Consider the following 72089-nt stretch of genomic DNA (forward strand, 5'->3'; position numbering starts at 1 on the left):
GTAAGCTCTTTTTATCTCACAAGATGTTCCTTTCCCGAGTATAATCATGTGAGGGATCTGAGCCTCCACGCCATTTTAACAGGACTGGGTAGCGACAGCAGAGCGGATCGATTGTCCGGCCCCACTGCCCGAAGATCCAGCAAAGGCTCTCTTAACGGAGATGCTGGTCCCGGCGCCCTATGAGGCGCCGGAGAATAAGGCCAAGAAGAAGGCCGCGGGGACCAGGAAAGGTCTCCTGCGCAAGGTTGCATCGGACTCATCGTCCGAAAACACCGAGGCGCAATCCTCCCACGAAAACGAGGAGGAGGAAGAGGAAAGTTCTCCCCCCCCCCAACTGGGGGGGGGACAAGAAAAGGAAGGCCACCTCATCTTGGGAGGCCGAAGGGTCCAAGAAGGGAAGGACCCTCCTTCCGGACCACTCCACAACAGCCGCTTACAGCGACGAGGAGTTGTTTCCCAGGGACAAACCCCTGGCGAAATCGTAAGTATCCGGATACTATAATAGTTCTGGTATGTTTTGTTTTATTGCTTCTTATCATGTCAAACATGATCGTGTAGTCCATCCAAAGCCCACATCGACATATCCTCTTCAGATGGGTCTTTGGGCTAGTCGGCGATGAACAAGGATTCACTCCCGACAACCACCTCCCCCCGGCCCACGGACGACATCGAGGTTTTGTCTCAGAGGGCACCGGACCAAGGGGAGATAATTCTGGAGGCTCCCCAAGGTGACATCCCAGATGCCGGGCGCATGGGGGGTAAGACTCCCATGGGTTCTGATGACGGGGGCCGCAGCAAGTTTAGCCCCTAGCCGGATACTGCGTCGGAACCTCCAGTGGTTCCGGATTCTGTCGGGCGACCCCTCGCTAAGGGGGGCGAGCCGTCTATGCCGATGGCCTTTGTCCATCCAGAGGCATCGGACAACTTGCTGGAAGCGCTTCGCGGCGCTTCCATTGACGAATAGCACCGCACCATCATGAGTGCGTTGGTCGAGAAGGTTCGGTCCGCCAAAAGCGGATTGACCGAAGCCTGTGCCAACCTCCTAACAGGCTTTGAGGTAAGTAATCAAATTATGAGAAAATATCACAGCATAGACAGTAGCCCCTGATGCTCTGTTTGGTGTTCGCAAAGAAAGACCGTACAGAGGATCCAATAACAATCACAGGAGTCTAATCAAAATATGTCTATGTGAATAAGCAGGCTTCGCTGCTGGCCACTGCCGCTCGTACTGCGGAGGTCTCCGGACTGAAGCGGGACCTTGAGCGGTCCGAGGAAGAGCTCGGCCTTACCAAGAGGCAGCTCGAAGAGAACAAAGGTAAGTGATACCCCGTCTGTATATTGATAAAGAAAAAAGTGGTTATTAGATCATAGGATCATCAGAATTTTGCTAGGGGCCACGACCGAAGTGGCGGCCCTGAAGAAGGCGCTGTCCGAGGCCGAAGATAGAGCAGCGCATCGAGCGCGGGAAGCAAGAGGCCCGAGTCGGCGAGGTTCAGCAAGAGCTCCAGGATTTCGTCAAGAAATACGAGTCCTTGGAGCGTGACTCTAAGACGCAGGGGTCTGAGCTTGCGAAGGCCCTCGAGAACGCACAAAATGCCAAGGCTGAAGCCCAAAAGGCCCTTCAGGAGATTCAGACGATCAAGAAGGTAGCAGCGGGTAAGGCATTCATTATGCAAAGCAAGCATGTGAAGGAGACTTTCCTTTTACTTACCCGAATTCGGAGCTCTCCAGGAGCATTCGCAGATCTACCACGCAGCGTATCGGATGCCGCGGAGTTCTACCGGGCCGAGGAAGGGAGCTCGACGGAAAAGTTGTTCTGGTCTCAATATGCTGGGACCAAACATCCGATGCCCTTGAGCGACCAGCTGAAGCAACTAGTCGAGCTTCACAAGACGGCTGAACTGGCCATGAAGGGTCTCATAGTCCGGATGTGGCCTGGCGAGCCCCTGCCTGGCAGCTACTTCGGCCTGGTAAAGTGGCTTGTGAATGCCTGCCCACGGTTTGAAGTCATAAAGCGGTCCATCTGCATTGAAGGTGCGCACAGGGCATTTGCCCGTGCGAAAGTGCACTGGGCGAAGATGGATGCCGAAAAGCTAGTGAAGGAGGGGCCACCGGAGGGCAAGGAGCATCACCACCCCGAAAAGTATTATGACAGTGTCCTGAAGGGTGCCCGCCTTGTGGCAGAGGAATGTGCTAAGGATGTAATATTTGAATGAAATGTACTCATGTGATCCTATAATATGAAAACGAGTTCATGTGCGCTATATAACGCTTGTCGATTTAAAATATTACCTTCTGCGTGGCCGTTTATAAAATCTGAGAGTTGGCCAGTCGTCGGCTTCTGCCCCCATGTAACTAGTACTAGGTGTTCGGGATAAATCTTAAACACTCTTTATCCAAAAAAATTGGTCCTTTAAGGAGGTGTTTAGCGCAGCGAACAAGGCAATCGCACTATACAGCTTTATCACTCTCACTTAGCCATAGAAGTCTACAATTTTAAATTTTAGCGAAGCCCCTAGTATTCGGAAGGCCGAACTTGGGGTGCTATATACGCGTAAATCGGACAAGGTCGATTCCTCGCCGGAAGCGGAAAAAATCTTTAAGGATTTGAGACCTCTCAAGCAGCGACCAGCTCTCGCCGCATCATGACAGTCAGTTTTCGGCTTTCTCTACTGAGGTGCTCCTCCGGAAGAACCAGGACACAATTGCAGTAGTTCTCCGAGTGCTACCTTAGCCTATATAGTGGAACGTAAGGTACCAAAACATGGGAGCCGGGCAAACCCAACCATTGACCCAAGACATGATTCGGAGCTGATGCATATAATGCTATAAGTTCGGGATGCTGCACTGTCGAAAGTGTTCGGACTTTTCTTGCCGTGTTATGGGGTACACTGAAGCCCCTGGCGCACTGGACGTACCAGAATGTACGGGTGCAATTTGTCGTAAATGACCAGACAGGGAAAAAGATGAAGAAATGCAATAATAAGCTAACGATGTACATTGTTATTTAAATGATACGTCAAAGCGTATGTATACAAATAGTGTAATAAGCAAAAATAGGACTATTTGACATGTCCTATCAAGGGCAAGCTGCGTGTGGGTATGTAAAACAGGTATAGCGATCGTTATCAGAGACCACCGATTCCCTTGTGCGTCAAAGCTTCTTGCTTCCTTGGTGTTTCCTTCCCGTGATAGGTCCGATAATCAGGATATCGGAGAGGGCCTTCAGAGAATAGGGTCCTGAAAGGAAGAAAATGGTAAAGATATACGGGTCCTAAGGCGGTTGAGGCGCATTGTGGGCCATGCCATAGCCGTGCCTCTGCCTATGCCCATGGTATCTTGAGTGCGTAATTATGTACGCACGGCACCAATTTTGCCATTTGACTGGGACTAGGACGGATGCCGAATTGCTAGGCGAGCTCTGAACGTGCCGGGCGATCCTGTTGCAGGGTACTCCGGACTCGCTTGAAGGTGTTTGTGGGCTTTATCGCTGAATTGGCGGTTTGCCTCAGAAGGCTGCTTTGTACTTCTGCTGCGAGTGCCGCAGTGTGCTCCTCCGTACGGAGCGAGCGTTCTGTGTTTCCATTAACTGTTATAACCCCGTGAGGTCCTGGCATTTTGAGCTTGAGGTATGCATAATGCGGTACCGCATTGAATCTCGTGAATGCGGTTCGTCCGAGCAGTGCGTGATAGCCAATGCGGAAGGGGACGATATCGAAGATCAACTCCTCGCTTCGGAAGTTGTCCGGAGATCCGAAGACCACTTCCAGTGTGATTGAGCCCGTGCAACAGGCCTCTACACCTGGTATGACACCTTTAAAAGTGGTTTTTGTGGGTTTGATCCTCGAGGGGTCGATACCCATTTTGCGCAATGTATCCTGATAGAGCAGGTTCAGGCTGCTGCCACCGTCCATAAGGACTCGAGTGAGGTGAAATTCGTCAATGATCGGGTCAAGGACCAATGCGGCAGAACCGCCATGACGGATACTGGTAGGGTGGTCCCTGCAATCGAAAGTGATCAGACAAGAAGACCATGGGTTGAACTTTGGGGCGACTGGCTCCATCGCATAGACGTCCCTTAGTGCACGCTTCCGTTCCCGCTTGGGAATATGGATTGCATATATCATGTTCACCGTTTTCACTTGGGGAGGAAATTTCTTCTGTCCTCCTGTGTTCGGTGGCCGGGGCTCCTCCTCGTCGTTGCTATGCAGCCCCTTTTCCTTGTTTTCGGCATTCAACTTGCCGGCCTATTCCAGCATTCTCTGTTGGTATGGTTGGCTGGTTTATCGGGGGTGCCGTGAATTTGACACGAGCGATCGAGTATGCGGTCCAAACTAGATGGGCCCGGATTGCTTCTTTTGAACGCCTTTTTCCGCTGACCGGACTTAGAGCCACTGAATCCGGCATTGATTGTCGTGTCTTCAGCGTTGTCGCCGTTGTTGCGGCGCTTGTGTCTGTTGCGACGTGGCTTGCCGTTGCTATCTCTGGCATCTGAATTGCCAGGATTTCTTGATGTGTTGTTGCTACGAGCTAGCCAGCTGTCCTCGCCCGCACAAAAGTGGGTCATGAGTGTCGTGAGGGCTGCCATGGACTTCGGCTTCTCTTGGCCGAGGTGTCGGGCGAGCCTCTTGTCGTGGATGTTATGCTTAAATGCCTCTAAGGCCTCGGCATCCGAACAGTCGACAATTTGATTCTTTTTAGTTAGGAACCGAGTCCAGAATTTCCTGGCTGACTCCTCGGGCTATTGGGTTATGTGACTCAAGTCATCAGCATCCGGTGGTCGCACATCAGTGCCCTGGAAGTTGTCAAGGAATGCGTCTTCCAAGTTCTCCCAACTGCCAATGGAGTTTGCTGGCAGGCTATTCAGCCAATGCCGAGCCGGCCCTTTGAGTTTTAGTGGGAGGTACTTGATGGCATGTAGATCGTCACCGCGGGCCATGTGGATGTGGAGGAGGAAATCTTCAATCCATACCACGGTGTCTGTTGTACCATCATATGATTCAATGTTCACGGGTTTAAACCCTTCTGGGAATTCGTGATCCATTACTTCGTCGGTGAAGCATAGGGGGTGTGTGGTGCCTCTGTGTCAGGCTATATCACGACGCAGTTCATACGAGTCTTGTCTGCTATATTCGGCCCGGCCGGATTTGCTTTTAGTATATCCGGCGTGACGGTCGTCGTCACGCGTTAGGGCACGCCCCCGTGATCCGTAGATCGATCTTGTATGTCCTGCTTTGTTTTCCAATACGTCTCGCAGGTCCTGCGTGTAGCCCCGGGCCTTGGTGTTTTTGTTTGACTGGCGAAGGGGTGCGGGCTGTACTTCGGGCTGATACGCCGCTTTGTCTCGGCCATGAGGTGGTCGGTCAGCCGCATCATACGCTGGTAGTGTAGGCTTTAATGCTTCCTCCTCGAGTTCAGGTAGCAACCTGCGCTTTGGGTAACTTTTGGTTGGGCGCTCGAGTTCGTATTCCTCGGCTGCCAGGACCTCGGTCCATATATCCGCTAGCAGATCTTGATCAGCTTGAAGCTGCTGCTGCTTTTTCTTCAGGCTTTTTGCTGTGGCTATAAGCCGGCGCTTGAAGCGCTCCTGCTCGACGGGATCCTCAGGCACGATGAATTCTTCGTCGCCGAGGCTCACCTTGTCTTTGGAGAGGGGCATGTAATTGTCATCCTCTGATTCTCCGTCTGTCGCCTGTTCCTTAGGGCTGGCTTACCCATCCTCCCGCTCGAAGCCTGGCTGGAGGGGATTGTATTCGTCTTCGTCACTATCCACAGTGTTATTGTCTCTTGTGCCGGTATCGCTGCTTTTGCTATGGCGGGGCTTAGAGCGGCGTCGATGACACCGGTTCTTAGATTGCTTCTCAAGGGGATTATCCTCTATTGCCTTTATTGCCATAGCTTTCTTTGGGGGTGTCCACCATATATATATATATATATATATATCATATGATGAGGTGGCTGTCCAGCGCCCTATGGGCGGTGGTTCCTGTTCTTCTCCTGCATCATCGTCCATACCGCGATGTCTTCGGAGCCGAAATCAAGCATGTCGGTTAAGTCGTCGACAGTGGCTATTAAGTGGGTGGTGGGTGGGGGATGAATTTCTTCGTCGTCCGCTTCCCACTCAAGCCGGACATAGTTCGGCCAAGGGTCTCCTGACAAGGAGAGAGACCTCAATGAATTTAGCATGTCGCCCAAGGGCGAGTGCTGAAAGATATCCGCGGAGGTAAAATCCATGATCGGTGCCCAATCAGTTTCGATAGGCACGGACGCAAGAGGTTTGGAGCCTGTGGTCGGGGACGAATCCAAGGGTCCGATGACATAGGTCTCATAGGAGGTGAACTCAGTATTCGGCTCTATCGCCGCTGAGTGTGCGGCCTCCATGGCAGGGTCCATCCACCCGTCCTCGGATGGCATGATCTGCTCCGGATTGAGGGCCAGAGTAGCCGCATGTGTGATCTCCCGAACACCATCCGACGGCAAAGATAAGTCATGCTCGTCGTGACTGTGCGGCGCACCTGACATGGGCTCGAATCAGTCGAAGATCAAGTCTCCGCGGATGTCGGCAGTATAGTTCAAGCTTCCAAACCTGACCTGATGGCCAGGGGCATAGCTATCGATCTGCTCTAGATGGCCAAGCGAGTTGGCCCACAATATGAAGCCGTCGAATACGAAGATCTGTCCGGGGAGAAAAACCTCACCCTGGATCGCGTCGTTGCCGATGATCGAAGGAGCCATCAAGCCTTTATCGTGATGGCACAATGGAACTCTCAATGAAAGCACCAATGTCGGTGTCAAAACCAGCGGATCTCGGGTAGGGGTCCCGAATTGTGCGTCTAAGGTTGATGGTAACAGGAGGTGGGGGACACAATGTTTACCCAGGTTCGGGCCCTCTCGATGGAGGTAATACCCTACTTCCTGCTTGATTGATCTTGATGATATGAGTATTACAAGAGTTGATCTACCACGAGATCGTAGAGGCTAAACCCTAGAAGCTAGCCTATGATTATGATTGTTGTCTTTTGTCCTACAGACTAAACCCTCCGGTTTATATAGACACGGAGGGGGCTAGGGTTACACATAGTCGGTTACAGAGAAGAAGATCTACATATCCGAATTGCCAAGCTTGCCTTCCACGCAAAGGAGAGTCTCACCCGGACACGGGACGAAGCCTTCAATCTTGTACCTTCATAGTCCAACAGCCCGGCCAAAGTATATAGTCCGGCTGTCCGAGGACCCCCTAATCTAGGACTCCCTCACTAGTCAACAAGGTTTTCGAAATGGACGCGGTCACGACGGAGTTCATGAGACTGCTGGTAATTGTTAATTTACCCCCTAATTTTAGCTTATGATCAATTCAACTGCACGTTTAGTCATATTTGTAAACGATCCTTGTTCCCTTAGCAGAAAGAGAAGCACATGATTGCGGCCGAAAGCAACTCGCCATCTGAGGCGTTGGCGAGGCCCAAGTGGGACACCCCATTCAACTGGGCCTTGAACATATTGAAAGGACTCCCGGTGGACACTCGGCCGTCATATGGACGCGTGCACGGCGTCGAAGACGGCGCCACATGGAAGAAGTACTACCGTGAGACCACGGAGGAGAGAAAGGAAAGACAGAGGTTAAATGAAGAAAACATCAACAAGAAGGTTGAGATTGCGGTTGATAAGAAATCAGCTGAGACAGTCAAAGCAGCGGGTAGCTGCCGCAAGAGAGGAAATGGCAGCTTCGTATGGTGTGTTGATTCTGGCTATCGTCAATTAGAGCAAGCAAAATCCAAATAAAGAGGCAGCGGACTTTCCCCTTTCCAACTTCTTCGGGAGCAGCTCGTTTAGCGTTGCACCAGCACCTGCTCATGCAACCGCACCTGCTCCCGCACCTGCTCATAGCAGCCCGTCCTCCGTCTTTGGCATGCTCGACAGGGCTTCGTCTTTGGTTGAGCTCGACGCCCTCACGGTACCTGTCACACCGGCCCTCTTCAATATATGTATAATCTCACGTTTTCGTTGCCTTTCGGATGTCTCACGTCGCAGACATGTCTTTGCAGGCCGATGTAACCCCGTGCACCATATTGTACACCATCAGTAGCCAGAAGGTGGACGTGGGGAAGGTGACCATAGTGAAACCGAAGGAACGATTGTTCCATAGCCGGCCAATCCCCCCTGACGTCTTCAAGGTTTCCGTGGCCAGTGTCAAATTGGGCCACGAGAATTCGGCTCCTCCGGTAGCACTAGGGGGAGATGACGACGAGACCCCACGGCGGCATGGCGATTGCAAGAGTTGGGTCCTATTGTGGCCAAAGAGTCTGCTTCATCTGGAGGCGGCCGGGAGCACACCCACGACCAAGCAGCCTCAGCAAGGTATGAACACTAACACCCCACCTACCCAATTAGCGTCGCCTGTCGTGCTAGGTGAGGAAGAGGCTCCATTAGTGGCTGATGGCGTCGCCGTCGTCGAAGAAGTAATGCATGATGCCATTGACGAGGATGACGATGAACCTCTACAGTATCTCAATACCAGCGCCTATGACGATGGAGGATTTCTGGCTCGGCAGTATGAGTACTCAGGGTTTGAGCGTGATGAGTTGGTGGCTGAATTGCCGGAGGATGAACGTATTATAGGCTCACTTCCAGTAGCAAAGAAGCATATGAAGAGACTGAGGAAAGGCAAAGCTGCTTCTATGAGACAGCCGCCTCCGCAGCCTCGGGTTCAAGAACGTATACTTATCATAGGTGCGGCAAAATGCCATATCCCCGGTGATCTGATCCTACCTAAGGCAGCGGCAGGGGCCATATACGACGATCTAAGGAGACTTCATGACGATGTGTTGCGGAGAGAGAAAAGCCTAATCGCCTCGAAAAATCCAGGATACCCGCTCTACGTGGTTAACGTGCCACAACAAAGGTTGTACATCGACACATTCCCCGCGGAAAAGTTCTTCCTTTGATTCGATTACATCTTCGACATGTTTCACTTGAAAAAACTGGATTTTATGTTTATCCGCCTTTTTGCCTTGTACACGAACTACATCATCAGGATTGAGCAGATACCTTATATCTGTGTCGCTGACCCGTACTTCATGCACGAGGGCTTCTTGGCAGTCTGCCCAAAGCACCGTGAATACGCGAGTAACTACATCGCCGATTTCATGGTCGGCAATAAGGACAAGGAGATGACTCTCGTGCCTTATCATCCCATGTAAGTCATCCGCGGATATCCTTCTTTCGATTTCAATCATTCATTTGCACACATGGAGGCTAATTTGAGGTGTACTTATTTTGTGCAGCGACGGGCGCGCCGTCCTCATCATCCTTTACCCCCGATTCTCCCATGCTCTTTACTTGGACTCGTCGAAGAACATGAAGAAAAAGGATTACACCCACATCAAGCCTGTTCTCGACAGTGCTATCTTTAGCTATGGCATACGGGGTGGAGAGATCACGCTCAAGAAGACAAGGAATTGCGCGCCGGCCTTCGGCTATAAGACCGACTTCTGCTGCATCCAGCAACCGAGTGGTACTCTCAGTGATGGATTCTATGTCCACCACCACATGCAGGAGTACAGACAGGATCAGCAGAACCTTCGCATGTCACCCAGATCCGGCGATGCCAATATTCTGCAATGGGCAAAGAAACTAGGAGATACCCCGGATCATCGACTCCAAGCTGAGTTCTATCACATTCAGCGTGAACTTACCCAAATCATCATGAAGGAGGTCCTCGAAAAAACAAGGATGTTCTACAAAGAAGGGCAAATGTCGCGGGAAGACGTCCGAACACGCGCAGCCGCTCAACGTCTCGACATGAAGCCTTTCACTGTGTTCGGGGGCTATCTCCCTGACTTGGATGGATGGCACGACATGTTGGAGTGATTGACGATATATGACAATGTGTCCCTTTAGTCCATACTTTCTCTATGACGGAACTTTGAGTTATGCACGACGAAACTTTATTTGTGATGTAATTAAACCGTCCTCCTCAACTAGCGAAGATCACCCTAGTTAGGGCATTTTGGGTACAATGAACTTTGTTATTTATGCTTATGATATGTTGCTTCTATTTTTGCCAACTCTGTCTCTTTCTGTTGCTCAACTATATATGTTGCATATTATCGACTCATGTGACGATGCGGGTACATAGATCATCGATGGCAAAGAAGTGCTACGCCAGAAGTATACGACGAGTGGCCGGAGTGTCAGGCCCAGGTGTACCGGTTTCCGAGCGATAGCCAGAGAGGGTTCGATAGCAAAGCCGAATCGGAAAATAGTTAGTTTAGGTTCACGCTAGTGCGAGAAAGGGATATGAACCGGCGCCTCAATAAGTACTACATTATGTATGATGAGACATTGCCATGTAACTTGTATAGCTATATCGTGATTATGATGTGACGACATGATTTGTGTTGGATGATATGATGAGACTATTATGTGTATGATATGATGAACATATTGCATGTTTATGATATGATTAGAATAATGTATAAAACTGTTCGCACACGAACACATCACCGTGTACCTCCAACGCCGAGGGTGATGCACCGCAGCTCACGTCGAAGGAGACCCGTCCGGAAGCGCGGTGCGCAGGCAATCCGGCGGGCGCTTTTGTAGATCCGAAACCCCACACGCCAGGGAGGGACCCCGTCAGGGCGCGCGGCGGCTATGGGCTGCCCTAGGTCGACCTGAACGCCCCTAGGGCCTCGAGGTTCACCGCCCTGCAAACAAAGAACGAACGAAGAACGAGAAGAAGAAGAACAAGGGAGAGAGATAAAGGTAAAGGTAAAAGGTGGTAGATGATTTGATCGATTGTGTGTTGTTCAATCGGCCATCACCCCTTGAGTATATAAAAGGCGGCTGGACTTTCCGTGCAAGGAAAAGGCTTCAATTCACGTCCAAAACCCTAGTCCAATTCGGATTTGTTTGGTCCGAACTTCCCAAAACTTTTTGGTAAAATCTGGCTGCACGTTGTGGGCCATGTTCGGGGGAGTAAATGATCTCGGATGGAAACGAGCCCAAAAGCAATCTTGACCATTTCGACGAGACGAACAACTTTCATGTTGAACGTTTTTTGATCTGAGGCCATCTTGAGGGGGTTTTCGGCTGTTTTCCGAAGTCTGCAGCAGCCAAATTCAAAACCCGGACTAACATACCCGGAGTGTCCGGTCATCCACAGAGAAAATCAAAACCCGGATGGTTGTCCCCGGAGTGTCCGGCCATCCAGTGCAGCAGCGCCTTGTACTGGCTGTAACTTTCGCATACGACCTCGGATTAAGACGATTTTTATATCAAAATCATCCGTTTCGATGATACGCACAACTTTCATGTTGAAACTTTTTACATTTGGAGTCATCTTAATTGGGTTTCAAGTCATTCTTTAATCTGGTGTCACCATAAGAATCTCTGAACTTGTCATAACTTTTGCATCCGGACTCCGTTTTAGACCACTTTCATATCCATCTTGATCTTCTCAAAGAAAGCCATATCATGGTGACTTACAATCATAAGTTTGAATTAATCTTGACATAGATTAAAGCAACTTTTAAGATTGTGCCACTTTTGAGCGTCAACACATGCCCCCCTGTTTTTCGGCAAAGCTAGCGTGCCGAAAAATAACTTGTACCATGTTTGTTCTAAGGACGATGTCAACACTCCATCGGCCATTTGTATGCTTAGGGCGATAATTATATATCGGCCATTATTGTTTTTGAACCCTTGCTGCAAACTTGGGCGAAACCTTCTCAACTTCATTAACAATCCGATGATAAAGTTCCATAGATATGTGTCTCAAGGTCATCCTCCGAACCATATTGTTCACCCTTTTTCTAGGATTTTGTAGATAATCAACAATAAACTCTCTCCAATCCTTACTTTCACCTGCATCAAAATTCATTAGTGGCCGAAGCTGTGGACTTTGGTTCGGCCTTACCTATGTTGACGAGATGAAGCATCGGCTATTGAGAGAAATGCAATACACCATGATGAATGTAGTAGCCGGATGCTTGCGGTGCCAACTCTTTTGAATTGTCATGTCTAAATATAAGAACCATTTTAAAGCAACCCAAGGCAAATTTTGCATCTAGACATACCCCATGATAAACTATAAGTGATTCGTCAAAACATTGATAACCCTTGGATATTTGTTGCACTAGTTATAACGAATCACCGAAAGCCTCAATATGTATAGCACCTATAGCAAGTAAAAGAGTCAATCCGAATAAAAATGTATATTCGGCCTTGATTAATTGTGCATAAAAATATTCTAAGCGGCATGAGGCTTCAAAAATAGTACCATAAAGAGATATATAAACAACACCAACACTTTTGGCCATTGCTATGAATTGAACCATCAAAACATAATCTCAGTACTAGAGAGACAAGGCTAATATCAACATTATGCATGTCATCAATCCGATGTTCAGTAATAAAATCAACTATGATTTGGCCTTTTATATATCTCAAAGATGCATAAGCCAAATCATATCCAAACAAAGTATAAGCCCACCAGTCAATTCTGCAACTATGAATTGGCCTATGCAGCATATATTCAATGACATCGGTCATGATGTCTCAACTCCATTCAATCATAATATAGGCATACATATAAATTTCCATGAGCACATACCTTGTCTCGCTCTCGAATCGAACTAATGACAATGTTAGAATACTACACCGGCCATGCATTGACATACTCTTAGGACGATAGATAAATATCGGCCATTACCATGTAAACTTCATTCAAAGCACATATAGCCAAAATAAACAAATGAAATGACAAATAAAGTATTTCAGCCCTTTGGATCAGCAACAAACTTGTAGCTAATCAAATGTATAGTGATTTGGCAATACCCTTTCATAATGTAAGAAATTATATTGCATCCATGGATTAAAATAAGCCCATTGAGGGTTACCAATCATACCTAATGACGAATTCCATAGCATAGGCGTTAATGGCATAGTTGAAGAATATGGATAATGTATAGACCAAGGATGTTGAAACCTTTGGCTTGGTCCTTCATAGTTTTCACTCTTTCCCTTCTTCAGCTTTGCCGCACTTCTTGTAATGGAAGCTTGCACATAATAATTATTTTGAATACTTCCTTTGGGAACCCATGCCATGCTCCTTTCTTCAAGTTCTTGTGCACTCAGCTTTTGTAACTCCTTCTTTTGCCAATACGATAAGCCGAGTGAGCACCTCGACTGTGATTTTGTTTCAACCAATGGCAACTCTTTTTGGGCCTTGTGCACCCTTAACTTCTTTTCTTCAGATTTGGCACTCTGATTTTGATCAATTGATTGCTTCACTTCTTTGCCTTTTGTAGCCAATGTCAACACTTTAATTGGCTCTTTGTCATTTGAAATCAAATCTGAAGTAGCACACTTACGACCATCTCTTTTCACGCGGTAAACTCGCTCTACCACCTCTTTCTTCTTCCTTGAGCTTTGGACCGATTCCTTATGATTAAAACGGTCTTTGACGCGTGATTGTTCAAATGTTGATCTTCTTGGAGCTGCATAGTATTGGTGAGATGGTCTAAAATAAGACGGAGAATGTGCCCTTGTATCATACCTGTCCCATGATGAATATGGATTTAAATGAGCATAGGGAGGCATCCACGGCATTGGTATTGGCGACCCAAAATAAGGATATGAATATGTTGCATTGAAATTCTCACTTTGCCAATACCGATCCTCATATTTGCGCCTTGGGGGTGATCTTGGTTTCTTTGCATGGTTTGGCCGATAAGCATTCTGCTCTTCACTCTTCTTTTCATATTTATCCAATAGTTTAGCGAAGGTGACTTTTGATCTCTTACACTTGCGCTTATTTCAGCCTTTGTTCTCTTTTGGTTTGCTTTCATTGATCATTGGATTTCCTTGCTGCCCCCCCAGTCCTTGGCGTCTTCATTGTAGCTTCGATGGAATTCTTGCCCTCAAGTTTATGTTCATTGTGCTCTTCAACAACTTCTTTACTTGAAAGCATGATCCCGTCACCTGCAGTTTTTACCTTCTCTTTAGATGGATCGGCTTGAAGTAGCCGATGCAAAAACTTTTTGCCATCAAGACCAATCGGAATAGACTGGTCATCCTTTGGTGTTTCAACAATTCTCAATCGTCCTTTATCAATGGCCGATTTAACTATTTGACGAAACATATTGCAATCCTCAAAATTATGTTTGAACGAATGATGCAACCTACAATACATTCGTCCTTGAATTGATGGCTTGACATGGTGATCAAGAATTCTTATGTAATTATTTTTCAGCAACAAATCAAATATTTGATCACACATGCTTGAACTGAAGGTAAACTTTTTATTTTCTAGCCGATCTTGCTGTGAGAACAGCTTTGGAGTTAAGCAAACGAATGGTTCAGATTTTGTATCACCCCATTTGGCTATGAATTTTATTTTGGATTCTCTTACCGATGTCATTGGATAAGATATTATACTAACATCGGTTTTCTGAAAAGAATCTAACCTTGGCTTTAAGTTTCTGAAACAAAAATAGTTAGAACATGCATGCCTCAATTGAGACCAAGAGTAAGCCAAGTATGAAACAAGCAAAGCTACCCATGTAGATACGAACTTTAAATAAAGCAACAGGGAAAGCTTTGGCTGCAACAATAAGTCATTATCGGTCTTTATAAATGGCGCAATGGGTTGACCGATTTATTCTATAATGATTTTATTACTAACAAGTAAATTACTCTTCTTCATTGGTCTTTCAACATTACTTAAGAGGATTTTTCTAATAGATGCATCAACAATAAAGTTTGGACCAAATCTGAAAATAGGTAAATTACTTGCTAAACATACCTCTTCAAATATGTTGGGATAGCATGATGGTGGTGTGACTTGAACAATATCTTGATCCGCCTTTGGATGGCTCCCCAATGCCTCTTCATCATCTTTTGCTTGATTCCGTGCATCATTAGTTTGAAGATCTTTTTCAACCGAACTTTATTCGACTACTTGTTCTTGTCCATGAAGCTCATCAATTTCTATGGCACAAAACTCATAGGGAAGGAAGTAGGTTCCATTAATTTCAGAAAAATCAAGCATGGTTGTTTTGCTAGGCTTTCCATGCCCTTTCTCAATAATGCTTGCCTCTTTATATTTGATGGACTCAGAATATATACTACTTGATTCGGCTTTTCCAATAACCGAATTTTCTCTGTTACCTGAATCAATAACTTTATCTTTTTTAATTTGCAAGGCTTCTCGCTCTTGTCTAATTTTAGCCCACATCTCAGCTTGGCGAGCTTTAAACTTTTTCATCTCAATTTCCATCCACTCCTCATGAGATTGCCCCCCAATACTTTCAGACTTTTCCGGTAATGAGGTGCTGAAACTTTGCAATTGTTTAGGGGGTGCACTGGATGGTATAACACTAGGCGACTGCATCATTTGCACAACTCTAGCTTTTACTGGAGCAAAATCATGAGGCTTCCCGCCTTCTATTAGTTCCTTTCGAATGGAGTTGCACAAATTCCAAGAGAATGTAAGCTTGTTCTCAACTACCCAGTCTGGATATGGTTGCTCCCCGATGCTCTTAGACTCTTTCGGCAATGAGATGTTGCCGAAATTTTGCAATTGTGTAGGGGGGACATGATATGTTACAGTAGTAGGTGAACACACATGTGATTCTATAGAATTTTCACTTATTCGGTCATTAGCAAGAAGGTGCGAAGCCAAATTACCTTCAGTTGCATATGGTGCCCAAAAATTAGAAGCATGAGGTGTAGCATATGATTGTTGATGGCAATTGGCTGAATAACTAGTAGTACCATGGCCAATTCCCCTATCCACCGACATGTTCAGATTAACATGTTGCAAATTAGTTGCCGATGAATAAAAAGGTGAAACACTTTGTTGCATGCTATTGAAAGTTCCTACATGAGGTGTTTCAACTTGATTAACCGAACTTATCATGTTGTTCATCGACATATAAATTTGTGGGGTTGCCGATGCATGAGAGTTGGGATACATATGATGCATGTTACTAGTATCATAAAAAGTTGAAGCATGTAAATTACTTTGAATCGGCCTATGCACGTAATTAGATGCATGATTGAACAAACTAGTGCTGGCCGATAGAGTATACTCATTGAACGATCTAGTAACACCATATGAATTATTTGCATCTATAGTAGGGAATTGGGTATTCATATTATCTTTGTAGATTGCAAACCCTAGATGACGATCTCTTCGTAGCAAGAACGGGCTGGAGACCGTTCAAAGCTTCGATCCCCAGCGGAGTCGCCAAAAAGTGTGTTCGCACACGAACACGTCACCGTGTACCTCCAACGCCGAGGGTGATGCACCGCAGCTCACGTCGAAGGAGACCCTTCCGGAAGCGCGGTACGCAAGCAATCCGGCGGGCGCTTTTGTAGACCCGAAACCCCACACGCCCGGGAGGGACCCCGTCAGGGTGCGCGGCGGCTATGGGCTGCCCTAGGTCGACCTGATTGGCCCTAGGGCCTCGAGGTTCGCCGCCCTGCAAACAAAGAACGAACGAAGAACGAGAAGAAGAAGAACAAGGGAGAGAGATAAAGGTAAAGGTAAAAAGTGTTAGATGATTTGATCGATTGTGTTGTTCAATCGGCCATCATCCCTTGAGTATATAAGAGGCGGCTGGACTTTCCATGCAAGGAAAAGGCTTCAATTCACGTCCAAAACCCTAGTCCAATTCGGATTTGTTTGGTCCGAACTTTCCAAAACTGTTTGGTAAAATCTGGCTGCACGTTGTGGGCCATGTTCGTGGGAGTAAACAATCTCGGATGGAAACGATCCCAAAAGCAATCTTGACCGTTTCGACGAGACGAACAACTTTCATGTTAAACGTTTTTTGATCTGAGGCCATCTTGAGGGGGTTTTCGGCTGTTTTCCAAAGTCTGCAGCAGCCAAATTCAAAACCCGGACTAACATACCCGAAGTGTCCGGTCATCCACAGAGAAAATTAAAACCCGGATGGTTGTCCCCGGAGTGTCCGGCCATCGAGTGCAGCAGCGCTTTGTACTGGCTATAACTTTTGCATACGACCTTGGATTAAGACGATTTTTATATCAAAATCATCCGTTTCGACGAGACGCGCAACTTTCATGTTGAAACTTTTTCCATTTGAAGTCATCTTAATTGGGTTTCAAGTCATTCTTTAATCTGGTGTCACCATGAGTATCTCTGAACTTGTCATAACTTTTGTATCCGGACTCCGTTTTAGACCACTTTCATATCCATCTTGATCTTCTCAAAGAAAGCCGTATCATGGTGACTTCCAATCATAAATTTGAATTAATCTTGACATAGATTAAAGCAACTTTTACGATTGTGCCACTTTTGAGCGTCAACAAAAACATGTACAAAAACATCACAAATACGTAGAAAAAAAATATGTGAAAATATAATAGTAGCGCTCTTTCGTGCTGGACAAGAAAACGCTACTGCTAAGGCACTTAACAGTGGCGCTGATATGAAAAGCGCTATTGTAAAGTAGGTATAGCAGACGTGCTACTCCTAAACGTTAGCTGCATCGCCTTATCAGTAGCGCGGTGCACCGCACTACTGCTAGGCTTTTCCCTAATAGTGATTGGTTCGCTTTTACTTATGCATATAGATATCGTACATATATCTATCTACTACCACTATAAAAGCACGAGAGGACGGAGAACCAAATTATCCTATCCATCCAAACCTGCAATCTAATGGTCTACATTCCTCAAACATACTAAACACGTTTTATGCTTTAATTACCCACCATGCCATTATGTTAATTAATTACCCACCATGCCATTGGGTTAACATCATCGGAACACATCCCGTTAAAAAAAATCCTCACGACGTCTCTGCCCTCTCGCGACCACGCCTCCAGGGCAGTTATGGCCACCGCCCCACACCTCACCCACCTCTTTCCCAGATCCTCCCCGCCAGCCACCACCCTTGACCTGTGCCTCCGTCGCCGGACCGCCGTGCCCCCGCTCCAGGCGCTCGGGCCGCCCCGTCCACGCGCTGCCCGGGCCGCCGCGCCCTTCCTGCCTTTCCTCACGGTTCCTCCCCCCACCGCCGCCGCTCCCTCTTCCGTGGGTCGCCGTGCTCCCTCTCTATAGCCACGGCCACTCGCTCCACCAGACGCTCGATGCCCATGTGGCGCTGCTGTCGCACACAGCGGCAAAGGGTTCCACGGCGGAGACATGGAAGAAGGATGACGGGGGTGGGGCCATTGCCATAGATGAGCGCAGCCCCGAGCAGATCCAATTAGGATCCTTCTCTCCATCTCACTCTCTTTGTGCCTTCTCCCCTCTCTGCTCTCCCGTCTCTCTCAATCTGCAGCAAGGTGTCGCGGGCTCGCGGCTGTGACGCCGGCGGCGGTAGAAACCACCACACCCTCTACATCCAATTTCTCTTTCTAACGTCTCTGTGCATCAGCAGGTTTTAGTAGACGATCCAGATTGAGAAGGTCACATGAGTTTGCCAGCAGCACCCATCTGTGTATGCTCAATTACCTATCAGTAAAGATATACATATCATTTGGTGGAATATGTAAGTAGACCTTCTGTGTATGCTCGATTACCTCTTGTATTGAATTTTCTGAAATTTTGGATCGATCAACATGTGATCAGTGGTCAGATGTAAAACTTAGCCTTACTATCAGGTTGCATGTAAGAGGTACAATTACTTGATTATCAATGCGTACTTTTCAGAAGCTTCACTAACAAGTGCAAATATGTAGTCTGGAACCATCCCTGAAAAATTATTGGTAGCCCAGGTTTAGAAGCATTTAAATATCTTTTCCAATTGTTGTAAACTCACCAAAGCTTAGGAGCGGAACTCCCTTACATGGAAGCATCCTTGCCGATGAAAGAACACTATGTTGAAATATTTACCTACTAACTATCATACTAAGAAAAACAGCCATTGATTAGTTCTTAGATTCTGGAAGGGCCTATTTGGATTATTTAAGAACAATGCTTCATACTAAGAAATTAGGCCGTTCATAAGTTATTATTTCCTGGAAGGATTTATTTGATTGATATAAGATAAAAAAAATTGCAAGCACCCAATACTTGTTTTTCCTAAATTATTGTACAGACTGCTAATTCCAGATTTGAATATCCTCCCAACTGAGGAGCAATCGTATCACAAGGATGCACATGCAGAATAAGCCCGGTTGTCAAAGGTTCAAATACTGTGTACTTAATGAGTTGTATTTTGTGAATCCTTATTACTGTGTTTCATGAATCTAGAAAATGGTAATACTAATCCAGACTTTGTCGGTATGGATGATGTTGTAGCCGCAATTGAGCCTCCACCTCCTATGTTTTTTGAAGGGCTTGGGAATGACACTAATAAAGTGGATGGGCAAACTCAAACCAACGAGGTTACGATGTGATTAATTTCTTAGAAGTTCATATATGTTCTGCTTCATGTCATCTTTAGTGCTTCAAGGGAAAACGGCTAGATTCAATTTGAAGCGTCGCGGGAAGGAGCAGGCAGCAGCGGCAATACACTGAGGGTGGAGCAGCAGAGTCACCTGATCTACCAGTATGTCTGATTGATGCTGCCCACTGCTCCATCAGCTTGCATCCATCATCTCTAAATTAGCATTATGTCAGGTAAATACAGATAATGAGTACTGCAGCCATGAACCTGTTGAGTTGGTATTTGATTCCATCTTCATGCACATGATAGTCCCACCTTTGCAGGTTCTTGATATATTTGCAATGGATTAAACAATGGGCCTCTCTTGATTCACACATGTTCACATTTCAAGCTATTTGATGGTAAATCTTGAATTTTATTTTCTTATATTTTTTAGCGGATTAATTAGAACTGATTTGGTTTCTGATTTGTTTGGGCGAGTGCAACAGCTTGCGAAGCTTTACCACTAATCCATAGTCACTATGTAACAATTAAAAGGTGACTGATAGCTCCAATAGATGCATATTTAATATTTATTTCTGCACATCATTTAGACAGGTGGTTCCATTTGATACATTTAGGAAGAGTACGGTCTTTTCCGACTTTAGTTAATATCTATATTGTTTCTTTGCTATAATAGGCAGGTCTGGAAACACATGCTAATATAAGGCTTGAATTGCACATGTATTGTCTTATTAATCATGCACATTTTGGAGCATGATTATTTTCAAATGGTTTGTCTAACAATACTGAGGAGACCTGCATGTCTGTCAACATTCTTAATATGGAACCATTAGATGATGGATGACCATTTTTTGCAATATCCGACTGACTAATTGTACAATTGATAAGACAAGGGTTCGACTTACTTCCCTCTGCAAACATCTTCTTTGCTCAAGTAATTCAAGGTATGTTTCATTGCTCATTTAGGATGGCTGCTGAACCTCTTTGTGAACCAAGGAAGAAGTTCTCTATACAAAAATAACTTAGTTCTACATTGAAATTTTCACATATGGATAATTCAGTAACAAAAAAATTTGATTAATCGAGTTGGGAGATGTCACACAACACCATTTGCTCATAATTGTTATCTATTTGATCCTCGTGGCAGTCCTATATGTCATGAATAATTGATTCATATGTTGATGCATATATAGTTTGACTGTGCACTTGCATGTGTGCAACGTTCCAAAAGGATAATTCATAACCTAGCAATTTTAGATATCTATGAACTTCAGTATGTGCCATCACGGTCTCAACAGGATATGGTACTCTGTTTTGATTTTTTATCAAAACCTAATTATCAATTTATATATGTGCGTACAATCTTTAACCATTGTAGCTGACGATCTTTAACGTGTTTCATCATCTGTAGGTTGTGCAATGTGAGATAATCATGTATGGTATTACCGAATGGGCTGGAAAGTTTCTAAATTATGAGCTATGCATGATTAAGCGGCGTCGGGACCTGTACTTCATTTAATGCAGAGCAAGAAAGGAACATCAAAGAAGCTGTTAAAATGGATGGGAGAATTTGCTAAAACATGTTTACCTATTTTTTTTAAAGATTAAGTGTATTCTAGAAAGAAAATAATTGTATGTTTCATGGAGTAACAAATCAGGAACTGTGCAGGTATGTGTTCATCTTGATGGGAGTTTGTCCGAGATGCTGGGCGAGGGGATTGTTTCCGCACTGCATGTATCCAAGTGTTTAGGGATGCCTTTTGCGAACAAATTTAGTTTTTTTTGAGCGAGGAAATTGATACTTTTTTTGTGAATGTATTCAAGTGGGTGAAATACTCCCCATTTGTCTCGAGAGGTCCAGGTATGGAAGCTTAGCACTGGGTTTGTCATTATTGAGGCAAGAATAGTTTGAATATGCACACTTTCATTATGTACTTGCAGTGCGTAATGCATCATGTGTAGAAAAAGATAGTTATATTTGTATAGAGTAAATTACAAGGTTTGAGGTATTTGAATAAAAAATACTTTGTTGTTTCATGACATGCAACAATGCCATCTTTTGTGCTTGTTATTATAAGTTTGAGTAAATTTGTATTAGTTAATATAATGTACGATGACTGCCACGTTTGACTAATTTTATATTAATTTAGACGTGCGTTGCACGTGCACATTTACTAGTACTCAATATGGAACACAGAAACCGACTATCAAAGCATTGCTGATCCGATCCCGCATACTATATATAGGTCATTAACTGACATATAAAAATGTTTGGATAATTTTACTTCTACAAATATACTCACAAAAACTGAGTACATTTTTAGCATTGGCTAAAAGGGTTATTATTCGAATGAAAGCACATAACTGTCGCGTAAAAGATGTTGTATTTTCAGTACCAAATTTATGATTTGATCCAAAAATAAGGAGGCATTAAAATGATGCGGATCTTTGGGTCTTGGGTGCCAATGCACTTGAATTTGATCTTTTTAAAAGTATTGTGAAATTAGTCAAAAATTTCAGAAACTTCTTGCAAACAAGAATGATACGGTGTTATACCCGTGTGACAAGTTTCGCGAATGAATGAGTTTTATGGTATTTTAGGCTAAACAAAACAAAATCGACACTATATAAACATATTCACACCTTTTGTTTATGTCAAGGAGTCCACGGAAGTCACTTCTTCGCTAAAATTTTTATACAAGTATAACACTACAAGATTCTCGTCTCCGAAAATTTTCAGGAATTTTTGACTCTTTTTGTTATTTATAAATTATTATTTTTCAAACAGGTTGCAATGGGACCCAAGATTCATTAGGTATTTCCGGGCATTAAAATGACATAGTATATAGCACTAATAAGGTTCTCCTATATGACATGAATGCGCCATCAATTTCTCCGACGAATACCCTAGTATATTTGTACAGCAATTAGTGTACAATTTTCACAAATTTCTCTGACAAATACCCTCGTATATTATCAGTTCATTTTCCGGCAGAAATTGAAAATATGCCGTAAATATATTTTAGCGGCATTGTTATCCTTTTGACCAAAAAATGAATCCCATTACTCGGCAATAAATGCGGCAGACTATATAAAACCCAACCTGATGCCCGGGGTACTCCCAGCAATTTGACTCCCGAGGCTCGTCTAGTCTAATCCACCTCCCCACTAATCCACCAGCTGTTTACACAGGGTCAGCTAACCGCTCTCTCTATAGATCAACGTCACTCCCCATCTTGTTCGTCTTGGTCACCCCCACCCCCACTTTCCCTTCACTGGTCAAAGGCACCACCACCACAGTACAAGCCAAGCCAAGCCAAGCCAAGCCAGAGAAGAGGACCAGGCGTAGGTGGATGCAAGTGTGAGCCCACCGTGTCCGCCCCATTCACACCCTAGCCACATGGAGCATCCGGCGCCGGCGCCGGAGCCGATGCTGCTCGACGAGCAGCCCCCCACCGCAGTCGCCTGCGAGAAGGTAACCGGATCTGTGCTGGGATGGTGTTGGCCGTGTGTTTCTTGGCGTGGTGTTCCGTTGAGCTGATGTTTAGCGTGTTGTTTTCGTTGGGCGCTCTTGTTGAGCAGAAGCAGCAGGATGGCGAGGCGCCGTATGCGGAGGGGAACGACGCCATGACCGGTCACATCATCTCCACCACCATCGGCGGCAAGAACGGCGAGCCCAAGCAGGTGAGCTCAGCGTCTCTTATGTTTCGCTTGTGTCTCTTGGCCTGAGTTTGCACGGCCAGTTCTTGCCTTGGTGAGATGTGTCTGCTCTCCTGCAGCTATTCTCTTTAGCTATGACAACTCATTGAAATATAGCTGTGTGGAGTCTTGGTTAGATTTTTCTTCGTTTACCAAATACGAAAAAAATGTTTCAAAGCGGCTGAATTTATCAATTATCAAGGACGATGTAGCTTGTCAGCCTATTTTTGTAGTGCTCATTTGTTTGATCCTCATGTAACTATGGTTTGCTCAAGAGATCTGTTCCAAATATGCCTGTGTGGTGTTCCATACTGTGGGTTTTCGGGACAAATTTGGACGGCTTCAGTTAGATTTTGGCCAACACTAGTGCTCAAATCTGTTACTATGAGCAACAGCTGATACCTCTTTGGCGCCCAGTTGGTAATGTCCTGCTTTGTTTTTCAGACGATTAGCTACATGGCGGAGCGCGTTGTGGGCACTGGTTCGTTTGGCATCGTCTTTCAGGTGATTGCTCTAGCCATTGTTTGTTTCCTTGTTTGTGTTGTTGACTACCAGCCTGATGTTTAGGGAAATGTTGCATGTGTAGGCTAAATGCCTGGAGACCGGGGAGACGGTGGCCATTAAGAAGGTACTGCAGGACCGACGGTACAAGAATCGTGAGCTGCAGCTTATGCGTTCGATGATCCATTCCAATGTTGTCTCCCTCAAGCACTGCTTCTTCTCAACCACAAGTAGAGATGAGCTGTTTCTGAACCTTGTCATGGAGTATGTCCCGGAGACACTCTACCGCGTGCTTAAGCACTACAGTAATGCCAAACAGGGGATGCCACTTATCTACGTCAAGCTTTACACCTATCAGGTTTGTGAATTTCCAGTGAATAAATGTGAAATGTGTGTCTGTCATTGTGCAACTATTCTAAGTCAATTTTACATTTGTGGCAGCTATTCAGGGGGCTGGCGTACATTCATACTGTTCCAGGAGTCTGTCATAGGGATGTGAAGCCACAAAATGTTTTGGTATGTATCAGAGGCCGGGGTCTTCCCCTTTCTGAAAAAAATGTATCAGTGAACACTGAACAGATTTGCTCAGTTTTCATGTATGGCTTTTCTTGCTTGATCTTGAACTTGCCTCCACTTGCTTCATTATACAGGTTGATCCTTTAACACATCAAGTTAAGATCTGCGACTTTGGAAGCGCGAAAGTTCTGGTATGTTGGCTCTTTCCCCAAGAGTTTAGTGATACGTACACACTGCTTCAATCCATTTGTCCTGTCGTGTAGGCTACTCATTCTATTCAGTATTGAACCAGAATCGGCATCATGGTCTGTGCTATTTTGATTTAGTCTTACTGTTTTAGGCTTATAGCTGGCCAGGTGTTAAGATTAAAATTAAGTCACTTTTATATACCTTACAGTTTGACTTCTTCAGATATTTTTGGTTTATAAACTATTATCTCTGTATTCCGCTTATTCCTTCCTAGATTGCTGAATTCTTGCTTTAGCCGAATGCAAAGTTTCTGATCTTCACTTCATTTATTTACATTGGATGTCCGACACTGAATTTAAACTTTTGTTCCTTTACTACAATATCAACCTGCATAGTACTTTGATGTTACTTACCTGCTAATCCGATATCATTTTTCTTGTCCTGTTCTATCAGGTGGCGGGTGAGCCCAATATATCATACATATGCTCACGCTACTACCGTGCTCCGGAGCTTATATTTGGTGCGACTGAATATACAACATCGATAGATATATGGTCAGCTGGTTGTGTTCTTGCAGAACTGCTCCTTGGTCAGGTTAGTTCCTTCGTTTCGTTCACATATATTGCAATCTCCTAGGTTCCAACTAAGATGTCAATACTGTAGTTTCTGATCTTTCATTTGTTTTTGCTAGCCATTATTTCCAGGCGAGAGTGCAGTCGATCAACTCGTAGAGATAATCAAGGTATGCAAACATTCCATATATCTTTCTTTCGCTTATACTATTAGATGTTGTTGACCTTTGTGATGTTCTTGTAGGTTCTTGGAACGCCAACTCGGGAGGAAATACGTTGTATGAACCCGAATTATACGGAGTTTAGGTTTCCACAGATAAAAGCTCATCCTTGGCACAAGGTAGGCTTGCAATCTCATTCTAATGTCCAATCATATATCACATTTGCTGTTATTAATATATGTGGCTCACTGTTATTAATATAGCTCAGCCGTATATAAGATCTGCTGTAATATACTTAACCATGTAATGTGATGCCTACGTGTACTGATTGCACTTTGCTGTGACCAGGTTTTCCACAAGAAAATGCCTCCTGAAGCCATAGATCTTGCTTCACGTCTTCTTCAATATTCACCAAGCCTCCGTTGCACTGCTGTAAGTATTTTCTTTTCACGTTGCTTGCTCTTCCAGGTGTTTGTTGCGGCAAGTAGGAGAGGAACAGATGAATGTAAATGTAAATATGAATGGTCTTTTAGAGACAATCAGATATATAATTGTCCTTATTGATTGTTGGTAACTTATTTATGTATATGTGTGTAGTGTACGTTTGTCAAACTAGATTGATCAGTACTAGTCTTCTTTTTTTTCTTTTCGAAAAGGGGGGACTCCCCGGCCGCTGCATGATGTATACGGCCACAATTATAAATAAATAAAGTAGTTCAACAAGGTCTTGCAATCTGCTGCAAAAAAGTAGGCTGGCTCACAAAGAGCTAGAAAAACAAAAAAGGCCCAAAAGCCACAACCGGCTGGCATAAGATAGATAGATAGGTAAACTAATCGCCTATCCTATTACTAGTCTTCTATGAGCATCATAATCATAGTTATGAGGACCGCTAATCCAGTACCATAGATCGATGCTTGGCAGATGACGAGTTGATATTTAGTCGTCTTGTAACATGTTTTGCTATAGCGTGATGGCTATATTCACGCATTTGAATATCCGCATGCAGCTTGACGCATGTGCGCATCCTTTCTTTGATGAGCTACGGGAGCCTAACGCGCGCCTGCCAAATGGACGCCCGTTCCCACCTCTGTTCAACTTCAAGCATGAAGTAAGTGCATCAGAGAAAAACTAGGCTGCTCATTTGCAATTTGACAAAAATGTATGCAACCTGTTCGTGCTGTTGTGCTTATGGGATCTTCTTTTTTTTTTTCTGCAGCTGGCCAATGCTTCACAAGACCTCATCAACAGGCTTGTGCCTGAACATGTTCGCCGACAAGCTGGTCTTGCTTTCGTGCATGCGGGGAGCTAAATATGCGCACCGGTGCCCTCAACCTTGCACCTTATTGTTTTGCCATGGGCAGAAGGGTGGTGGTTTAAGATGGAGGCAGGTCAGATGATCCCTGGAGCGATATATGCCAGATTCCATCATCAGGAGTACCGGTAGAGCACCGAGGAATAACAACTGTCTAGATCATCTGCCAGGGAAGGAGACTTGCCAGGGAAACAGCATAGCCTTACGCCGTGGACCCGAGTTTTCTTTCAGTTTTTGCCCTATTGTAAGAGTTATTAATAGCTTCTTAATGTACTGTAGCTCGTAAGTTGTCAACTATTTTGTTCTCCATTCACTGACGTATTGTTGCAGTAAACTTCGCTGTTCAATAAGTTGTGTCATGGCAGAGCTTGCACGCCCACTGCCTGTCATGTAGTCAAGCTGTCTATTTTCTGTTGGGTAGTTGCGACCCGTCGTGAGATGGCATGGCTGAACTGGAATTAGGGTTCGTGGGATCGAGAATTGGGGAAGCTATAGGTTTAGTATGGCCAAAGGCTCACAATATAATCCAATGCTGATTCCAGAAAAACAGGGGAGGCTTAAATTGCCCCGCTAGCAACAGGTAGAAAGGAAACAACTCGGCAAGTGAACTGATACAATAATACTCCCCTTGTCTTAAAATAACTGTCTCAATTTTGTACCAACTTTAATATAAAGTTATACTACGGTTAAGACATCTATTTTGGAATGGCACGAGTAGTAAATAATGGTTGAATAGATGGAGTCCCACGAGCCGTCCGATCCTGTGACGAGCTTCAATCTTGAGCGTCCACTAACTGAATCTTGATGAGGAGTTATATGAAGCAGTTTCGGCCTGACAATCCCTCCCCGTGAAAGACGAACTTGTCCTCAACTAGTTGATGGGCGATCGAACCAGCCTCCTACTGTTTGCTTGAACAAGGCCGGGAAGGTGGTCTTGATGAAATCAGTGTCTTCCCAGGATGCATCATGATGCGGAACATCTTACAGTCATTCCCATAGACCTATCTTCGTCTCTCAAGACACCACGTGGACTGATGACACGAGCTCGTGCAAGGACTACCACGAACGAGGTTAACTCTCTCTTTGTTGAACTCTCCTTTGACCCACTTGAGACATGGCTACTACCTCAAATGGAGATGCTTTATGTGCTTAGATACCAAAGAAGCAACCAAGGAGAAGTTACAGTGCAAGATGGACAACGAGAGCATGAAGAAAATCTTCTCAGCGCAGAAATACCGGTACAACCGCCCATGTATCGCCCAACTACCGCCCGGGCAGTACAACCGCTCGACTACCGCCCAACAACCGGTCAAGATTCTGTGATCGAGTGGTGCAAGGCCGCTACAGCACCCGTTTATCCCCGTAACAGCCACCAGACTGGTACAAATGCCCCAAGCACCGGTACAACTGCTGAGCACATCCGGAAACACCTCCAAGAACTAGTACGTGAGCTCCCAGCGGTACAACCGCCCCCATGACCGGTACTACCGCCCTGCCTATGCGCAGTGAAAGGGGTTTCACCCCATGTATCCCCAACTTACCCCTTCGACTATATATACTTGTCCCCTACCTCCGTATTAGGGTTAGCGTTGTGTTAGCTCATATGTGAGATAGAGCTTCGCTCATCCATCTGGATCTACTCCACCGCGAGGGACCGACACCTCCTCGGAGAAGATCCTTCTTGGATTCAAGACCCCTTTTTTGGGAAGATCATCAAAACCTCCTCACGGAGAAGAACCGGTTACCCTATGTATCGTCCTTTGTTAGATTCGGATCGTGCATCTCTTTGTGTTTCGAGGATCTAGCATATGTGTGATCGTTCTTGTTGGTTTGAATGACTCTCTCGTGTCCCCCCTCGTGTTCTTTGTGGGATTTGCTCCAATCGTGAAAGATCGGGCAACTAGGGTTCTACCCTACATCATCTTGGTATCAGAGCCACGTTGATCACGAATTTGGAGTCTCCCCTACTGTTTTCTAGCCTTCTTTTGTTTGTTTTCATCCTAAATTCGAAAATCCCCACCAAAAATACCCCCCCCCCCCCAATTTTTTTTGTGATTTGTTGGTGTGATGAAGTTTTGTTGGATTTGATCCATGGATTTCGTGTGTAGCAGGTAGATCTAGCTTTCCAACAAGTTTCCCCACCTTCCATCCTTGAAATCTTCGCAATTTTGTTCCCGAAATCATCCATTTTCGCCCCAAGTTCATCCCCGATCCAGATCTGAGAACATTTTCCCGACAAATGTGGTACAACCGGCCCCCGAGGCGGTACAACCGCTACCCCCAACACCTGATACTTCTGCCAGCCCAAAACTGGAACTCCAGGACGCTCCAGGAGCGGTACAACTGCCTGCTCAAGAGGTACAACCGCCCATCCCAGTTTCAGCCTCGGCTGATTGACAGTTTTGACCATAACTAATTCATCCGGACTCGGATTTTGACGTTCTTTAGCTCGCTGAGTAGCTATTGACATTCCCCATCCATCTAGTTAGGTTCCAACACCATTTGACTCCATCAAATTTTCATAATTTTGGCATCTTTGCCTATGGCCACCACCATCATACGCTATACCACATTTCGACTTCCGCAACTTAACCCATTATCGATTCCCATAGCATTTGTGGTTGCTTGAGTTGTGATTTGAGTCTCCTAACGTGTTTCGGCTACTTAGGGACGGTTGCTTCTTCTTCAACCACCACCACCACTACCACCATTTGACTTTGGTTTTGAGAATTTGAGTTGTGGTTCATCGTTTCCTAGGGTGTTTCGGCTAACTAGGAACGGTTCGACATCGACATTACCGCCGCTCATCTTCGCCACGTACTCGTCATCAACGACGACCACTTCACCATTTTGACACCATCATCCGTTCTTGCTTACAAACAACCAACCTCAACGGTAACCTCCATATCATCTTGGTATCATGATATATCATCATTGTATATTCTTGCCATTGCATTGATAACCGCATAGACCATTTTGCGTACCTTTCCTATCGAGACTAGCCTTTGAGTATTGCCGACAACGTTACTTGTGCACATTTGTGATCATAGCTCCCATTGCATACATACCATATCATCTTGGTCCATATCTTGGTATCATCTCTTGTGTCACAAGGTTGTCATAAGCATAAAAAATTGCTATCTTGGTTCGTGAAGTTTTGCATGAGAAAAGAGCTCAAAATAGAGAGAGAGAGCCATCCAAGCTTTTAAGCAAAAGAGGAAAGATAAGCAAAGAGCTTATAATCAAGAACCATAGCATCATATTACATTAAGATTGTCATACTAGATCATCTTGGATCATATCATCGAAATACCATACATATAGCATACTTGGGATAGAAGTCGTTGCATTTTTGCTTAGTAGGTTGTGCACAAGTTTTGTATCCGCCTATGGTGCAATCGTGCTAGCGTCTCTCTAGTGTTGTGCAACAAGAGCATTCTCATGGATTCCACATTTTGGCTCATTCCTTGGTTGCACGACCCCATTTATCTATCCGTGTGTGAGTTTCCGTGTACCATATCTTGCTATTGGTCTACTTGTTGCATTTGCAAATTGTGGATCTTTTCCAACATTATTGAGGCTCCCTAACAATTGCATCAAAATTTGTGCCACCATCCTAACCGAGCTCCACTATAAGCTTTTACTTGTGTAGGTGTGAGAAACTGACAAGAATCGGTACCAATTGTGCTATTTCCTTGTTCCACATTTGAGTGATCATTGATCCATCTTCAACATCGGTCAAGATACATTTGGTATAAGTTCTTCTCTTTCTCCCACTCACATATTTTCTTGAAATGATGGATAGGCCAAGTACTTCTACCAACCCACTCTTCATCGGGCAAGATGACGACATGTCCTGCTATGTCACAAAGAGCCACCTCTTTGGTGCACAACGAGCTTTGCATCAAGAGCAACAAGCAATGAACGAACACATCAACAACCTCGCCACCGACTTGCGACTCTCCGAGCAACATACAAGAGACTACTTCGACAACAAGCTCGATGACCACAAACAAGAGAATGACGCAAGAATGGACGAGATTTGTGCTTTGTTGGCCAACCGCTCTTCTACCACTTCGTCCTACTCAAGATGGAGCCACTCAAGTTGACACTCTGACGACACCATCTCCGGCTCAAGTACTCCGACATCGAACACTCTTCGACGAGCCGCGCGCCAAGACCTTCAAGCAAAGCACAATCCTCTACATGACTACGACTCTCAAGAGCAAGTTCATGCACAAGAACATCGACACCGTCAAAACCAAACTACTTTCACGCAAGCACAAGAACGACAACGCCAACGTCAATAAGAAGAGGAAGAGCAAGCATGAAAACACCAAGATGCACAAGATGCTGAGGCACAGTGTCAACAACAACAACGATGAGAAGATCAAGCACTTGAGGCGCAACGTGCCCTCCGAGATTCAAGTCGAGCCGTAGACACGCACAACCGGCAAGCTCGTGAGCAACAAGAAGCACTTCGCAATGAAGTTCAAGGGAGGATTTATCAATCCCAAGTGCATTGTCAAGTTCCTCAAGCTCCTCCACAAGCTCGACAAGAACATCAAGTTCACCAAGAACAAGAAGATAATGGAAATCCTCCACGATAAGAGCAAGTTGAGGGATACAATTCTCCTCGTCAAGGACGTCATCATCCCCTACCCCAACACAATGAAGAGCAACGCTACGGCAAGCTAAAGTTCACCATGCCCAAGTTTTCCGGAAGCAATGATTCCGGAGAGTACTTTTCATGGGCATTGAAGGTTTACAAAATCTTCCGCTTGCACAACTATGAGGAAGAGAAGAAGATCGCAATGGCATCCCTTGAGTTCCATGACCACGTCCTCATTTGGTGGGAACAAGTCATTGAGCGCCGTGAGGCAAGAGGTGAACCACCCATCACTACTTGGGCGCAAATGAAGGATGTCATGAGATCATGTTTTGTGCCAACATACTACAACCGCGACCTCTTCAAGAAACTCCAACTTCTCAAGGAAGGAACCAAGAGCGTTAAAGAATACTACAAAGAAATGGAGATTGCCATGATAAGAGCCAATGTCACGAAAGATGATGAGCAAACTATGGCATGTTTCTTAATGGACTCAATCATCCTATCAAGAAGATCGTCGACTTCCAACCTTACTCCAATCTCATGGAGCTAGTGCATCAAGCTACCAAGGCGGAATGGCAAGTGCAAGATGACTTCAAGTATGCCAAGTACTCTTCCAAGAGATACGGCTTCTCCAACACCCAAGCTTCAATGACTCCAACACCTTCTACCTCAACGAAGCCTTCTACAAGCAACAACGACAAGTCAAGTTACAAGAAAACTTTGACAAATTCAAGTCGTCCTCCTACTACAAGCAACTTCAAGCCAAGAGATTCATCATCCTCTACCCCAACCGATGAGACCATCAAGACAAGTTCCTTCAAATGCTTTACATGCGGCGGCCGAGGCCACAAGTCCTTCGAGTGTACCAACAAGCGCACCATGATCTTCAACGACGATGGTACATATGACTCCACGAGTGAAGGCGAAATGGAAGCCCTTGAGCAAGTGGCCATGCACCGGCAAGTGAACAAAGATGAAGATGATCAAGTCTTTTGTGACGAAGATCCGAGCCCCGCTCTTGTTGTCTCCAAGGTCTTGATGCTTCAACATCAACAAGACGAAGACCAAAGATGCCATATCTTCCACACCAAGGTAGGTATCAATGGAAGGTCCGTGAAGGTCATCATCGATGGAGGGAGTTGCCATGACTTAGCGAGTGAAGAACTATGCTCCAAGCTCCAATTGGTCAAGATGAAGCACCCACATCCCTACAAAGTTCAATGGCTAAGCGACTCCAGCACTATCCAAGTCGAGCATATGGTACAAGTTTCCTTCAAGATCGGAGCTTACGAAGACACTTTGGAGTGTGATGTTGTTCCTATGTCTGTTTGCCACCTACTTCTTGGACGACCATGGAAATTTGACCGAGGCGTCATCCACAATGGACGGACCAATCACTATAGCTTCAAGATGAAGGGAAAGGAGTACGTTCTATGACCTATGTCTCCAAGCCAAGTGATCACCGACAAGCAAGCAAGCCACCCATCATGGAGAGAATAGTGAGAGAGCGAACCACCAAAAGGAGAGTGAGCGCCACAAGCCCAAATTGAGTGCCTCCACGATGAGAGACAAGAAGAACTTAGTCCTATTTTCCACCAAAAGTGAGATAAGAGAAGTGTGTGAGAACCCATCAAGTGTCATGCACTATGTCATTTTGTGCAAGGACGAGGCACCAAAAGCTAACACCTCTCACAATCTACCTTCAGTGTTATCTTCTCTATTGCAGGAATTCCAAGATGTATTTCCCGACGAGCTACCTCTGGGTCTACCTCCAGTACGAGGCATCAAACACCGAATCGACCTCATCCCCGGAGCACCCCTTCCCAACAAGGCTCCCTACCGCGTCAACCCCGAGGAAACAAAGGAGATCCAACGGCAAGTACAAGAACTCATTGACAACGGCCATGTATGAGAAAGTTTGAGCCCTTGTGCCGTACAGGTAATCCTTGTTCCCAAGAAAGATGGTACATATCTCATGTGTTCCGATTGTCATCCTATCAATGCTATTACCGTGCATTATCGTTACCCTATTCCACGCCTAGATGATATGCTAGATGAGCTTAGCGGAGCCACCATTTTCTCTAAAATTGATCTTAAAAGTGGCTACTATCAAATACGCATCCAAGAAGGTGATGAATGGAAAACCGCATTTAAGACCAAATTTGGCTTATATGAATGGCTTGTTATGCCAATGGGTTCATCTGAAGCACCCGGTACTTTCATGCGAGTCATGCACTTTGTTCTTCGACCCTATATTGGTGTATTTGTTGTGGTCTATTTTGATGATATTCTTGTGTTTAGCAAATCTCTCAAAGATCATGTCACCCATCTTATAACCGTGATGCAAACTCTTAGAAAAGAGCGCCTTTATGCTAATATGGAAAAATGCCTTTTTGGTGTTGATAAGCTTGTTTTCTTGGGTTTCGTTGTGTCTTCTAAGGGTGTTCATGTTAATGAATCTAAGATCAATGCTATTAAAACTTGGCCCCATAACCAACCAACTTGCAATAAGTGCGTAGTTTTCTTGGTCTAGCCGGTTTCTATCATAGATTTGTGAAGGATTTTAGCACCATTGCTTCACCTTTGCATCCTTTGAGTAAGAAAAATGCACCTTTTGTTTGGGGACCATCCCAAGACACCACATTTAATGAGCTTAAGAATTTGCTTACTCATGATCCCGTTCTTGCATTACCAAACTTTGACAAACCTTTTGAAGTTCATTGCGATGCTAGTGGTAATGGCATAGGAGGTGTGTTAACACAAGAGAGGCAACCCATAGCATACTTTAGTGAGAAACTTTCCGGAGCGCAACTCAATTATCCAATCTATGACAAAGATCTATCTGCTTTAGTGCAAGTTTTGCGTGAGTGGGAACATTATCTTCTACCTCATGAATTTGTCATCCACACCGATCATGAAACGCTTAAGTATCTCAAAGGTCAAACTAAGTTGAACAAGCGTCATGCTAAATGGAGTGAATTCACTGAGTCATTTCCTTATGTCATCAAGTATATCAAAGGCAAGGAAAATGTTGTGGCGGATGCGCTTTCCCGCAAATGCATGCTTGTTACTAAACTTGAACTGAATGTCATTGGCTTTGAGCACATAAAAGATTTGTATGTGCATGATCCTACTTTTGCTATTCCTTATGCGAAATGTTTGACGCATACATCTTGGGAACGCTATTACATCAAGGATGATTATCTTATGAGAGCTATCAAACTTTGCATCCCTGAGTCTTCTCTTCGTTTGTTACTTTTGCAAGAATCTCTTGGAGGAGGACTAATGGGACACTTTGGATGTGACAAGACATTTGCTACGCTCTCCAAGAACTATTTTTGGCCCAAGATGTTTCACGACGTCTCACGCTTCACCAACCGATGTTCGACATGTCGCAAAGCTAAGTCCAAAGCTCAATCTCATGGTATATATACACCCCTTCCCATTCCATACCACCCATGGGAAGATATTAGCATGGATTTCGTGCTTGGTTTGCCTATGACTAGAAATGGAAAGGATTTCGTGTTTGTTGTTGTGGATTGATTCTCTAAAATGGCTCATTTCATTCCTTGCAACAAGATAGATGATGCTTCACATGTTGCCAATCTTTTCTGTAGAGAATTCTTGTGCCTACATGGAGTGCCAAAGACGATTGTCTCGGACCGCGACGTCAAGTTCTTGAGTTACTTTTGGAAGACCTTATGCGCCAAGCTCAACATCAAGCCACTATTCTCCATGGCATACCATCCACAAACCGACGGCCAAACGGAAGTGACGAACCGAATGCTCTCCACTCTACTACGTGTGTTGATCAAGAGGAACATCAAGGAGTGGGAGGAGTGCCTACCCATCGCCGATTATGCCTACAACCGCGCACGACATTCGACTACCGGCAAGTCCCCTTTCAAGGTCGTCTAAGGTTTCAACCTGTTGTCCCCATTGGACATTCTTCCTCTACCACTTCAAGAGCGCATCAACATGGAAGCGAGTGCATGAGCGAGGTATCTCAAGAAGGTGCATGAAGATACAAGGCACACCATCGAGCGGCAAGTACAACGCCTCGCGACCATGATCAACACTAAGAAGTGCCCCATGATATTCAACACCGGAGATCTTGTGTGGATACACCTTCGTAAGGACCGCTTCCCCAACGAACGCAAGTCCAAGCTTCTACATCAAGCCGACAGACCCTTCAAGGTGCTAGAACGCTACAACAACAACACCTACAAGATCGACATCCCACGCGACAAGTACTCCATGAGCGACATATTCAACGTCAAAGATGTCTCTCCCTACCAGGGTGATGAAGTTCTTGATCCAAGGTTGGATCTTTCCCGGGGGGGGGGGGGGGGAGATGATGCGGAGCATCCTATGATCATCCCCATGGACCTACCTTCGTCTCCCAAGACACCACGTGGACCGATGACACAAGCTCGTGGAAGGGCTATCGCGAATGAGGTTAACTCTCTCCATGTTGAACTCTCCTTTGACCCACTTGAGACATGGCTACTACCTCAAACGGAGATGCTTTGTGTGCTTAGGTACCAAGGAAGCTACCAAGGAGAAGTTACGATGCAAGATGGACAACGAGGGCATGAAGAAAATCTTCCCAGCGCAGAAATACCGGTACAACCGCCCATGTACCGCCCACCTACCGCCCGGGCAGTACAACCGCTCGACTACCGGTCAAGCTTCTGTGATCGAGCGGTGCAAGGCCGGTACAGCACCGGTTTATCCCTGTAACAGCCACCAGACCGGTACAAACGCCCCAAGCACTGGTACAACCGCTAAGCACATCCGGAAACACCTCCAGGAACCAGTACCCGAGCTCCCAGCGATACAACCACCCCCATGACCGGTACTACCGCCCTGCATGCGCGCAGTGAAAGGGGTTTCACCCCATGTATCCCCAACTTACCCCTTGGACTATATATACTCGTCCCCTAGCTCCGTATTAGGGTTAGCATTGTGTTAGCTCATATGTGAGATTGAGCTTCGCTCATCCATCCGGATCTACTCCACCGCGAGGGACCGACACCTCCTCGGAGAAGATCCTCCTTGGATTCAAGACCCCTTTTTTGGGAAGATCATCAAGACCTCCTCACGGAGAAGAACCGGTTACCCTATGTATTGTCCTTTGTTGGATTCAGATCATTTATCTCTTTGTGTTTCGAGGATCTAGCATATGTGTGATCATTCTTGTTGGTTTGAGTGACTCTCTCGTGTTTCCCCTCGTGTTCTTCATGTTCTTTGTGGGATTCACTCCAATCATGGAAGATCGGGCAACTAGGGTTCTACCCTACATCACATCATCTAGTGGTAGATTCGCTCGTTGGACCACAGGTAGATTATTGCAAGGAATTTGTTGTGTCTCTAGTACTAAAACTGGCCTAATTTTGATCCATTCTTCTTCTCCAACCAGAGGGGGATCAGCGCATGGAATAGCTTGAGGCCCCACGTCCTTCAACTGTCTCACATGGAAAATTGGATGAGTATGGGCTTTCTCTGGAAGGAGAAATTTATAGGCCACTTTTCCCATTTTAGGAATAACCCGGAATGGTCCATAGAATTTGCTCTACAATTTGATGTGCACCATCAAACCAAATACATTTAGGCGGTACGGTTGCATATTCAAATACACCACGTCCCCCACGTCGAAACTGCGCTCAATACGCTTACGATCCACATACTTTCTCATGTGCGCTTGAGTTGCTTCCAATTGTCTTTTGGTTGCTGCATCCACTTGTCTCCGTCACTTAGAAAGTGCTCTGCGTCAGCACTAATACTGTCAGGGATGATGTTTTCACAAATTCTTGGGGGTGGTATCCATACATCGATTCAAATGGATTTTTTGAAGAGAGGAATCAAAAGAAGTCTTGTAATAGCCCTCCGCCATTGCCAGGTGACTTGTCCATTTTGTCAGCTCATCAGATGCCTCGCAGTGCAAGTAATTTTCGATGCTTGGATTCATACATTCCGCATGACCGTCAGATTGTGGATGATACGCAGAACTGTAGAGTAGTTCACTGCCCATGCTTCTGAATATATGCTGCCAAAGTTTACTTGTGAAGATCCGGTCATGATCAGAAACTATTGCCAGTGGAGGGCCATGTAACTTCAATACATTTTCAATGAACGTTGTAGCCACTTTCATCACTATAAGTGGATGAGCAAGGGGTATAAAATGGGTAAATTTGGAAAGCATGTCAACCACCACAAAAATAACTTCATTTCCTTTTGATTTCGGTAGCCCTTCGACGAAATCCATACTGACATGTTTCCACATCATATCAGGGATTTTATGTGGGTCCAGGAAACCAGGATAAGGACATGTTTCCCCTTTATTTGTCTGGCATGTTGGGCACTAAGTGACAAAATGGTCCACATCTCTCTTCATACCTTGCCAATAAAATATTTTCTTGAGCCTGTGGTAAGTAACTTTCATACGAGAGTGCCCTCCAAGTGCAGAAGAGTGTAAGGCATGGAGAAGCCTATATCACAGGTCACTAACCTTGCCTACATAACCTTTCCTTTGTGTCTGATGATCCCATCATGTAAGCTGTATTGGTCCACTCTGTGCTCTGGTGATAGTAGCAGTTTCTCAAGTAGTCTTTTGCAGTGCTTGTCTGTCGGATAATAATCCCCCGCAGCTAATATCTAGGTAGGTGTTACTAAAGAAATTGCTTGCAAGGAAATATTCCTGGACAAAGTGCCTGCTACAATGTTATCTTTGCCCTTTTTTGCAGTCCAAATGGAAGTTGAATTCCAATAACTTCAACATGAGTTTGTGTTGAATTCTTGAGAAGATTTTTTGATCTGTCATAAACTTGAGACTTTGATGACCTGTTCTAATAATAACATCTGACTGTTGGGGAACACAGTATTTCAAAAAAAAATTACCTATGATCACCAAGATCTATCTAGGAGATGCATAGCAACGAGAGGGGAGAGTGTGTCTATGTACCCTCGTAGACTGAAAGCGTAAGCGTTTAGTAATGCCGTTGATGTAGTGGAACATCTTCACGATCCAACCGATCCTAGCACCGAACGTACGGCACCTCCGCGTTCAGCACACGTTCAGCTCGATGATGTCCCTCGAGCTCTTGATCCAGTTGAGGACGAGGGAGAGTTTTGTCAGCATGATGACGTGTTGACGGTGATGATGAAGTTACTGGCATAGGGCTTCGCCTAAGCACTACGATGATATGGCCGAGGTGTGTAACTTTGGAGGGGGGCACCGCACACGGCTAAGAGAAGACTTGGTGTGTCTTTGGGGTTCCCCCCTCCCACGTATATAAAGGAGGGCGGAAGAGGAGGTCGGCCCAAGGGGGGCGCGCCATAGGGGGGAGTCCTACTTGGGCTCCCGGTCCAAGTAGGATTTGCCCCCCTTTCCTATTCCAACTAGGAGAAGGAGGGAAGGAGGAAGAGGAGAGAAGGAAGGAGGGGGGGGGGGGGGCGCCGCCCCCTCCCCTTGTCCAATTCGGATTGGAAGGGGGATGTGCGCCACCTCCTGGCGGGCCCTCTCTCTTCTCCACTAAGGCCGATGGTGGCCCATTAACCTCCGGGGGGGGGGGTTCCGGTAACCCCCGGTACTCCGAAACTTATCTGAATCAACCCGAACCATTCCGGTGTCCGAATGTAACCTTCCAATATATGAATATTTACCTCTCGACCATTTCGAGACTCCTCGTCATGTCCGTGATCTCATCCGGGACTATGAACAAACTTCGGTCATCAAATCACATAACTCATAATACAAATCGTCATCGAACGTTAAGCGTGCGGACCCTACGGGTTCGAGAACTATGCAGACATGACCGAGACACATCTCCGATCAATAACCAATAGCGGAACCTGGATGCTCATATTGGCTCCCACATATTCTACGAAGATCTTTATCGGTCAAACCGAATAACAACATACGTTGTTCCCTTTGTCATCGGTATGTTACTTGCCCGAGATTCGATCGTCGGTATCCAGTGGTGCGCGTCGGTCCTAAACAAATGGTTTTAAACCCCTTTCCGCGATGGCATCTGGAACCGTCACCAAGTGAGTGTGGGCGATAGGGTGTTCCTTCCCACACGACCCAGAAACCGTCGGGGATATGTCCTCCTGGCACACACGTTCGGCAAAATGAGGTCGTGTGCGACCGTTGAGCGCTCAAATACGGAAATACGTACAGTAGAGCTAAAAATACAATTATACGGCGAAATTGTTTCTGGTCGCAAGTACATCCCACACAGTCACTCCCCGCTAAACGTTTCCATTCGTATGTACATCCCACACAGTCGCTCCAAGGAAAACGTTTCCGTTCACAGGTACATCACACACAATTTTTCCCGTTAAATCGTTTGTGATAGCGTTTCCATTGCACACGATATTAATAATTTTATCGTTTGCATTATTGAATGCATCACACACGGTGCATAGAAAGAAACTGTGTGGCAAAGGCTGTCCATCACACACACTTTTTATGTGATAAACGTTTGCGCAAGGTGGCCTAATGCAAACAGTTTTCAAGAGAAAGGCATGTGTGCAGTGGAGATTGATCGCACACGTAGTGGATCCTAGAAACGTTTCTGATCTCCACGTATATCGCAAACGTTTCACTTTCGCAAACCGTGTGCAGTGTAATCCCTATTTAATCCATAATTAATCCAATTAATCTTTAATTTAAAAATCACATGTTATGAATTTGAAAGTAGGCAATCACTTATTTCATATCCAACCATGTTTATTAAAAATATAGGTTCAACCACGAATCCATAATTCAATGCACATGTACATATACTGAAGAACTACAGAAGCACCAAGTAAAGAATGATGAACCATAGTTGTACTAAAGACTGTAAAGAGAGAGGCGAAAGGCATTCTGGTTGCTGGAGAAGGTGAAGCGGAATGCCCATATTGTGCCCTCCTCCATGCGTAAGGCGCGCACGACTCTAGGCCAACCCCTTGTGATGGCTGCCCGTCCATCCTTCACTATCTTCGTTAGGGCTTCTCGATGCTCATTGTAGTCTAGATGAAATACTTTAAACTTCATTGCGTGTCCACCAATCATGTACTTTGCAAGGTAATCTTGAGTGAAATGCTTCGGGAACCACTGGGAACGAAAAAGATTCAGACATTATTGTCTAACAACTCATTACGGGCAGTAAAAAGAGAAGGCTGCAGAGTTTGTAGTTACTATCCTACAACTCACTTTTGTGTTGGATAGAGCATAAACAAATAATTTGCTTGCCACCATTCATATCTTTTTTCTAATAATCCTTATCAGTTTCTGAAAGGATCGAGAAGAGGTGTCTAGAGGGGGGGGGGTGAATAGACTCTTAGCAAGAAAAGTTGCAGTTTTTAAATTCTTTGAGTTTAAGTGTAGTTTTAGCACAAGTTCAAACATTCACAATACATATCAAGCAAGCATGATAAGAGTATATGAGCAGCGGAAAGTAAATCATGCAAGTTGCAAGAATGTAAAGGGATGGGATTGGAGTGTGCAAACGCAATTGGAGACACGAAGATTTTTGGCGTGGTTCCGATAGGTGGTGCTATCGTACATCCACGTTGATGGAGACTTCAACCCATGAAGGGTAACGGTTGTGCGAGTCCACGGAGGGCTCCACCCATGAAGGGTCCCTGAAGAAGCAACCTTGTCTATCCCACCATGGCCATTGCCCACGAAGGACTTGCCTCACTAGGGTAGATCTTCACGAAGTAGGCGAACTCCTTGCCCGTACAAACTCCTTGGTTCAACTCCACAATCTTAATGGAGGCTCCGAAGTGACACCTAACCAATATAGGAGACACCACTCTCCAAAAGGTAATAGATGGTGTGTTGATGATGAACTCCTTTCTCTTGTGCTTCAAATGATAGTCTCCCCAACACTCAACTCTCTCTCATAGGATTGGATTTGGTAGAAAGATGATTTGAGTGGAAAGCAACTTGGGGAAGGCTAGAGATCAAGATTTATGTGGTTGGAATGAAATATCTTGACCTCAACACAAGTGTAGGTGGTTCTCTATCAGAAAATGTATGTTGGAAGTGTAGGCATGTTCTGATGGCTCTCTTCTCGAATGAAGAGTGGGTGGAGGGGTATATATATAGCCTCCACACAAAATCTAATCGTTACACACAAATCACCAAACTCGATGGGACCTAATTATAAAACTCGGTCGGACCGATTAGGTTCATAATGTGACCGTTAGGCATTTCGGTGGGACCGACATGATCAACTCGGTGGGACCGATGTGCTAGGGTTAGGGTAAAGCCTTATCTCGGTTGGACCGATTACACAAACTCGGCGGGACCAATTTTGGTAATAAGCTAAACAGAGAGTTGGCCAAGCAAACTCAGTGGGACCGATTTCATATTTCGGTGAGACCGAAATTAATGCAATAGGCAACAAAGAGTTTGCAAGCCCATCTCGGTGAGACCGAGATCCCATCGGTGAGACCAAATTGATTAGGGTTTCTGGTAGTGGCTATGTCAAGAGAACTCGGTGGCGTCGGATAGAAGATTTCGGTGGGGCCGTGTTTGACTTTTCGTTTGGGACAAATGTGGATGTAAGTGGTTGAGGGCCGTGGAGCATATCAATAAGCACTTTGAGCAAGCAAGCCATTAAGCAACACCTCATCCCCTCTTAATAGTATTGGCTTTCCTATGGACTCAATGTGATCTTGGATCACTAAAATAAAAAATGTAGAGTCCTGAGCTTTGAGCTTGAGCCAATCCTTTGTCCTTATCATCTCGAAGGGGTTCCACATCCTCTAGTCCATGCCACTCCATTGTTGAACTTATCTGAAGCATACTAGATGAAAGCATTAGTCCAACAAGAGATATGTTGACATTAATTACCAAAATCACCCAGGGAGCACTTGTGATTTCAATCTCCCCCTTTTTGGCAATTGATGACAACATACATCAAAGCTTTGATAAAGATATAGAGAACAACAAGTAAAGCTTTGGAAAGAAATGTAACATGCATATGATCCCCCTATATGTATGCAATCATGTAAATATGGAATATGAGAGCATGTGAATGCATAAGCATGACAGAGTAAGCAATATGTTACATGTATCTTGGCTATATGCATCAGAGCAAATGATGTAAGTATAGGAAATATACCTTCATGCTTATGAGTCCTTCTTGCAAACAGTATGTACATCAGCAAGAAATCCTCATGCACATGAGTGTGATGCATATACTTACCTTGTGATCTTGAGTTGGCTTAGAAAGGGATGAACCTGAGTAAACAAGATTAGATAACACAGATACATCTACTAGCCAGAGCAAACAAAAGGAACCACAAGAGTACCAAGATTGGGATGACATGTAGAGTGTGAGCACTAGATACTCTATTAGATATAGACATGTCCCCAAAAGGTAAAGACATGCAATGAATTAGAATATTTTCCTCCCCTAGCAGTCTTTCTCCCCCTGAATCTTGTATTGGATAATGGGAGAACGTAGGGAAACAAAATCAGAGCAAAAACAGATCATAAATATAAACATAACATAGACATGTCTTTCCCCTCTTAAAGACATGTGACTTCTCTCCTCTTGAACACCAAGCATCTGGGGCCTCTGATGTGATTTCTCTCTTCCCCCTTTTTATTCTCTCTCTCCATTTGAAGAGAATAAGCTTTGATGTGATCTCTCCCCCCTTTGACAGCAATTTCCAAGAAGGGATCTTCTGGAGTGTGAGTCAAAAGGTTTGGTCCTTGAGTCACAGAGCAAAGCAACATATAGATTGTGATGCTGGTAGAGGACAAGAATCATCGAGTGGAGCTGGAACAAAAGTGAGGAACAAGTGGCAAATTGCCTTCTCTGCAGTGAAATCGGTGACACCGAGTTGTTTACTTCGGTAGCACCGAAAGGTGTCAGTTTGACCGAAAATGGCAGACCAGTGTGACCGAGTTCAACACAGAGAGAACACTTGTCACCTCAGCTCACTAGGAAAATAAGATCTCACAAAGATTTGCAAGGAATTAACTGAAGGATTTGCAATGCATTGGATGCAGGGAATGCAGAACAAAACAGAGAAAAGAAAATCTAGATGAAGTTTTTTTTGATAAAGGAAAGGGAATAAATATGCAAAGGGCAATATGCAAAGAAAAACCCAAAGAAACACTAGATAACTTCATCTAGAATTGGGCGGTGACAAATTCACCTATATTAGAGTACATTGACTAAGGAGTCAAGTGAGAACACTTGATCATAGTTCATACTCATCATTTAAGCTCAAAATGGGGTTACCATTTTTCGTTTAACCATTTGATGTATTCTCATCTTGTTGAGTTGCTTTGACCTATTACTTGAGGTTAAGCTTCTCTAAGATGGAATGACATACCTTGGGTGGTGGTGTTGATCCTAGTCATGTAGTTGAACTTGTGTGAGTTGCTCGAGGTTGATGTAGCTCATCAATAGTTGGGAGCACCACTTTGGAAGTGAGTTCATCTACCTACATGGGTAAGTTTTTGCAAGGAAGAGCACTTGTGTGTCCAAAATGACAATCATGAAACTTGATACCAAATGAAATTTGATATATATATATATATAATTTGTCAAAGGATATGTTGAAGGATTTCATGCTTACTTGTCATCAACCACCATTGTGTAGAGACTTGGTGATGTGGAGATTGCTCAAGATGTGAGTGAGTTGTAATCTCATAGATTTAGATCCATCCAAGTACCTACAAGGGTTAGATAACATGCAAGGGTACAAGTACATCCAAGACATATGAATATCATCATAAGAGAAATATCAAGGATTAGTCATAGATTCATGCCTTGCATGTATCCAAATGGAGTTCCTACTCCAAGTTTGAAGCATCAATGATGTTCAATTCACCTCTCAAATGGCAAAAAACTTTCTCATCAAGCGGTTTGGTGAATATATCTGCCAATTGCTTATCGGTACGAACATGCTTAAGATCAATGGGACCGACATGATCAACTCGGTGGGATCGATGTGCTAGGGTTAGGGTAAAGCCTTATCTCGGTTGGACCGATTACACAAACTCGGCGGGACCGATTTTGGTAATAAGCTAAACGGAGAGTTGGCCAAGAAAACTCAGTGGGACCGATATCATATTTCGGTGAGACCGAAATTAATGCAATAGGCAACAGAGAGTTTGCAAGCCCATCTCGGTGAGACCAAGATCCCATCGGTGAGATCGAATTGATTAGGGTTTCTGGCAGTGGTTATGTCAAGAGAACTCGATGGTGCCGGATAGAAGATTTCGGTGGGGCCGAGTTTGACTTTTGGTTTGGGACAAATGTGGATGTGAGAAAGTGGTTGAGGGCTGTGGAGCATATCACTAAGCACTTTGAGCAAGCAAGCCATTAAACAACACCTCATCCCCTCTTAATAGTATTGGCTTTCCTATGGACTCAATGTGATCTTGGATCACTAAAATGAAAAATGTAGAGTCCTGAGCTTTGAGCTTGAGCCAATCCTTTGTCCTTATCATCTCGAAGGGGTCCCACATCCTCTAGTCCATACCACTCCATTGTTGAACTTATCTGAAGCATACTAGATGAAAGCATTAGTCCAACAAGAGATATGTTGACATTAATTACCAAAATCACCCAGGGAGCACTTGTGCTTTCAGTTTTGTCACTTGATGCTTGTTCATCAATATCTCATTGCCCCATACGCAAAAAGGGTCAATGCGTGGATCCTTGCCAAGGGCATATGTACCTAAAAGCAACAAGTCAATATTAGAAGCTAACTAGTGTCCAGGCCTGGATCTATATCCACTACATTATGGAATGACATGGGAGTACAAGCCGAGGGATGAAGCTAACCTCGGTGGAAAATGGTGGCCACTCCCGTTGTTGTCCTGCATAAGTAGTGGAAAGGCATGATAAGTACAACAGTCTTAACATCAAACAAATATAGCAAAGGTAAACAACATCATCCCCAAATGATAGCTTGAATGTGTTGGTTTCAGCATGCTGTTAAAGCAGATAAAAAATGGAAGGCAATGTTACCGACAGCAGGCTTAACAGCCATCAAATATTGCAATTCAAACTGGTATTGTTGAAAATGAATAGAATGTAGGTAATGCTTAAACATCACACTAGATAAATGTGTAAAACTGAAAATAAAGGGCATGTGTTAACTACACCAGGAATAACTGGAACCAAATATAGCCGGTCAAACTAGTATTGATGTAGTCGAGCGGCACAGTTCCGACTTGCACATAATGAACCACACATTGTGAATGACTAAAATAAACAAGGCATAAATGACCAGTATAACAACCAAATATAGCCATTGAAAACTGGACAGAGTCTCACTACAACCAACATAACAAGCAAATACAGATAAACAGGGCATATGCTTGAAAACTGGACAAATGCTCACTGCAACCAACCTAACAAGCAGATAAAGATAAACAAGGCATCTTCTTGATAACTGGAGAAATGCTCAAAAAAGCAACCTAACAACCAAATACAGATAAACAAGGCTTCTACTTGATAACTGGACAAATGCTAAAAAAGCAACCTATCAACCAAATACAGATAAACAAGACATCTTCTTGATAACTGGACAAATACTCACTGCAACCAAACTAAGAACCAAATACAGATAAACAAATACAGATAAACAAGGCATCTGCTCGATAACTGAAAAAATGCTCACTCCAACCAACCTAACAATCAAATACAGATAAACAAGGCATCTACTCACTATAAACAACCAAATATAGCCATTCATGAAACTAAAGTGGACAATTCATACTTAAACATCACATAGACCTATTGAACAATACATTTTTGCATAATGAAATAATTAAGCACGGCACAGTTAAAGCATCGCACGAAAAAATGCTACTATAACAAAGGGTATGAGTTGGCAAGCTAGAAAAGGTAATATTTGCTGATAGAATGTTGCCTCACATTTCATGGACGGGATCCTTCCAGTTGGAAGAGCACAGACCCATGGTGCGCTCTCTGATGTCACAGATGGGCTGTTTCACCTTGGAACAACCTTCGTGGGTGTCCTCCTCATGGTCGTGGTCGTGGTCGATGAGATCTGACTTGGCAATTGAGGATCCCAAGCCGCCGCCGTAGAACGTGTCCTTCAGAAGTGACAAAATGGGCTCGATGGCGTATAAAGATCGCAAATCCTTGACCGCTTGGCGAAGGCGATCAGCGGCAGGGCCGTCGAAGAGATCGACGGTGGTTGAACCAGAGGGGTTGGGGATGGACCACTTAACCTATGACATGACCCGCGTGAAGCTGTCGCTGTGGACGAGCTTGATGTCATAGCCAGCTTTCCCGAGATACAGTAATATGCTAGCCCGCTGACATGAAGCCTTCGGCATGGCAACGTAGTCAACGTCTTTGCCGGCTTTCACAGCGACGTGTTGCTCCGGGATCGACAGGTCGGGGCGAACGACGGCCACCTCGCCAACGTCCACCAGAGAGGCCATGCTAAACCTTTTCTTGCCTGAACGCTCGTTGGGCTCCCCGGGATACGTGGTCGAGCTTAGGCTACGACATTCTGGAGCAGGGGATGTGGATCTGGCGGGGAGGGACACTGCATGCCTCATCTAAAAACTCAGGGGAGTGGGGCGATGGTATGGGAATCGCTGGCTAACCTAAACTTTATTATCTAAGCTAGGAGGAACGGGCAGACCGGCAGGGTTGGCGGCGGCACCGGCGGCGGCCGCGAGCTAGGGTTCGAAGGGGGGGAGGGGCGGGTGGGGGACAGTGGAGGGGGGGTGGTGTTTGAGGATACGCCGCGGCTACTATTTTTGTTTAGTAATGGTGGGTGGAGATGGTGGTGGACGAGGGAGGGCGACGGTTCAAATGCCTCGGCTGCTCAAATTTTACTATAAGGTCGGTGCTGGAGGAGTGTGGGCGACGGTTGAAGTACGACGGCTACTAAAATTTTGGTAAAGGAATTGATGCGGGGCGGGAGTGCCCAAGATCGCGCATGGTCCAATAACAATATGTGTGTATGATAATAAGGAAAAGTGGTGCGGATCCGCCGATTTTTGCAACGCTCAAGGCGGGTAGTGTCGGATCATGGGTGATGACCCACAAGTATAGGGGAACTATCGTAGTCCTTTTGATAAGTAAGAGTGTCGAACCCAATGAGGAGCAGAAGGAAATGATAAGCGGTTTTCAGCAAGGTATTCTCTGCAAGTACTGAAATAAGTGGTAACAGATAGTTTTGTGATAAGATAGGTTGTAACGAGCAACAAGTAACAAAAGTAAATAAAGTGCAGCAAGGTGGCCCAATCCTTTTGTAGCAAAGGACAAGCCGGAACAAACTCTTATAATAGGAAAAGCGCTCTCGAGGACACATGGGAATATCGTCAATCTAGTTTTCATCACGTTCATATGATTCACGTTCGATACTTTGATAATTTGATATGTGGGTGGGCCGGTGCTTGGGTGCTATTCTTACTTGAACAAGCATCCCACTTATGATTAGCCTCTATTGCAAGCATCCGCAACTACAACAAAAGTATTAAGGTAAACCTAACCATAGCATGAAACATGTGGATCCAAATCAGCCCCTTAAGAAGCAACGCATAAACTAGGGTTTAAGCTTATGTCACTCTAGCAACCCATCATCTACTTATTACTTCCCAATGCCTTCCTCTAGGCCCAAATAATGGTGAAGTGTTATGTAGTCGACGTTCACATAACACCACTAGAGGCTAGACAACATACATCTTATCAAAATATCAAACGAATACCAAATTCACATGACTACTCATAGCAAGACTTCTCCCTTGTCCTCAGGAACGAACGTAATTACTCACAAAGCATATTCATGTTCATAATCAGAGGGGTAATAATATGCATATAGGATCTGAACATATGATCTTCCACCAAATAAACCAACTAGCATCAACTACAAGGAGTAATCAACACTACTAGCAACCTACTAGCACCAATCCCGGACCTTGAGACAAGAATTGGATACAAGAGATGAACTAGGGTTTGGACATGAGATGGTGCTGGTGAAGATGTTGATAGAGATTGCCCTCTCCCAATGAGAGGAGCGTTGGTGATGACGATGGTGATAATTTCCCCCTCCCGGAGGGAAGTATCCCCGACAGAACAGCTCTGCCGGAGCTCTAGATTGGATCCGCCAAGGTTCCGCCTCGTGGCGGCGGAGTCTCGTCCCGAAAAGTTCCTCCTATTTTTTTCTCATCAAAAGACCTCATATAGGAGAAGATGGGCGTCGGAGAGCCACCAGGGGGCCCACGAGGTAGGGGGCACGCCCTAGGGGGGGGGGCGCCCCCACCCTCGTGAGCAGGGTGTGGGCCCCCTGGCCTTCATCTTTGGCGTGGATTTTTCTTTATTTCTTTTAAGACATTCCGTGGAGTTTCAGGACTTTTGGAGTTGTGCAGAATAGGTCTATAATATTTGCTCCTTTTCCAGACCAGAATTCTAGCTGCCGGCATTCTCCCTCCTTATGTAAACCTTGTAAAATAAGAGAGAATAGCCATAAGTATTGTGACATAAAGTGAAATAACAGTCCATAATGCAATAAATATCGATATAAAAGCATTAGAGAGAAGTGCATATTTCAACCCCGAACTCTTGCCCTAGTCTAATTTACAACCCTGAACTCGAATACCATCTAAATTACAACCCCCAACTCTTAAAACCGGTCAGAATTCAACCCTTCTCTCCCTGTTGACCGGTTTTGACCTAGTTGACCGGGTTTTGACCTGTTGACTAGTCAACAGTAAATTTTAAAAAATAAAATAAAATAAAAATCACAAATAATTTATTTTTTTCACAAGGTGAACAGTAAATTTTAAAAAGTAAAAAAATTCAAAAAATAATTTTGATTTTTTCACCGTCTGAACAATAAATTCAAAAAACAAAAAAAAATTAAAAAAGAATATTTTTTGCATGGAAGATGTATCAATGTGTGAAGTCTGTGCCAATTTTCATCGTGTTCGGACATCTAAGTAGCTCTCAGCCAAAAAAACAAAATCAGCCCGAACAGTGCACGACAGTTAACTATTTCACAGACTCCACATTTGTCTTTTTTCTGAGAGCTACTCAAATGTCCAAACAAGCTAAAAAATTGTAACTTAAAAAAATACTATTCACCATGTGAAAAAAATAAGAAATATTTTTTTAATTTACTGTTCACCTAGTCAACGGGTCAAAACCGGTCAACTTGGTCAAAAACGGTCAAGAGGTAGTGAAGGGTTGAATTCTGACCGGTTTTGAGAGTTGGGGGTTGTAATTTAGACGGTATTGAAGTTCGGGGTTGTAAATTAGACTAGGGCAAGAGTTCGGGGTTGAAATATGTACTTCTCTTAAAGCATTATGCAGAATGGACGTATCAACTCCCCCAAGCTTAGACCTCGCTTGTCCTCAAGCGAAAAGCCGATAACAATAAATATGTCCTCATGTTTAGAGGTAGAGGCGTCGATAAAAATAAAATACGGACATGAAGGATGATGGGGATCGTAGCAATAATTCAAAAAATTTCCTACGTGTCACCAAGATCAATCTATGGAGAGACTAGCAACGAGAGAGAGGAGCGCATCTTCATACCCTTGAAGATCGCAATGCGGAAGCGTTACAAGAACACGGTTGGTGGAGTCGTACACGTAGCGATTCAGATCGCGGTCAATTCCGATCTAAGCGCCGAACAACAACGCCTCCGCGTTCAACACACGTACAGCCCGGTGACGTCTCCCACGCCTTGATATAGCAAGGAGTGAGGGAGAGGTTGGGGAAGACTCCGTCCAGCAGCAGCACAACGGCGTGGTGATGGTGGAGGAGCGCGGTACTCCAGCAGGGCTTCGCCAAGCACTACGAGAGACAAGGAGGGAGAGGGGTAGGGCTGCGCCAAGAGAGAGATCAAATCACATGTGTTAGAAGCCCCATACCACAAATATATATAGGGGGAGGGGAGGGGCTGCGCCCCCTCTAGGATTCCCTCCCCAAGGGGGTGCGGCAGCCCTAGATCCCATCTAGGGTGGCGGCTAGAGGGGAGAGGGAGAGAGGGGGGCGCCCTAGGGTGGGCCTTAAGGCCCATCTGGACCTAGGGTTTGCCCCCTCCCACTCTCCCTGCGCCTTGGGCCTTGGTGGGGGGGCGCACCAGCCTACCTGGGGCTGGTCCCCTCCCACACTTGGCCCACGCAGCCTTCTGGGGCTGGTGGCCCCACCTGGTGGACCCCCGGGACCCTCCCGGTGGTCCTGGTACATTACCGATAGCACCCGAAACTTTTCCGGTGACCAAAACGGGACTTCCCATATATAAATCTTTACCTCCGGACCATTCCGGAACTCCTCGTGACATCCGGGATCTCATCCGAGAGTCCGAACAACATTCGGTAACCACGTACATACTTTCCCTATAACCCTAGCATCATCGAACCTTAAGTGTGTAGACCCTATGGGTTCGGGAACCATGTAGACATGACCGAGACAACTCTCCAGCCAATAACCAACAGTGGGATCTGGATACCCATGTTGGCTCCCACATGTTCCACGATGATATCATCGGATGAACCACGATGTCAAGGATTCAATCAATCCCGTATACAATTCCCTTCGTCTACCGGTATAGTACTTGCCTGAGATTCGATCGTCGGTATCCCGATACCTTGTTCAATCTCGTTACTGGCAAGTCTCTTTACTCGTTCCATAACACATCATCCCGTGATCAACTCCTTGGTCACATTGTCACATTATGATGATGTCCTACCGAGTGGGCCCAGAGATACCTCTCCGTTTACACAGAGTGACAAATCCCAGTCTCGATTCGTGCCAACCCAACAGACACTTTCGAAAATACCCGTAGTGCACCTTTATAGCCACCCAGTTACGTTGTGACGTTTGGCACACCCAAAGCATTCCTACGGTATCCGGGAGTTGCACAATCTCATGGTCTAAGGAAATGATACTTGACATTAGAAAAGCTTTAGCATACGAACTATACGATCTTGTGCTGGGCTTAGGATTGGGTCTTTTCCATCACATCATTCTCCTAATGACGTGATCCCGTTATCAATGACATCCAATGTCCATGGCCAGGAAACCATGACCATCTATTGATCAACGAGCTAGTCAACTAGAGGCTTACTAGGGACATGTTGTGGTCTATGTATTCACACATGTATTACGGTTTCCGGTTAATACAATTATAGCATGAACAATAGACAATTATCATAAACAAGGAAATACAATAATAACCATTTTATTATTGCCTCTAGTGCATATTTCCAACAATCTCCCACTTGCACTAGAGTCAATAATCTAGTTCACATTACTATGTGATTGTAATGAATCCAACACCCATGGGGTATGTTCATATCTTGCTTGTGAGAGACGTTTATCAGTCAATGGGTCTGAACCTTTCAGATCCATGTGTGCTTTACAAATCTCTATGTCATCTTTAGATGCAGCTACCACGCGCTACTTGGAGCTATTCCAAATAACTACTCTACTATACGAATCCGGTTTACTCCTCAGAGTCATCCGGATTAGTGTCAAAGTTTGCATCGACGTAACCCTTTACGACGAACTCTTTTACCACCTCCATAATCGAGAAAATTCCTTAGTCCACTAGTTACTAAGGATAAGTTCGACCGCTGTCATGTGATCCATTCCTGGATCACCCTTGTACCCCTTGACTGACTCATGGCAAGGCACACTTCAGGTGTGGTACACAACATAGCATACTATAGAGCCTACGTCTAAAGCATAGGGGACGACCTTCGTCCTTTCTCTCTCTTCTGCCGTGGTCAGGTCTTGAGTCTTACTCAATACTCACACCTTGTAACACAGCCAAGAACTCCTTCTTTGCTAATCTATTTGAACTCCTTCAAAATCTTGTCACGGTATGTATTCATTTGAAAGTACTATTAAGCGTTTTTGATCTATCCTTATAGATCTTGATGCTCAATGTTCAAGTAGCTTAATCTAGATTTTCCATTGAAAAACACTTTACAAACAACCCTGCACGCTTTCCAGAAATTCTACATCATTTCTGATCAACAATATGTTAACAACATATACTCATCAAAAATTCTATAGTGCTCCCACTCACTTCTTTGGAAATACAAGTTTCTCATAAACTTTGTATAAACCCAAAATCTTTGATCATGTCATCAAAGCGTACATTCCAACTCCGAAATGCTTACTCCAGTCCTTAGAAGGATTGCTGGAGCTTTGCATACTTGTCAGCATCTTTCAGGATTGACAAAACCCTCTGGTTGTATTACATACAACCTTTCCTCAAGAAAAACATCGAGGAAACAATGTTTTGACATCCTATCTGCAAGATTACATAAATAATGCAGTAATTGCTAACATAATTCCAACAGACTCTTAGCATCGCTACGAGTGAGAAAGTCTCATCATAGTCAACTCCTTTGAACTTGTCGGAAAACATCTTAACGACAAGTCGAGCTTTCTTAATGGTGACACTTACCATCATTGTCAGTCTTCCTTTTAAAATCCATCTGCAGCCAACAGCCTTACGACCATCAAGTAGTTCTTCCAAAGTCTATACTTTGTTTTTTTATACATGGATCCTTTCTCAGATTTTATGGCCTCGAGCCATTCGTCGGAATCCGGGCCCACCATCGCTTCTCCATAGCTCGTAGGTTCATTGTTGTCTAGCAACATGACTTCCAAGATAGGATTACGTACCACTCCGAAGTAGTACACATCCTTGTCGACCTATGAGGTTTGGTAGTGAGTTGATCCGAAGTTTCATGATCATTATCATAAGCTTCCACTTCAATTGGTGTAGGTGCCACAGGAACAACTTCCTGTGCCCTGCTACACACTAGTTGAAGTGACGGTTCAATAACCTCATCAAGTCTCCACCATCCTCCCACTCAATTCTTTTGAGAGAAACTTTTCCTCGAGAAAGGACCCGTTTCTAGAAATAATCACTTTTGCTTCCGGATCTGAAATAGGAGGTATACCCAACTATTTTTGGGTATTCTATGAAGATGCATTTATCCACTTTGGGTTCGAGCTTATCAGCCTGAAACTTTTTCACACAAGCGTCGCAGCTCCAAACTTTTAAGAAACGACAGCTCAGGTTTCTCTAAACCATAGTTCATACGGTGTCGTCTCAACAGAATTGTGTGGTGCCCTATTTAAAGTGAATGCGGTTATCTCTAATGCCTAACCCATAAACGATAGTGGTAATTCGATAAGAGACATCATGGTATGCACCATATCCAATAGGGTGCAGTTATGATGTTCGGACACACCATCATACTATGGTGTTCCAGGCGGTATTAGTTGTGAAACAATTTCCACAATGTCTTAATTTTGTGCCAAACTCATAACTCAGATATTCATCTCTATGATCATATCATAGACATTTTATCATCTTGTCACGACGATCTTCAACTTCACTCTAAAATTACTTGAACCTTTCAATAATTCAGACTTGTGTTTCATCAAGTAAATATACTCAACATCTACTCAAATCATCTGTGAAGTAAGAACATAACGATATCCACTGCGTGCCTCAGCACTCATTGGACCGCACACATCAAAATGTATTACTTCCAACAAGTTGCTTTCTTGTTCCATCTTACTGAAAACGAGGTCTTTCAGTCATCTTGCCCATGTGGTATGATTTGCATGTCTCAAGTGATTCAAAATCAAGTGAGTCCAAACAATCCATCTGTATGGAGTTTCTTCATGCATATCTACCAATAGACATGGTTCGCATGTCTCAATCTTTTCAAAAATGAGTGAGTCCAAAGATCCATCAACGTGGAGCTTCTTCATGCGTTTTACACCAACATGACTCAAATGGCAGTGCCACAAGTACGTGGTACTATCATTACTATCTTATATCTTTTGGCATGAACATGTGTATCACTACGATCGAGATTCAATAAACCATTCATTTTAGGTGCAAGACCATTGAAGGTATTATTCAAATAAACAGAGTAACAATTATTCTCCTTAAATGAATAACCGTGTGGCGATAAACATAATCCAATCATGTCTATGCTCCACGCAAACACCAAATAACAATTATTTCGGTTTAACACCAATCCCGATGGTAGAGGGAGCGTGCGATGTTTGATCACATCAACCTTGGAAATACTTCCAACATATCATCATCTCACCTTTAGCTAGTCTCCGTAGCCTTTTATTTCGAGTTACTAACGCTTAGCAACCGAACCGGTATTTATTACCCTGGTGCTACTAGGAGTACTAGTAAAGTACACAATAATATAATGTATATTCAAAATACTTCTGTCGACCATGCCAGCCTTCTCATTTACCAAGTATCTAGGGTAGTTCTGCTTCAGTGACCGTTCCCCTCACTATAGAAGCACTTAGTCTCGGGTTTGGTTCAACCTTGGGTTTCTTCACTAGAGCAGCAACTGATTTGCCGTCTCATGAAGTATCCCTTCTTTCCCTTGCCCTTCTTGAAACTAGTGGTTTTACTAACCATCAACAATTGATGCTCCTACTTGATTTCTACTTTCACGGTGTCAAACATCGCGAATTGCTCAAGGATCATCATGTTTATCCCTAATATGTTATAGTTCATCACTAAGCTCTAATAGCTTGGTTGCAGTGACTATGGAGAACTATCACTATCTCATCTGGAAGATTAACTCCCACTTGATTCAAGCGATTGTAGTACTCAGACAATCTGAGCACATGCTCAATGATTGAGCTTTTCTCCCTTAGTTTGCAGGCTTAAGAAACTTGTCAGAGGTCTCATACCTCTTGACGTGGGCACTAGTCTGAAATCCTAATTTCAGTCTTTGGAACATCTCATATGTTCTGCGACGTTTCAAAAACATCTTTGGTGCCACAATTCTAAACCATTAGTATTACGCACTGAACTATCACGTAGTCATCAAAACGTGTATGTCAGATGTTTCCCAACATCTACAGACGATGCTCAAGGTTCAACGCAGAGCGGTGCATTAAGGACATAGCCCTTCTGTGCAGCAATGAGGACAATCCTCAGTTCACGGACCCAGTCCGCATAATTGCTACTGTCAACTCTCAACTAAATTTTCTATAGGAACATATCTAAAACAGTAGAACCCAAGCATGAGCTACGACATAATTTGCAAAGACCTTTTGACTATGTTCATGATAATTAAGTTCATCTAATCAAATTATTCAATTAACTCCCACTTAGATAGACATCCCTCTAGTCATCTAAGTGATACATGATCCGAGTCAACTAGGCCGTGTCCGATCATCACATGAGACGGACTAGTCAACATCGGTGAACATCTTCATGTTGATCGTATCTTCTATACGACTCATGTTCGACCTTTCGGTCTTCCATGTTCCGAGGCCATGTCTGTACATGCTAGGCTCGTCAAGTCAACCTAAGTGTATTGCGTGTGTAAATCTGGCTTACACCCGTTGTATTCGAACGTTAGAATCTATCACACCCGATCATCATGTGGTGCTTCGAAACAACAAACCTTCGCAACGGTGCACAGTTAGGGGGAACACTTTTCTTGAAATTTCAGCGAGGGATCATCTTATTTATGCTACCGTCGTTCTAAGCAAATAAGATGTAAACATGACAAACATCACATGCAAATCATAAAGTGACATGATATGGCCAATATCATCTTGCGCCTTTTGATCTCCATCTTCGAGGCGCGGCATGATCACCTTCGTCACCGGCATGACACCATGATCTCCATCATCGTGTCTTCATGAAGTTGCCTCGCCAACTATTACTTCTACTACTATGGCTAAAGGTTAGCAATAAAGTAAAGTAATTACATGGCGTTTTCATTGACACGCAGGTCATAAATAAATTAAGACAACTCCTATGGCTCCTGCCGGTTGTCATACTCATCGACATGCAAGTCGTGATTCCTATTACAAGAACATGATCAATCTCATACATCACATATATCATTCATCACATCCTTTTGGCCATATCATATCACATATCAAACCCTGCAAAAACAAGTTAGACGTCCTCTAATTGTTGTTGCATGTTTTACGTGGCTGCTATGGGTTTCTAGCAAGAACGTTTCTTACCTACACAAAACCACAATGGTGATATGCCAATTGCTATTTACCCTTCATAAGGACCCTTTTCATCGAATCCGATCTGACTAAAGTGGGAGAGACAAACACCCGCCAGCCACCTTATGCATCAAGTGCATGTCAGTCGGTGGAACCTGTCTCACGTAAGTGTACGTGTAAGGTCGGTCCGGGCCGCTTCATCCCACAATGCTGCCGAATCAAGATAAGACTAGTAACGACAAGCAAATTGAACAAATCATCGCCCACAACTACTTTGTGTTCTATTCGTGCATAGAATCTATGCATAGACCTAGCTCATGATGCCACTGATGGGGATCGTAGCAATAATTCAAAAAAATTCCTACGTGTCACCAAGATCAATCTATGGAGAGACTAGCAACGAGAGAGAGGAGTGCATCTTCATACCCTTTAAGATCGCAATGCGGAAGCGTTACAAGAACGCGGTTGATGGAGTCGTACACGCAGCGATTCAGATCGCAGTCAATTCCGATCTAAGCGCCGAACAACGGCGCCTCCGCGTTCAACACACGTACAGCCCGGTGACGTCTCCCACGCCTTGATCCAGCAAGGAGAGAGGGAGAGGTTGGGGAAGACTCCGTCCAGCAGCAGCACAACGTCGTGGTGATGGTGGAGGAGAGCGGTACTCCAGTAGGGCTTCGCCAAGCACTACGAGAGACGAGGAGGGAGAGGGGTAGGGCTGCGCCAAGAGAGAGATCAAATCACATGTGTTGGGCAACCCCATACCTCAAATATATATAGGGGGAGGGGAGGGGCTGCGCCCCCTCTAGGGTTCCCTCCCCAAGGGGGGTGGCAGACTTAGATCCCATCTAGGGTGGCGGCTAGAGGGGAGAGGGAGAGAGGGGGCGCCCTAGGGTGGGCCTTAAGGCCCATCTGGACCTAGGGTTTGCCCCTTCCCACTCTCCCTGCGCCTTGGTGGGGGAGCGCACCTGTAACACCCTCGATGCAGCTATATCTCCTACGTGTCGAAGCACGACTTAGAGGCATAACCGCATTGAAAGCAATGTCGCAAGTAAGGTAATCTTCACAACAACTCATGTAAATAGATAATAAGGGGAGATGTACATAGTTGGCTTACCCACATCACACAAAGTACATAAATAGCATTACATCATCCAATACACTCATGGTTCGACTACGGTACCAAAATAAAAGATCAACCCCAACATGCGACATGGTCCCGATTGCCCCAACTGGGCACCACTACTGATCATCAGGGAAAGACACATAGTAACGGCGTGAGTCTTCGTCGAACTCCCACTTGAGCTCAAGCGCATCATCTGGAACGGAGTCGTCGGGCCCTGCATCTGGTTTGGAAGTAATCTGTGAGCCACGGGGACTCAGCAATCTCGCACCCTCGTGATCAAGACTATTTAAGCTTATAGGAAAGGCAGGGTAATATGTGGAGCTGCAACAAGCGACTAGCATATATGGTGGCTAACCTGTTCGCAAAAGAGAGCGAGAAGAGAAAGCAAAGCACGAACGAATAACTATAGAACAACCTACGGCAAACATTACTCCAACACCGTGTTCACTTCCCGGACTCCGCCGAGAAGAGACCATCACGGCAACACACGCAGTTGATTCCTTTTAATTAAGTTAAGGTTCAAGTTAACTACAACCGGACATTAACAAATTCCCATCTTCCCATAACCGCGGGCACGGCTTTCGAAAGTTCAAATCCCTGCAAGGGAGTCCCAACTTAGCCCATGACAAGCTCTCACGGTCAACGAAGGATATACCTTCTCCTGAGACATTCCGATCAGACTCGGCATCCCGGTTCTACAAGACAACTTCGACAAGTTAAAACAAATCCAGCAACACCGCCCGAACGTGCCGACAAATCCCGATAGGAGCTGCACTTATCTCGTTCTCAGGGCACACTCAGATTGTCTAAACTTCCGGTAGGCCAGCCCAGAGTTGCCCCTGGTGGCCACCGGCGGCTGACAAGGTGGACCAACACTCAGAGGAGCACTGGCCTGGGGGGGGAGGGGGGTTTAAATAAGATGACCCTCGGGCTCCGGAAACCCAAGGGAAAAATAGGCTAGGAGGCAAATGGTAAAACCAAGGTTGGGCATTGCTGGAAGAGTTTTAATCAAGGCGACCTGTCAAGGGGTTCCCATTATCACCCAACCGCGTAAGGAACGCAAAATCCGGGAACATAACACCGATATGACGGAAACTAGGGCGACAAGTGTGGAACAAAACACTAGGCAAAAGGCCGAGCCTTCCACCCTTTACCAAGTATATAGATGCATTAAGATAACAAGATAATATAATGATATCCCAACAATAAACAATGTTTCAACAAGGAACGATCTCCAATCTTCACCTGCAACTAGCAACGCTATAAGAGGGGCTGAGCAAAGCGGTAACATAGCCAATCAACGGTTTGCTAGGACATGGTGGGTTAGAGGTTTGACATGGCAATTTGGGAGGCATGATAAGCAAGTGGTAGGCATCGTAGCATAGGCATAGCAAAAGAGCGAGCATCTAGCAAGCAAAGATAGAAGTGATTTCGAGGGTATGATCATCTTGCCTGCAAAGTTGTCAGAGTTGACTGGATCCTCGAAAGCAAACTCAACGGGCTCCTCGTTAGCGAACTCGTCTCCCGGCTCTAACCAAACAAGACAAACAAGCAAAAGGAACACAATCAACCACGTGCAGAGCTCAAACAACAAGATGCAAACATGGTATGCTATGCGGGATGCGATATGCGATGCACATGCAAGATTTGACAAGGAATGAGTGAACCTGGCCTCAACCTGGAAATCCAAGTGTGCCACTGGAAAGGTGAGGTGATTTCGGTTGAAATCGATATAAAGAACACCGGAATCAGATGCATGGTTTGGAAATGGCAAGCAAAACAAATATGGCACCGGTCTGCGATAAACAGCAAGTAGCTATCTAAATGCATCAAGTTAATTATGCTACAGCACCCAAACATGACAACAAAATACATGGCAGGGATCCAATCATGATCTTGACAAAAGATGAACACTGAGCTACGACTAATTCATCCATTAACAGGTTCAAACAATCATGGCAAAAGTGCAATTGATAAACAGGTTTCAGACAGTGAAATTAACACAAGCCTGGAATTTCAGATCAGGTAGCACACTTTGGAGCACGAAAACTACATGCTACATGAACTTAACATGGCAACGTAAAGCATGGCATGGAGCTACTCAAAGAGCTTAACAAAAGTCCGTTAGTGACCTGGAGCTAAAAGGGATCAGAAAATACAATTGCAAGCATGTGAACATGGCAAAATCATAATCAGATTACAGACTTAGTGAAAAACTAGAGCATGCAAATCTGTTAACGAGTAGGCATGTTTACGAGCTCGATGCACTCATTACAGAGAAAGGCATCACAATCTAAGCATTCACCCATCAAGAATACATATTATATAAGCTAGACATGGCAAAAACAACAACATATCATGCACGGATCAACGACAACATCCTCGGAAAAATCGCTAACAAGTAGACAATCTGCCAGGATTCACGAAATAGCAAAAGTAGAGCTCGATTGACTCAAGCTAGGGTTCTCCATAATTGCAAACAAAGACATGGATGGATAGAGCACCACGAGATTAACAAAACATCCTTACTGATCATCCTCAAAAGAGGCACGGATCACTAGGAGACAACATGAACATATGGCATATTGATAAAAAAAGATCAAGGACTTAGAGAAATTCTAAGTCCCTGAAATCAGCATTAACGAATGCACCACTTTGCAAGCTTGTGCTAGTCACCAATCATATCACAAAAATACAAGGATAGCACTTCTGTAAAGATGGAATGGCATATAACAAAACTCATGTAGAGCTCAGGGGCATATCATGCACACATTAATCATGGCAAAAATGACAAATAGCTATTTGGTGTAGCAGATCTGACAATTAACTCAAATAGCTCTCTTCCAACAGCATTTCGGGCATCAAGATGAGCTCAAATGAAAATGATGCAATGAGATGAAACAATTTACTCTCTGAGGAGAACATTATGATATGCTACACGCCCAAAACGGAGCTACGGATGCGGAGTTACGACGCGTCAAGGAATGCAAAAAAATAACTAGAGAGGGGAAAAAGTCAACCCCGAGAATTTTGGATCTGAGATCTAGGGTTCGTCGGGTACTGTTCACGCACGCTTCCCGATGCTCACCGGAAACTCGAGGTCACCGGAGAGGAGTTCCGGCGGAGGAGGGGGCCGAAGGAGGGGCGCCGATGCGCGGGCGAGGCAGATCGGACGAGGGATGGCGGCGGCGGGCGCGCGCGGGTCGGGAGGGCCCTCCCTGGGCTCTTCCGGCCGTGATGTGGGGTGCGGTGGCGGCGATGAATGGGCGGCTGACACGTGGCGGCGGCGCCCGGGTCGGACACGTCCGGCCCGGTTCGGACGCACCCGACAGCGTGGGGAAGATGGATCTAGGGTTTAGGAAGGAGGGGATCCGGGAATTTCGGAGGAGGGGCTATATATAGGCATAGAGGGAGCTAGGAGAGTCCAAATGTGGTGCGGTTTTTGGCCACGTGATCGTGATCCAACGCTCTAGATGATGGAGAGGGTTTTGGTGGGTTGTGGGCCAAAATGGAAGGGTGTTGGGCTGCAACACACACGAGGCCTTCCCGGTCCCTCGGTTAACCGTTGGAGTATCAAACGAAGTCCAAATGGTACGAAACTTGACAGGCGGTCTACCGGTAGTAAACCAAGGCCGCTTGGCAAGTCTCGGTCCAATCCGGAAATGTTTAACCCCCACACACGAAAGGAAGGTAGAAAGGACCACCAGGGAGATAGGAGCGCCGGAATGCAAAACGGACAATAGGGAAAATGCTCGGATGCATGAGACAAACACGTATGCAAATGCAATCCACATGATGACATGATATGAGATGCATGACAACGACAAAAACACACGGAGACAAAAACCCGAACCCGAGGAAATGAAATAACTTAGCGCCGGAAACGACAAGAGTTGGAGTACATATAAGGTAAATTACATCCGGGGTGTTACAACACTCCACCACTACGAAAGGATCTCGTCCCGAGATCTAGGACTGAAAGAATGCTGGGTACTCAGAACGGAGGTTATCCTCGCGTTCCCAGGTGGCTTCACGGTCGGAATGGTGTGACCACTTGACTTTGAGGAATTTGATTGACTTATTGCGAGTCTTGCGTTCAGTCTCTTCAAGAATAGCAACGGGGTGCTCATGATAAGATAGATATTCTTGGAGATCAATGTCTTCGAAGTTGACGGTGCAGTTAGGAGTCTTGAAGCACTTGCGGAGCTGAGAGACATGGAACACATCGTGCACATTTGCAAAGTTTGAAGGAAGCTCGAGTTGATAGGCGAGATCGCCTCTCTTGCTGACAATTTTGAAAGGACCCACGTATCTAGGGGCAAGCTTCACTTTGATACCGAAGCGACGAGTACCTTTCATTGGAGAGACGCGGAGGTAAACATGATCTCCGATCTCGAAAGCCAAATCACGATGCTTACTATCATAGTAGCTCTTCTGGCGCGATTGCGCTGCTTTGAGGTTATCTCGAATGACTTTGCACATTTCCTCTGCCTCTGTGATCAAGTCATTTCCAAGACTTTGATGTTCACCGGTTTCTGACCAGTTAAGAGGAGTACGGCACTTCCTTCCATACAGAATTTCGAATGGGGCCTTGCCCGAACTTGCTTGAAAACTGTTGTTGTAGGAGAATTCGGCATATGGAAGATAATCTTCCCACTTCATACTGAAGGAGATAACGCAAGCCCTGAGCATATCTTCAAGAATCTGATTGACACGCTCGACTTGACCGCTAGTTTGAGGATGGAAAGCTGTGCTGAAGCGGATGTTGGTGCCCATGGCCTTCTGAAAAGAATCCCAAAACTTGGAGGTAAAGATGCTGCCACGGTCTGAAGAGATCACCTGTGGAATGCCGTGCAGAGAGACAATCCGAGAGGTATAGAGCTCTGCCAATTGAGCTGCAGTGATAGACTCTTTGATAGGCAGAAAGTGAGCCACTTTAGTGAGTTTGTCGATGACAACGAATATAGCATCATTTCCACGCTTGGACTTTGGAAACCCAGTCACGAAGTCCATCTCAATGTGGTCAAACTTCCATTCTGGAATGGCAAGAGGTTGGAGGAGACTAGCTGGCCTTTGGTGTTCTGCCTTCACTCTTCTGCAGACATCACATTCATTCATGAACTTAGCAATCTCGCGCTTCATTCGAGTCCACCAATAAGCCTGCTTGAGGTCCAGATACATCTTCGTACTCCCAGGGTGGATGGAGAGGAGTGAATTGTGAGCCTCATTCATGATAACTTTACGAAGGTCACCTTTGGGCACAACAATACGATCCTCGAAGAAGAGAGTATCCTTGTCATCAAGGCGGTAGCACTTGTACTTGGGTTGACTCTTGGCTATCCCAATCTTCACCTTCTTCACCATAGCATCCAGAAGTTGAGCCTCGCAAATCTGATCTTCCAAAGTAGGAGAGACTTGAAGGTTGGCGAGGAAACCTTGAGGAACAACTTGCAGATTGAGTTTGCGGAAAGCTTCACAAAGTTCGGGTTGGTAGGGCTTGAGAATCAGACTGTTGCAGTAAGCCTTCCTGCTCAATGCGTCAGCAATCACATTGGCCTTGCCTGGAGTATATTCGATACTCGGATTATACTCTTGAATCATTTCGACCCAACGAGTCTGCCTGAGGTTGAGATTAGGATGAGTGAAGATGTACTTGAGACTCTTGTGGTCAGTGAAGATGTCCACTTTTCTTCCCAATAAGAGATGTCTCCAAGTCAAAAGAGCATGCACAACTGCCGCCAACTCGAGGTCATGAGTGGGGTAGTTCTTCTCATTGGGCTTCAACTGGCGAGAGGTATAAGCCACAACTTTCTTCTCTTGCATCAACACTGCACCAAGACCTTGAAGAGAGGCATCGCAGAAGACCTCGAACGGTTTGGATTCATCAGGAGGAGTCAGAACTGGAGTAGTGATCAATTTCTCTTTCAAAGTGTTGAAAGCGATGTCACATTCCGGAGACCAAACGTACTTGACGTGCTTCTGGAGAAGGTTTGAAAGAGGCTTCACGATCTTTGAAAAGTTCTCAACGAACCTCCGGTAGTAGCTTGCGAGACCAAGGAAGCTGCGGAGTTGCTTCACGTTCTGAGGTGGTTCCCAATTCACAATTGCAGACACCTTCTCAGGATTCACCGCAATGCCCTTGGCAGAGATGATATGCCCAAGATAAAGAACCTCATCGAGCCAAAACTCGCACTTTGAGAACTTGGCGTAGAACTGATGTTCCCTGAGCTTATCGAGCACCAAACGTAAGTGCTTGGCATGATCTTCCTTGTTCTTCAAAAAGACCAGAATGTCGTCAAGATAGACCAAGACAAAGTCATTTGTGTAGGCGTTGAAGATGAAGTTCATCATGCGAGAGAAAGTCGGAGGAGCGTTGACGAGGCCAAAAGACATGACAGTGTATTCATATGAACCATAGCTTGTTCTGAAAGCCGTCTTGGGAATATCTTGCTCACGGATTCGAATCTGGTGATAGCCCATACGGAGATCAAGCTTGGAGAATACTTGGGCACCTTTGAGTTGTTCGAACAACTCATTGATGTTGGGAAGTGGGTATTTGTTCTTGATAGTCTTCTTGTTCAATGGATGGTAGTCAACACAAAGTCGGTCCGTTCCATCCTTCTTCTTCACAAAAAGTACTCCACAACCCCACGGAGAAGAACTAGGTTGGATGAGACCCATTCGCTCTTGAATATCGAGTTGCTTCTTTAGCTCCTTCAACTCTTCAGGTCTGAGCTTGTAAGGACGCTTGCAAACCGGTTCCATGCCAGGCTCAAGATCGATGAAGAATTCAACTGGCCGGTGCAGAGGCATTCCTGGAAGCTCTTCTGGAAAGACGTCTTGGTATTCACCGACGACTGGAATTTGAGAGATAGCATCCAGTTCACCCTTCTCATTGAGAGAAAACAGGCGGATGGTATTATCCTGAGCGGCAAAGACAATTACATCCTCAGACGAATGACTCAATTGAATCTGCCTGGCTGCACAATCAAGCTGAGCCTCGTGCTTAGAAAGCCAGTCCATTCCAAGAATAAGATCAATATCCGAGTTACCAAGGACCATTGGAGAAGCTAGAAACTTAAAATCACCCATCATGATAGAAATATCCGGAATCTCATAGTTTGCGAGCAAACATCTACCCGGAGAGACAACTGCTAACGGTTTATGCAAAACTTGAGAAGACCACCCATGCTTAGATGCAAAAGGTCTCGAGATGAAACAATGTGATGCACCAGTGTCAAAAAGTACTTTTGCAGGAACATCGTTAACAGGAAGGTTACCCATGATGACATCTGACGAGTCCTCTACCTGAGCTGCATTCACCATGTTGACCTTGGCGTACTTGGGGTTATGCTTGACCACAACTGTACTTGCCGATCTCACAGGAGGAGGAGGGAGACGCCTCTGGTTGAAGCATTTGTTGGCATAGTGGCCCTTCTGTTGGCACTTGTTGCACATGACCTCTGAAAGCGGACGGTGATACGAAGCACTCGATCTTGGAGCTTGAGACGAAGTCTTGTTCTGAAAGTCAGGGTTGGGTGGGTGGGAAGATCCACTGCCACCTTTGCTCTTCTGTTGATACGGCTGACGGAACGGAGGAGGAGGAAGCCAATACTTCTGCTGCTTAGCCACTTGAGTAGAGGAAGAAGGAGTAGCATCTCTGACTCGCTTCTTGGAAGCATCACACTTCAGTTGAGCAGCCTCTTGCTTCAATGCCATGTTGTAGAACTCATCGTACCTCAAGGGCTCAAAGAGAACAAGAGCTAGCTGGATTTCCTCTCTGAGACCACCCCTGAACTGGTATATCATGCTCTTCTCGTCAGGGACGTCCTGCTTAGCAAAGCGGGCGAGCTTCTGAAACAACTTGTTGTAGTCATAGACAGACATAGAGCCTTGCTTCAGGTTGCGGAACTCCTCATGCTTTCTTTCAACCACGCTCTGAGGAATATGATGAGCTTTGAAGTCTTGACGGAATTCATCCCAGGTAATCTCACGGCCTCCTCTGGAATCTTTGTACTGCTGAAACCATTCTACAGCTTGGTCTTTGAGTTGGAAGGAAGCGAACTTGACAAAGTCCTCAGGCCTGACGTTACTGCACTCGAAATGCTTGCACAAGTCCACGAGCCAATCATCAGCGTCAGTTGCCTCAACGCAATTGCTGAAGGTCTTTGGCTGGTTAGCAAGGAACTGGTTGAGTGTAGCAAAGTGATTCTGATTGTTGCCCTGGTTGCCCTGGTTGCCTTGGTTCGCTTGGTTGCGCTCTTGGAGAATTTGCATGATCAGCTGCGTGTTTGCATTGGTAGCAGCCATCACAGCTTGCCATGCCTCCGGAGGAGGGGGTGGTGGTGGCGGATCAGGATTCGGAGTCGTGCGCGTTGGAGGAGCCATCCCGAAGAGGTTGACATCCATTAGCACATTGATAGAGAAAAATTGAAGCTGAATCCAACGGGTAGAAATTGCAACATATAGCCTTCACATCCGAACAAAATGAACGAATGCATTCCAATTGAAATGGTCAGATATCCATAAATTGAGAAGCCACTTAGAATTTAGGTAGAGGAATAAAATCAACAAGGTATGGAACAAGAACGAATACTCGGTAAGGATCACCCAATTTCAAACCAAATATCCGTGGAAGAAGAACTAGAGCTACAAGAATTCCCACCTATGAAACTCCCGAACCTTTCCGGTTATGCAATCAGGTGTTGGGGATACAGGGGAAGCATAATATCTCACCCAAATATAGCAAATCCTACATCCAGCTATATCCATCCTTCAACACATAACCGAGAAAACTTCGGAAATCGTCTACCTCAACCTTCGAAAAGCATCCGTTATACAAGTTATGGCAATACTCCCGAACTCCCGCCCCAGTACTGGGTGGCGTCGAGGTTATCTCACCAACAACTGCATAAAAGAGATTTTCGATGTCGGCGAACTAAACTCAGGTATTCCAGAACTGCAACGATAAAATTGTGACGACAACACCTCGGAGCTCAACTCCCCGGGACACTGCCACAACCCCTAAATGATAGGAGGCACCAAGAACAATGTTCTCGTCACAAAACCATCAGAACGATTCCAAGATACCCGCGTGATCCTAAATTTTTTTTAGTGAAATTTGAGAAGAGAAGAGTCAAAACTCTACGTCAGGATGCCTTACCAGAGCGATGAGGGGACTGGGGAGTAAAAAGAATTCCTAAACTCTCTGATATATAATTCCTAAATGACTCAAAACATTTTTCTAGACTCAACTCGTCCGCTAATTCGATCAAGCAGTGGGGGCTCCTAAGGTCGGGGAAGGCTCTGATTACCAACTTGTAACGCCCTCGATGCGGCTATATCTCCTACGTGTCGAAGCACGACTTAGAGGCATAACCGCATTGAAAGCAATGTCGCAAGTAAGGTAATCTTCACAACAACCCATGTAAATAGATAATAAGGGGAGAGGTACATAGTTGGCTTACACTCGCCACATCACACAAAGTACATAAATATCATTACATCATCCAATACACTCATGGTCTGACTACGGTACCAAAATAAAAGATCAACCCCAACATGCGACATGGTCCTGATCGCCCCAACTGGGCACCACTACTGATCATTAGGGAAAGACACATAGTAACGGCGTGAGTCTTCGTCGAACTCCCACTTGAGCTCAAGCGCATCATCTGGAACGGAGTCATCGGGCCCTGCATCTAGTTTGGAAGTAATCTGTGAGCCACGGGGACTCAACAATCTCGCACCCTCGTGATCAAGACTATTTAAGCTTATAGGAAAGGCAGGGTAATATGTGGAGCTGCAGCAAGCGACTAGCATCTATGGTGGCTAACCTGTTCGCAAAAGAGAGCAAGAAGAGAAAGCAAAGCACGAACGAATAACTATAGAAAAACCTACGGCAAACATTACTCCAACACCGTGTTCACTTCTCGGACTCCGCCGAGAAGATACCATCACGGCAATACACGCAGTTGATTCCTTTTAATTAAGTTAAGGTTCAAGTTATCTACAACCGGACATTAACAAATTCCCATCTGCCCATAACCGCGGGCACGGCTTTCGAAAGTTCAAATCCCTACAAGGGAGTCCCAACTTAGCCCATGACAAGCTCTCACGGTCAACAAAGGATATACCTTCTCCTAAGACATTCCGATCAGACTCGGCATCCCGGTTCTACAAGACAACTTTGACAAGTTAAAACAAATCCAGCAACACCGCCCGAATGTGCCGACAAATCCCGATAGGAGCTGCACATATCTCGTTCTCAGGGCACACTCAGATTGTCTAAACTTCCGATAGGCCAGCCCAGAGTTTCCCCTGGTGGCCACCGGCGGCTGACGAGGTGGACCAACACTCAGAGGAGCACTGGCCCGGGGGGGTTTAAATAAGATGACCCTCGGGCTCCGGAAACCCAAGGGAAAAAGAGGCTAGGAGGCAAATGGTAAAACCAAGGTTGGGCATTGCTGGAGGAGTTTTAATCAAGGCGAACTATCAAGGGGTTCCCATTATCACCCAACCGCGTAAGGAACGCAAAATCCGGGAACATAACACCGATATGACGGAAACTAGGGCGGCGAGAGTGGAACAAAACACTAGGCAAAAGGCCGAGCCTTCCACCATTTACCAAGTATATAGATGCATTAAGATAACAAGATAATATAATGATATCCCAACAATAAACAATGTTCCAACAAGGAACAATCTCCAATCTTCACCTGCAACTAGCAACGCTATAAGAGGGGCTGAGCAAAGCGGTAACATAGCCAATCAACGGTTTGCTAGGACATGGTGGGTTAATGGTTTGACATGGAAATTTGGAAGGCATGATAAAAAAGTGGTAGGCATCGTAGCATAGGCATAGAAAAAGAGCGAGCATGTAGCAAGCAAAGATAGAAGTGATTTCGAGGGTATGATCATCTTGCCTGCAAAGTTGTCAGAGTTGACTGGATCCTCGAAAGCAAACTCAACGGGATCCTCGTTAGCGAACTCGTCTCCCGGCTCTAACCAAACAAGACAAACAAGCAAAAGGAACACAATCAACCACGTGCAGAGCTCAAACAACAAGATGCAAACATGGTATGCTATGCGGGATGCGATATGCGATGCACATGCAAGATTTGACAAGGAATGATTGAACCTGGCCTCAACCTGGAAATCCAAGTGTGCCACTGGAAAGGTGAGGTGATTTCGGTTGAAATCGATATAAAGAACACCGGAATCGGATGCACGGTTTGGAAATGGCAAGCAAAACAAATATGGCACCGGTCTGCGATAAACAGCAAGTAGCCATCTAAATGCATCAAGTTAATTATGCTACAGCACCCAAATATGACAACAAAATACATGGCAGGGATCCACTCATGATGCTTGACAAAATATGAACATTGAGCTACGGCTAATTCATTCATTAACAGGTTCAAACAATCATGACAAAAGTGCAATTGATAAACAGGTTTCAGACATAGTGAAATTAACACAAGCCTGGAATTTCAGATCAGGTAGCACACTTTGGAGCACGAAAACTACATGCTACAGGAACTTAACATGGCAAATTAAAGCATGGCATGGAGCTACTCAAAGAGCTTAACAAAAGTCCCTTAGTGACCTTGAGCCAAAAGGGATCAGAAAATACAATTGCAAGCATGTGAACATGGCAAAAACATAATCAGATTACAGACTTGGTGAAAAACTGGAGCATGCAAATCTGTTAACGAGTAGGCATGTTTACGAGCTCGATGCACTCCCTACAGAGCAAGGCATGACAATCTAAGCATTCACCCATCAAGAATACATATTATATAAGCTAGAAATGGCAAGAACAACAACTAGCATGCACGGATCAACAACAACATCCTCGGCAAAATCGCTAACAAGTAGACAATCTGCCAGGATTCACGAAATAGCAAAAGTAGAGCTCGATTGACTCAAGCTAGGGTGCTCCATAATTGCAACCAAAGACATGGATGGATAGAGCACCACGAGATTAACAAAACATCCTTACTGATCATCCTCAAAAGAGGCACGGATCACTAGGAGACAACATGAACATATGGCATATTGATAAAAAAAGATCAAGGACTTAGAGAAATTCTAAGTCCCTGAAATCAGCATTAACGAATGCACCACTTTGCAAGCTTGTGCTAGTCACCACACATATCACAAAAATACAAGTATAGCACTTATGTAAAGATGGCATGGCATATAACAAAACTCATGTAGAGCTCAAGGGCATATCATGCACATATTAATCATGGCAAAAATGACAAATAGCTATTTGGTGCAGCAGATCTGACAATTAACTCAAATAGCTCTCTTCCAACATCATTTCGGGCATCAAGATGAGCTCAAATGAAAACGATGCACTGAGATGAAATGATGTACACTCTGAGACGAACATATTGATATGCTACACGCCCAAAATGGAGCTACGGATGTCGAGTTACGATGCGTCAAAGTATGCAAAAAAAACTAGAGAGGGGAAAAAGTCAAACCCCGAGAATTTTGGATCTGAGATCTAGGGTTCACCGGGTACTGTTCACGCACGCTTCCCAAGGCTTGCCGGAAACTCGAGGTCACCGGAGAGGAGTTCCGGCGGAGGAGGGGGCCGAAGGAGGGGCGCCGGTGCGCGGGCGAGGCAGATCGGACGAGGGATGGCGGCGGCGGGCGCGCGCGGGCCGGGAGGGCCCTCCCTGGGCTCTCCGGGCCGGCGATGTGGGGCATGGTGGCGGCGGCGCCTGGGTCGGACACGCCCGGCCGGGTTCGGACGCGTCCGGCGGCGCGGGGAAGATGGATCTAGGATTTAGGAAGGAGGGGATCCGGGAATTTCAGAGGAGGGGCTATATATAGGCATAGAGGGAGCTAGGAGAGTCCAAATAAGGTGCGGTTTTCATCCACGCGATCGTGATCGAATGCTCTATATGATGGAGAGGGTTTTGGTGGGTTTTGGGCCAAAATGGAAGGGTGTTGGGCTGCAACACACACGAGGCCTTCTCGGTCCCTCGGTTAACCGTTAGAGTATCAAACGAAGTCCAAATGGTACGAAACTTGACAGGCGGTCTATTGGTAGTAAACCAAGGCCGCTTGGCAAGTCTCGGTCCAATCCGGAAATGTTTAACCCCCACACACGAAAGGAAGGTAGAAAGGACCACCGGAGGAGATAGGAGCACCGGAATGCAAAACGGACAACGGGGAAAATGCTCGGATGCATGAGACGAACACGTATGCAAATGCAATGCACATGATGACATGATATGAGATGCATGACAATGACAACAACACACGGAGACAAAAACCCGAACCCGAGGAAATGAAATAACTTAGCGCCGGAAACGACAAGAGTTGGAGTACATATAAGGTAAATTACATCCGGGGTGTTACAACACCAGCCTACCTGGGGCTGGTCCCCTCCCACACTTGGCCCACGCAGCCTTCTGGGGCTGGTGGCCCCACCTGGTGGACCCCCAGGACCCTCCCGGTGGTCCCGGTATGTTACGGACAGCACCCGAAACTTTTCCGGTGACCAAAACGGGACTTCCCATATATAAATCTTTACCTCCGGACCATTCCGGAACTCCTCGTGATGTCCGGGATCTCATCCGGGACTCCGAACAACATTCGGTAACCATGTACATACTTTCCCTATAACCCTAGCGTCATCGAACCTTAAGTGTGTAGACCCTACGGGTTCGGGAACCATGTAGACATGACCGAGACAACTCTCCGGCCAATAACGAACAGAGGGATCTGGATACCCATGTTGGCTCCCACATGTTCCACGATGATCTCATCGGATGAACCACGATGTCAAGGAATCAATCAATCACATATACAATTCCCTTTCTCTACCGGTATAGTACTTGCCCGAGATTCAATCGTCGGTATCCCGATACCTTGTTCAATCTCGTTACCGGCAAGTCTCTTTACTCGTTCCGTAACACATCATCCTGTGATCAACTCCTTGGTCACATTGTGCACATTATGATGATGTCCTACCGAGTGGGCCCAGAGATACCTCTCCGTTTACACGAAGGGACAAATCCCAGTCTCGATTCGTGCCAACCCAACAGACACTTTCGGAAATACCCGTAGTGCACCTTTATAGCCACCCAGTTACGTTGTGACGTTTGGCACACCCAAAGCATTCCTACGGTATCCGGTAGTTGCACAATCTCATGGTATAAGGAAATGATACTTGACATTAGAAAAGCTTTAGCATACGAACTATACAATCTTGTGCTAGGCTTAGGATTGGGTCTTGTCCATCACATCATTCTCCTAATGATGTGATCCTGTTATCAATGACATCCAATGTCCATGGTCAGGAAACCATGACCATCTACTGATCAACGAGCTAGCCAACTAGAGGCTTACTAGGGACATGTTGTGGTCTATGTATTCACACATGTATTACGGTTTCCGGTTAATACAATTATAGCATGAACAATAGACAATTATCATGAACAAGGAAATACAATAATAACCATTTTATTATTGCCTCTAGTGCATATTTCCAACAAAGGCATCATGATTATTCTCATAACAACAACATATATAGATTTTGTCATATGATTACTTATGTTCAAGTGATGATCTATTCACAATGCAAGAGTATAAATCATAAACCTTATTGGGCTCCGACAAACTATAATCTCAGTCATTGAAGAAATTGCAATTTATCATAACATCGGAAAGAGTCTATGTCAGAGCTAAAAAGCAAGTCCACATACTCAACTATCATTTATTCCTCCATAATTGCTAACACTCACGCGATACTTGTGGTTACGGAGTTTTAATCGGACACAGAGAAAGATAGGGGCTTATAGTTTTGCCCCACAACCTTTTACCTCAAAGGTAATGTCAACAATAATGGTTCATGCTCCCCTACATCCAATTAGATATATATATATATATATATATCATGTTCTTTCCAACATGCTGAGCTTGCCAAAGGATAAAATAAAAAAGAAAAGGTGAAGATCACCATGACTCTTGCATAAGGTAGAAGATAATAATAAAGGATAGGCC

The 72089-nt window shown here is 45.1% G+C and overlaps 1 protein-coding gene and 1 pseudogene across 2 annotated transcripts; both read left to right on the forward strand.

Moving 5' to 3' along the window:
* Positions 1-22589: 22589 nt before the first annotated feature.
* Positions 22590-26673, forward strand: LOC125551183 (shaggy-related protein kinase GSK2). Of its 2 annotated transcripts, XM_048714344.2 has the most exons (12): positions 22590-22847; positions 22955-23056; positions 23516-23575; positions 23658-23930; positions 24014-24088; positions 24223-24279; positions 24731-24871; positions 24969-25019; positions 25094-25189; positions 25359-25442; positions 26018-26119; positions 26228-26673. In XM_048714344.2, exons 1-12 carry the CDS (start codon positions 22773-22775, stop codon positions 26318-26320), a joined length of 1209 nt encoding a protein of 402 aa, XP_048570301.1. In that variant the 5' UTR covers positions 22590-22772; the 3' UTR covers positions 26321-26673. The 2 variants fall into 2 exon arrangements, with proteins under 2 accessions (XP_048570301.1, XP_087372547.1); XM_087516421.1 differs by lacking the exon at positions 22590-22847 and having other exon boundaries at positions 22858-23056.
* A 4356-nt stretch (positions 26674-31029) lies between these two features.
* Positions 31030-32349, forward strand: LOC147990439 (uncharacterized; annotated as a pseudogene).
* The last annotated feature ends 39740 nt before the right edge of the window (positions 32350-72089 follow it).

Source organism: Triticum urartu, chromosome 1A (genome assembly GCF_056163025.1).
Source record: "Triticum urartu cultivar PI428250 chromosome 1A, HENAU_Tu73, whole genome shotgun sequence".
Lineage (NCBI taxonomy): Eukaryota > Viridiplantae > Streptophyta > Magnoliopsida > Poales > Poaceae > Triticum > Triticum urartu.

What these genes read in the sequence shown, in the direction of transcription:
- LOC125551183 (XM_087516421.1), top strand. Translation starts at nt 22,868, where the DNA reads ATGGTGTTGGCCGTGTGTTTCTTGGCGTGGTGTTCCGTTGAGCTGATG. An exon ending in CAGAACTGCTCCTTGGTCAG is followed by an intron (nt 24,872 to 24,968) that starts GTTAGTTCCTTC and finishes TGTTTTTGCTAG; the next exon opens with CCATTATTTCCAGGCGAGAG. An exon ending in CAAGCCTCCGTTGCACTGCT is followed by an intron (nt 25,443 to 26,017) that starts GTAAGTATTTTC and finishes ATCCGCATGCAG; the next exon opens with CTTGACGCATGTGCGCATCC.